Here is a 72,089-nt window from a genome sequence, read left to right as displayed (position 1 = left end):
CAATTGTCACCTTGCCGATTTTATAACTGAAAAAGCTTTTGGAGGTCATTTACTTCAATTTGTATCTGAAGAGGAATCTCTTCCCAAACATTTTGGATAACAGTCATTAAGCCTCCACTTGGAGAACTGTAATCATTTTATAAAATGATTACAGGATATCTCAGGATATCCTGAGAAATTTTGTTAGATGCCTTGTTTAAATCTAACCCTGCCATTTCCTAGTAATCCTGGCAATCAATCAATCAATCAATATTTATTAAGCATCTACTGAACTTCGGAGTGGTGGGAAGGGTGATTTTTATATAGAGTGCTGAGCTTGGAGTCAGGAAGATTGATCTTCCTGAGTTTAAATCTGGCTTCAGATACTTTCTAGCTGTGTGACCTGGGGAAGTCACTTAACCTTATTTGCCTCAATTTCCTCATGGGGTCAGGAAAAGTCAGATATAATTGAAAATATTGAATAACAACAGGCAGTTAATAATTATTTGTTGAACAGAACAGAATCTCCAGTTCTGAGCTCTCTTAAGATGGCTAAATAAGTATCTCCAAATACCATAAAACATGTCCATTTGGATATCATTGGCATTCAATATGCTCCAAAAAGAGCTCATCTCATTCCTAAACTTGCATTGGTTTTTCAGTTTCTATCAATGACAATACTGTTCATCTCCAAGATCTGAAATATTTTTGTTACCTTTGACTCTTCCTAATCCCTTAGCTCTCAAAATTCTATTTATTGCCAAGCCTTGTCACTTCTACCCAGTTCTACAAAGTCTCTCACATCTGTTCCCTTGCTTTTATTTCTATTTTCAGCAAATTAACACAGATCCTCATTTATTCACATAGGGATCATTTTGATAACCTCTAAATACAACAATCATTTCTGGTTTTAAAAAAATTATAGCTTTTTATTGACAGAACATATGCATGTCCCTTGCACTCACTTCTGTTCCAACTTTTCCCTTTCTTCCCTCCATCTCCTCCCCTAGATGGCAAAATACGTGTTAAACATGTTAAAGTATATCCTAGATACAATATATGTGTGCAGATCCATACAGTTCTCTTGTTGCACAAGAAAAATTGGATTCCGAAGGTAAAAATAACCTGAGAAGAAAAAGAAAAATGTGAGTAGTCCACATTCATTTCCCAGTGTTCCTTCTCTGGGTGTAGCTGATTCTGTCCATCATTGATCAATTGGAACTGAATTAGATCTTCTCTTTGTCGAAGAAATCCACTTCTATCGGAATTGATCCTCATACAGTATTGTTGTGGAAGTGTATAATGATGTCCTGGTTCTGCTCATTTCACTCAGCATCAGTTCATGTAAGTGCCTCCAAGCTTCTCTGTATTCATCCTGGTGGTCATTTCTGTAATGATCATTTCAATATGATCTTACTTTCCACATCCCCTCCCCTTCATTTCTCCTAGTTTACCACAAGTCAATATTTCTTATCTATTGATCTGGTTAGGGTGGTTCTTCATCATAAAGATATCTAAAAAGTATAGAATTGGAGGTATTGGGAAAGAAGTGTGTGCATGTGTGTGAGAGAAAGACAGAAAGAGAGAGAGAGAGAGAGAGAGAGAGAGAGAGATCACATTTTAGACATGATCAATGGGAATAAATGACAAATCACATATGTTCAAAAATTCAACTTCCAAGGAGTAGGTAAAGGAAGACATATTTAAATTATATTTTATTTGGAAAAAACAAACAAACAAACCAAATTTTTACTGGATTGCAGTGAATGCTCAGTATGGAGTTAACAGTGTGCTACATAGTAACCATAGGCCAAATTAACAAAATCAAAGACTTGATAGAACTCTGTTCTCGGAAGACACATCCAGAATATTGTTCTGGGAATCACATTTTAGGAAGAACACTGATGGAGTGTCCCAAGGAGATCATGCTACATGGATATTGGTTGAAGGAACTAGAGATATTTAGTTTAGAGAAGACTTTCTTTAAGAAAAAAGAAAAAGCATTAAGATAATGGGTTTCCCTTTATCAATAAATCATTGGATGATTGTTCATTGGGTACATTCTAAAGAAGATTATTGTTCTGGTATGAATTGGATGAAATTATCTCTAAGAGTCCTTGCAGCTCTCTGGTTTTGTGATTCTGTGATGCGCTGCTTAAAAATCATCATTGATATCATATCCTGTAAATAAAAGGCTATTAAATTAAAAAAAATAAAAAAATAAAAATCATCATTGGCTCCCTCTTGTTTATTGAAAAAGTATAACTTCTTTGCCTGGTATTCAAAGCCTTTTCTAGTCTGATGCCTAACTTATCTTTCATCATTTCTCTCCATACACTCTAACCTGCTTCCTAAAAAACATAATGTGCCTTTGCCCATTCATTCCTCTGAAACAATTTTCCTGTTTTTCATTCTTTGAATTCTTAACCAATTCAACAAATATTTATTCAACATGTACTATATGCTAGACACTGAAGATACAAAGACATAAATGAAATAGTGTCCACTCCTGAAGAGTTTTTTTTTCCTGGTGGGATTTTATTCTATTGGGAGGATGCAAAATATACTCAGTGAAGTAAATATATTATAAACTGAGGAAGAAGAGAATATAGACGTGCAGAAGGAATCTAGTGGGGATAAGTAGCATCAATTATGGACCCTGAAAGATTTAGAACTTTAAGAAACCTTGGAAATTATCTAGCCTAGTAGTTCCCTAAACTAGGGTCAGTGGAGATCCCCAAAGGTATCTAGATATCAGCAGGCCCATTAATTTAGATAGGGGGGAAATTACAGCTTTATTTTTACTATCATCTAAGTGAAAATTTTCTTCAGTTATGAACATAGGCAACAAGCATTATTCTGAAGAGGAGTTTATAGATTTCACCAGACTGTCCAATGGGCCTATGACATACAAAAACGGTTAAAAACCCCTGTGCTAACCCAACCTCATAATTTTCATGATGAGAAAACAGAGATTTCAACCTATACCTTTACCCAGCCACTGTCTTGCTTTCTTCTCACTTTGTATTAAAAAATCAAATCTTTCCGGTTTTGAAATTAGAGATGCATTCAAGTAGATTCACTTCATTATGTATATCTTGATCACCTACTATGTGCCAAAAGCTATGTTAGCTAGGTGCTAGTGATACCAACAAAAACAAAAATAAAACTGTTCCTGACCTCTTGGAGCTTACATACTATGGGGATAGGTGTGTGTTTGGGGAGGAGGGCATACATATACATACAAATATATATAAAAATATAGTGTAGATACAAAGTTATTTGGGGAGGATTAGTTACAACTTAAAACTAGGGGGATGTGGGAGGTCAGAAAAAGTATCCTGTAGGAAATGATGCCCAAACTGTGCTTTGAATTTAGGGATTCTAAAAGGCAGGGATCAGAATTGAGAGGAATCTAAGTACTGAGATAGACTGTGCAAGAGGATAAAGGTGGGAGACAAATGTCACATTTAAGGAGACCCGAAGGGCACTTTGGCTGAAAGCTGGAGTTTCTGAAGGGAGATAATATTCAATTTATTTGGAAAGAAAAAAATCAAATCAAATTGTATAGGGCTTTAAATACAAGTAAGATGTCATAGTGAATAGAATACCAAGCTAGGTAACCTAGGGGACTAGACAAGAAGATCTCAGTTCAAATCCTGTTTTATTAATTTATTAGCTGAATGACTCTGGACGTATTGCTTAACCTCTTAGCCTCAGTTTCCTCACCTGTAAAATGATAACAACAGCACCTGCCTTATAGGCTTATTATAAGGGCCATATAAGACAATATGTGTAAAGTCCTTTACAAACCTTAGAGTACTATATTAATGTCAGTGATTATTATTTCATTAATGATGATGATGATGATGATGATGATGTCAGATAGAGAAGATTGTATTTTATCCTAGAAACAATAGGGAGCCACTATAACTTCTGAAGTTAGGAATTACATGATTATATTTGTTCCTTAGGAATCTCACTTTATCATTTGAATGAAGGATAGATTAGACAAGTGAGAAAGTAGAAACAAAAGGTTCCATTTGGAGACTTTTGCAAAAAAACTGTATGCAAGTGATGGACTATAATATGGTGACTATGTAATTAGAGAGAAAAGGACAGATGTTATAGAAATAGACGTGGCCTGAGGATGGTGTCACTAGTTGATGAGAACTGTTCTTTCCCATTCCCTCCTTCTCCTCCTCCTCCTCTTCTCCTTCAATTATCCTCAGTTAGTTCTCTGGAGATAAGAGATTTCAAGCTATCTTAGTAGTCAGATACAAAAATCATCTAACTTTTGAATCATGGAAGAACAAAGAAAACATGTCTACCAACTTAGGAGAATGCACAGAGAGGAGTGTATGTGTGTGTGTGGGGAAGTCCCAGAGTCCTACTTGGGAGCTTTAAGGTCGTCCATACAAAGTAGCCAATTTACAGTTATGGTTACACTTGAGTCAATTAAAATGTTTTATTAGCAAGAATATGAATCTCTTACCTTCATTAACATTTAACAGTAAATGGGAGAAAAAAGGTAAATAAAATATTATCTGGCTTTTTAAAGGTCATTTCAGACTGAGCATTATAAAATGTGAGCTAGGAAAGCAGAATATGGTCCTTTGTGTGGATTTAGTAGAAGTAGCCACTGCAAAATAGATGTGTGCATATGTTTAGGTATATATCAGTGAAAGACTACTCTTATGGCAGGTGAGCCTATGTAATGAAAGATTCTAAAGTAGATTTAATTATGGCCAGCATGGATTGTGTGTATGTGTGTGTGTGTGGGGGGGGATAATGGGGAGTCAGGGATTTGACATGTAAGAATTTAATTTTTGCTTTAGATCTTGGATTATAAATCACCCTGAGTATGTGGTCCTTTAATGGCTGTTCTCATGACCAACACCTGCTTTCTAACAACCTAAGGCTAATAAACCCAATTGATTAAACAACATACCTAACCCTTCCCCAAAGGAAAGGAGTGTGTGGAAGAAGGGTGGGTGGATCCTGGAATTTGGGTTTCAGCTAGGCCAGCAAGTGCTTCAGGGAAGCCCCACAGTCACAATTAGGAGTCCAATTCACATCCCAGTTCCTTTCATTCTACTGAAATTTGGGGTCATGCTGTGTGTTGTGTTCTAAAAGCAGAGATACAAAGGGATTGTTCTTAATCACCAGAGAACTATCTCAACCTAGAAGAATCAGATTTTACAAAGTTTCAACTAATGCTTAACCACAAATAATTCTCTGGAAAAAAATTAGAAAGGTTGACAATTCAGCCAGTATTATCTCATTTGATCCTCAAAACAAAGGTAGGTACTATTATTATCCCTATTTTACAGTTGAGAAAACTAAGGCAAACAGAGGTTAAATGATTACTTGCCTGGAGTCATACAGCTAGTAAGTATAAGAGGCTGTAGTTGAACTTAGATCTTCCTGACTCTAGGCCTGGTGCTCTATACACTGTGATACCTAATTACCTCAATTGGATGGATTATCTCTCCCACTAAATATCATAATCTTGGCAATATACGTTCCTCAACTATGCGATGTTTACTACGTGGACTACTATTAATTGAATAATTATGGATCTCAATGAGGAAGCTCCATAGTGTCCAGGGTCTTGATACAATTATCTGAAATACCACTGACTTAACCAAGAACAGAATATTTTTCTATTCCATTTAACAATTTTTTTCTATTCTATTTAGCAACAATCTATCCCATGTTAGGGCATGCTAAAGATATTTCCTTTAGGAGATAGGAGGAAAAGATTTAAAGATAATACAAGAACTCTGCAAGATAATGTAGATAATACATAGAGGAAGACTTAAATTCAAGTTCCTACTCCAATACACATTGGTGTGTAAGCCTAGGTAAATCACATAACTTCTTAGAGCTCTAGGCAATTCTCTGAGCTTATAAGATAGTAGAGAACATTTCATATCTGGATGCTCCCTGTACCAATCAATTCACAAGTTCGGTCCCTAGCCTTAATATAAGGGCAGCCTTATATAGATGAGTGAGATGGTTTCAAGAGCTATGTAGCTAAATGAAAAAGCATAATTTATTATGATGAGATATTTTCAAAGCAAATGTGTATATGTATATGTATGCATATATATGTATATTTAAATGAAAATGGGAATGGGGCAATGAGATTATCATGCGATAAACGTCTTCTTGAACTAAATAAATATTGTTTATCAACAGTGTTTGTGTTCTGAGCAAGCTGCAGCCATATCCCAAAACCAAAATTACATAGATAAATATAAAATTTGCTTTTCATGTATTAAAACATTTGTTCTATTTCTCTAAATGTCAAAGGCTACTCCTCACTATACCTCCAGCACTATTCCAATTAGCGGCTGGAGAGTCTGCCCTCCCTTTGTCCAAATCTGAATGTAAATATCATTGACTTCAACTCAACCAAGAAGAGGACCTTTTTTTCTATTCCATTTAACAACTATTTTGATCAAGAAAAGAAGAGGTGACTGTTTCTAGAACGTGGATCTAAATCAGGTATCTAAACAAATTCACACCTTCTTACCAAAACCTCCCAAAGTCCCCTAATTTCATTTCATTTTTTTCTAGTTATAGTATTAGACTATAGACATTTTTGAATTACATAAATACACATTCTCTATAACTTCACTAAGTAGAACTATACCACAGCTCATTTCATCCCCTAACCTTCATTTCCAACAAAATTCTTTTATCTCATGAAAAGTTGTAAAGTCTAGTATTCTATCACATGGTTACATGCTCACCTTACTGTGCCGTACGCAGATTATCACCATTTAGAATGTTTCAATGCTTGATGCACAAAGCAAAAACTCTTTTTAAAATTCTCCATCTAATAATAAGGTTCTTTATCATCCCAACTTTATTTCTTGATACTCTCCAACTCATTTCCCTTCTCCTTCACTTATGATTTCTTTTCCCCATTGAATAGCCTTTTCTACTTATTCACTTCTGCAATTCTTTGCAACATATAGTCTTATAGAGCTCTGGGGTCTTAAAAGATTAGAGGATTTGCCTAGTCAGAAATAGACAGGACTTGAACCCAGGTTTTCCTGACTCCAAGGCCATTCTCTATCCACTATACCATGATTTCTCTCATTTCCTTATGATTCTTTAAACACAACTCCATGCTCTAATCTACTGTTCACAACATTCTTAATTTCATCAAATTATGTCAGTTTTCTTGTCCAATACTTCTTATAATTTTTTCTGCAAGAAAGTTTCACTCATAAAAAGTACATACTCTCTCCCTTTCCCCACTATGCATGTCCCTCTCCTTTCCTCTTTCCTCCTCGTCCTCTTCTTCCTTCTCCTTCCCCACTCCTCCTTCCCCCCTCCTCCTTGTCTTCTCTCCTCCTTTCCCTTTTTCTTCTCTGTCTGTCTCTGTCTCTTTCTCTGTCTCTCTCTCTGGTTCTCTGTCTCTGCCTCTGTCTCTGTCTCTCTTGTCTCTCTGTCTGGTCTGTCTCTGTCTGTCTCTCTCACTCTCTCTGTCTCTCTCACTCTCTGTCTCTGTGTGTCTATGTGTGTGTGTCTCTCTGTCTCTCTCTCTCTGAATTGGAATATACCTTAGAAACCCAATAATCCAACCTATGTGACTAATTTATCTCCAATAACAACACCCGAATGAAAATTATTCCCTCTTGAAACTCCCCAATAAGGGACAAACCTCTACCTCCAGAAGCAGCCTATTCAATTGTCACACATGCTCAACTGTAAGGAAATTTATCCTCAGATTAAGCCTATATTTCTTTCACTGCAGTTTCCATTGCTTTTCCCTGGTCCTCTCCTTTGGGGTAAGGAGAACAAACCTAATCTCTCATCTACATTCCAGTCCTTTAAATAGTTGAAGAGAGGGATTCTATCCCATCCCCAGTTCTTTCAACTGTTCCTCCTATGGCATAAACTCAAGACCTTTCACAATGCTGATTGTCCTCCTAAAACAGAGATTAAATGACTTGCTCAGGATCACACTTTAGTGAGTGCCTTGAGGCCAGATTTGAACTCAGGAAATTGAATGGTCTTAACAGGCTCAGTGCTCTGTATACTATGGTGCCCCCTAGTTGCCTCTAGGAAGGGGAAGTAGGAAGATAGAAAGAAAAATTGCATCGTTCAGATCTATTTTCCAGTATCTGAAAGAGAAAGGTTGAGCCTTGTGCAAGAAGACCTCATTGCCTTACGTCTTGCAAAAAGCTAAAAAAGTAAACTCCTTCTTTCTTTATTTGACAATGAATCAAAACAGGAAAATCTGTGAGATCATGAAACTTCAAGGGAATCCATAAAAGGGATTCCTGAAAAGGTAAGGAGACCTAGTAAGAAGATTAGTGTGGTTGAAAAGTGGTAGAAACCAAGAAGAAAAGGGAGGATACTGTAAGCCCAAGATGAAAACTCTAGTTGTTGTAAGGGGAGCCCTTGTTTTGAATTTCATAATTATGTGCTGTTGCCGCTCATTAATTGCTAGGAAAGCAGCTTCACTTCAGCCCTCCTGCCTGCTGGGAGGGCATGACAGAACTACTGACTCACATGAAAGATGGGCACTGGCCGATAGCGCCCATCAGTGTGCATGATAACAGGTCTCCGGTGCCAGGTCAGAGACGGTCCACCCGGATTTGGGATCAACATAATTAAAAAGGTTGAGCTGAACAGAAACCAACCCCCAACATCTCAGGTGGGTCAGAGGCCACTGTTTGAAGCAAAATCCTTAATTGGTTTTTTTTTTCCTTGCTTGTGGTCTTAAAACAATGTGTGGAAATCATAAAGCTAAATAAAAGAGAAAATAAATATCCTATCACCCAGCCAGTGCTTAAGGTAGAAAGGTTTGTCTTACTGCAGCCACACACACAAACACACACAGAGCAAATATTCTTGATGAATAAAAATGTGACTTTGAGGGCAAATGAGGCATGAAACATATTTGCCAATAAACAATACACAAAAGAAGGTCATACTAAATTTTTATCTAACCAGGCTAGGAATTGTTCAAGCCAAGAACAAGATCAAGAACAGGTTTTCTAGGAGGTATAGTTGTGTGTGTGTGTGTGTGTGTGTGTGTGAGAGAGAGAGAGAGAGAGAGAAAGAGAGAGAGAGAGAGAGAGAGAGAGAGAGAGAGAGAGAGAGAGAGAGAGAGAGAGAGAGAGAAAGAGAGAGAGAGAGTTCAGATACATGATTTGTGGAGAAAAAGTGAGGCAGATGCTGATTATGTGTGTATGTTTTTCTGAGGTTTCAAGAAACTCAGAGAACTATGTCTTTCTCAAAGGTGAGATTATGAAAAGATTTTAAGAAAAAATAGTCAATGGTAGTCATAGGAAAACAGACTATTTTAATGCCTCGAACACAGGATTTACACTACTCTCTCAAAATCATAAGCCTTTTGGCAAATTAATTGTTAAGATTTAGTCATGTCACTATCAACAAGAAAATGTCTATTAGAAAGCCATACTCCTTGGCCGTTTGTTGTCCTCTTTCAGCTCAAAGTCAACCTCAGGGGATCTTTTTAAAATTAAATTTATTTAGCATTTTCCCTGTTATTTGTAAAAAAACAATTTTAACATTCATTTTTTAAAACTTTGAGTTCTAAATTCTCTCCTTCTTCTCTTTTGACTTTCCCCTCAGTTGAGAAAGCAAGCAATTTGATACAGATGCTACATGTGGGGTCCTTTTTAATAAATGTGTCCTAGATTGTAGAATCATAAGACTTAGAACAGAAGGGAATCAAGAGGCTATCTAACTCAATCCTTTTCTTTTACAGAAAAAGAAATTGAGTTCCAGATAGACTTTATGACATGTCCTCAGTCACGCCTTCCTTTCTCTGCTTATGGGGAATTGTGGGATTGGGCACCATGTTACCTAGATCTCCTTTGGAAGTACTTAAGCTCTCAGGTTGTGCCCATAATAGGTTTTGCACAAAGCTATCTGGAGATGCACTAATTCCAGTCATGGTCCCAAAAGAGACAGAAGCCCAAGGACAAGGGCATTTTCTGGGAATCAAAGAGATGAGAAGTGAAAAACACTGAAAAGGTTGCTCTCATAGAAACTTTCCTCTTGCTCCCCACTTCAAGAAGCACTCTGTGTCAAAAGAAATCTAATCCTTTTAAGATTTTCAGCTCAGTTTGTACAAAGAAAAGTGGTTTGGAGCCCACATTGGTTCTGAGAAATAAATGAACCTTGCCACACTAAGGGTTGACTCAAACGGCTTGGGGCTCACTCTCTCTTGGTACTAATTAGAGAAAGCAATATTATTTCAAAAAATTCCCTTCGTCGTCCATGTCCATACTATACTTTACTCTAGGATTTGGGTGTTATGAGGACCAAGTCCAGTTTATTCATACAGCTCTTTAACAAGGACATCAGACACTCTTCAAAGCTAGGGAATAGAGCATCTTGGGTCAAGAAGAAACAAGACCTCACCAAGCAGGTGATGATAAAAGGCATGCACGTACTAGTAAGACAGCTCTCCTTTAAGCCTTCACTTTCATTACCCTCAACATTTATCATGCAAAGGCAAGCTGGTATGTTGTGGTTTCTATACTTATTAAAGAAAATATTGACTAACAGCAATAATGCGGCTGTCATGACCTACATTTTACCTCAATACCTCTAGGGATTCAGGCTATCTGAAAAAAAAAAAAGTAGTAAATTCTGTCCAAACTTGGCTTCTTATTAGCATCTTGTGGCCAAAGGGAGAACAAGGGTAGAAAAAAGACCTAACTGTCCAAGGTGGAGTAACCTTCACCCAGATACTGGAAAAGGAAACTTTAATCTTTAACTGCTAGAACATACAGACTTGGCCATTTGATTTCTTCTCTCTCTCTCTGTATCTCTCTCTCTGTCTCTGTCTCCCTGTCTCTCTGTCTCTCTCCCTCTCTCTCTCTCTCTGTTTCTCTCTGTGTCTCTGTCTCTCATACACACACACACACACACACACACACACACATATTCTTTATGATAATGGATGTATCTGCACAACCCCCAAAACACTAAGATGGTTAGATATTCAGAATATTAAATTAGTGAGTCTTTTGATCAGCAATAAGTCAACCAGTGCCCATTAAGCATTTGCTTTTTGTCAGACACTGTGTTAAGCACCAAGGATAAATAAGGACAAAAAAATTAGAGATAGAAATACACAATACAATATACATATAGACATATATGTAATACATGTACACATATATAATACATGTACACATATATCCATGTATCTGTTTATATACACATATGTGTATATAAATGTATGTGTATATATGGTGTTTGCCCTCAAGAAGCTCACCAACAATGGAAGAGACAATGCATCAAAATATTTTATGCACAAAATGTATACAGTATAAAAATAAAAGCCAGTTCTGTCAAAATTGTACAAACAAGATAGCAAGCTATAAGGGAAATGACAATGGACTTGGAGTCAAGTCCATTCTGAATTCTGAATTCTCTCAACTGACTTTAGTGCCCAGTAGTTATGTGACCTAGAAAATATCAGCTTTATCATTTCCTATTTCCTCATCTGTTATATGAGGAAAATAGCACTTGTTTCACACAATTGTGAAGAAAATATCTTGCATATCTTCAATACTAATTTTTAGCTTTATGTTTATGTTCAAGAATGAAATTTGTCCACTGCTTATTATTATGTGCAGAGCTTCGTTTGACACAAAGTTTACATTGAACATAGTCTTTCTCCTTATGAGTCTGGGGAAATAGTGATTCAGAACATGACTTTGGAATATGAGCTCTAATGCTATCTCTGATGCTTATTTGACAACTTTAGACAAATCATTTAATCTTATTACTTTTCAGGTTATTTGACCCTAAAGGATCAGGTTTGACTAGATAATTTCCGAAATTCCTTCTTGCCCTAGGTCTGTGATCCTATGATCGCTGAGAAGTACAGACACCCAATTGTTGGGGCAAAGAGGACACCAAATTCCTTCTCTAACTTGAGTATTTACCATAATCAGCTTTTGATCTTAAGAATTTTGGCCCTTAACCATCAGATCAACCCCAATAGCTTTAATTTCATAAGTGTCAAAGCATTAAATGAAATATACCCATTCTTTTAGTCTTAGAGGTCCTAACAGTCAGAAAGTATAATGTCCGGGCTAGCTCTCGGAATGGACCCAGGATCAATCAGAGTCAGGATCAGTCAAAGTTCTTGGTCTTTAGGGGGAGAAGTGAAGGAGGCAGGCAAGCTGCCACATGGCTCTTCAAAGATGGATCCTAGACTCTGGAGCCTGGAGCTCAAAGGCTTCCTTGCTGAGCATGCTGCCGCAGTGAGATTCTGACTCTCTCCCTCAGCCCTCCAATCCTTCCCTATGATTACCTCACCACAACACATTCAGCAGGTGCCAATGGTGAGGAGAGCCATCACATCACCATATCATCTAAGTATATGTTTATAGAACCATTATATCACATTAAGTACTTAGCCTCAAGTACTCTGCTGTTCTGGATTTTAGTACACCTTTTCAGAGTTCCAGCCCTCTAACAAGAAAGGGGTTAAGTTAGCCTTTGGTTAGTTATAAAAGTTATTCAATATGCTCATGGATAGCTATGAAATAAGATTCAATTTCCTGGTAAGGAACATCTCTATTTCAATGAGAATTCTCTGAAGTATTGAGCCTGCCTCCTAATATGGTATCCTTCTATCTCTGGAGGCAGCCTTCTGAGTCACCTCCTAACTCTGACCTTTCCCAGCCTGGATCTCAAGCATTTTACTCTTGGTCCAATTTACTTGTTGAGTCACAAGGACAAAGCACTCAGTTTCCTGAGAAAACACATGTTTTTTGTGCTCCTATCATCAAAACTTTGCTGTTGTTTTTGGTTCTTTGTTTTCTTTCCTCTCTAATATCCACTCACATATTTCTTCCTATCAACTCTACCTACATGTTATCTTTTATCTTTATTGCCTCCACTCAATTCCCAAGGTCAAGTACATTGTAGTAGGATTAGAGAATCATAGATTTAGGAAGAAGAGACTTTAAAAGTCAATTAACTTAACCCTGTCATTTAATCAATAAGGAAACTGAGCTAAAGTGACTTACTTAACATCCTACAGTCATTAAGCAAAGCCATGATTCAAACCTAGATCTCCTGTTCCCCAATTCAATGTTTTTTTTTTTTTCCAATTTATCACACTGCCTCACATTTATAACATGTAATGTTTTAAAATAATTTTGTTGATATGTGCTTGCCTGTATTTCCCAAGATTCCCTATCTTTTCTCCCCAAAGAGGCATTTTTTAATCTTTAAAAAGAGAAAAAAATACATAATTCAGCAAAACTCAAAGAAGACTGATATTAAATGCAGTATTCCACACCCATAGTTTCCTACTTCCTCAAAGAGGATGAAGGAAGTGACTTCTCATATTACTTTTTTGATGCCAAACTATCAAATTTTGTAGCCTTTAGTTTCAATTGTTTTATAGTTGTTCTTTCTACTCACAATACTATAGGTGTTTTATATATTGTTTTTATAGTTTTGCTTACCTCACTTTAGTTCATCTAAGTCTTCTGATTTTTTCTATATTCTTCAGTTTTTTATTACAGCATCATAACATTCCATTATATTCATTTATTATAATTTGTTTAGTCATTTCTTCATCAATATATGTCTACTTTTTCTAGTTCTTTGCTGCTATAAAAATGTTTTGATTATTGTTTATTATTTGCATCTTTTAAAATCTATTTTATATATATTACATGTTTATACATATATATGCACATGAATATACCTATAGATATAGATGTATAATCATTTTTATCTTGGTATGTATGTATATACCTAGAGAGAGAGAGATCTCTGATCAAAGCATATGAACATTTTGGAAATACATAGCATAATTTCAAATTGCTGTCCAGAAGAGCTAGACCAATCAATAGTTTTGTCAACAGTGCTTTGGTGAGTCTGGCTTTCCAAACCTCCTCCAATATTGACTGATTCCATATTTTCTTAACTTTTCCAATTGTCGGGGGAAGGGGAAGGCAAGTTTCAGAGTTGTTTTGATTTTCATTTTTCTTACTACTAATGATTTGGAGCAAAGTTTCATAGTTCATAGTTTGGAATTTTTCTTGTGTGAACTGTTTATTCAATCTTTGACTTGTGCCTCATTGTTTACAAAGCACTTTCTTCATAATAACTCTGTGAGATAAAACAGTACAGATTAAATTATTTTCATTTTACAGATTTTACATCCAGCTCAAATAGATTAAAAGTGATTCACACAAGGTTATCACACAGCTAGTAAATGGTGGAGTTGGAATTTGAACACAGGTCTTCTGGATCCAAGTCCAGTGCTCATTCCACTATATCACACTGCCTTCCCTCTAGGCTTTCTTTACTATCCACCTGACACCACCGTGATAACTTTTTAAGTAGTTTTCTTCTCTCTACTCTTTCTTTCAAATTGTTTTTCACATTGTTGTAATCTCATTCATCCATCAGGTCATGTCACTGATCTACATATTTGCAGTCACTGCTGATGTTCGAGTCCCCAGAGAAACTGTCACTTGTTATATAAGCCGTGAGTAGGAATGGCCTTCTTTTGACTTTAGTCAGTGTTTCATGATTTTAGATTCCTACAAGAAGGAGGACCTGAATCAATCTACTTATGAAAAAATCAATAAAAGGAATTTCATTTCCGAAATATTGCTTCTTAATTATTTACTGTGGGTATCAACTTAGATGAAACTAAAACATGAAAACTAAACAAGATGTAGCCAGAGAGCACTATTTTTTATTTTTAACCTGAACTAAAATTATTTTTGCTCTCAATATCTTCTTTTTATTCTCTTTTCATTTTCATGTACTTATAGTAGCCTACTTCTTTACCAAAGATAACACTTTCTGGTACTATCTGTTTCCAATGTCGGCTACTGCTCCTCTCACTCTCACCTCCAACATGCTGCACTTGAAACTAGATTCAACATATTCCTTGTTTTCATCATTACTTCCATATCTTCTTTTGGCCACCATCGCTCAGTAATGTCTTCTTTGACATTTGCTCCATTTATGTCCCTGGATCCAGATCACAGGATCATAGAATGTCAGCACTGGAGAAGATCTCAGGGGTCATATAGTACAATCCACACCTGAAGAAGAATCCTTTTTATAATATCCCTAAAAGGTGGTCTTCCAATGTCTGCTTAAAGGCCTCTAATGAATAGGAATTCTCTCCTTCTTGAAATAGGTATTATGTAATTGAATAGTTCCAAATCATTCAAAAATTATTCTATATAAAAGTATATGTTATTATGTGGAACCCAAATTTGCATCTTTTAAACTTCCACCCTTGTTTTAAAGTTTTGTACCCTGGGGCCTAGAGCAAAATTAAATTATCTTCCAAATGACAATTTTTCTTTTTATTATTGTTGCTTTTTCAATAGTCTCTTGTTTTTCCAAATACATGCAAAGATAGTTTTCCATTCACCTTTGCAAAACCTTGTGTTCCGATTTTTCCCCTTCTCTCCCCTCAGAATCCTCAAAACATCAAGGAATCTGATATAGGTCAAACATGTTCAATTCTTCTAAACAATTTCCATAATCATCATTCTGTACAAGAAAAATCAGATCAAAAAGGGAAAAAAAAACAAGAAAAAAACCAAGCAAACAAACAATAACAAAGGTGAAAAGACTATGCTTTGATCAACATTCAGTCTCCATAATTCTATTTCTGAATGTGGATGGCACTTTCCATCCTAGGAATTGCCTTGAATCACCTCATTGAAAAGAACCAAATCCAACATAGTTGATTATCACAATCTTGCTGTTACTGTGTACAATGTTCTCTTGGTTCTGTTCACTTCACTCAGCATCAGTTCATGCAAGTCTTTCCAGGTTTTTCTGAAATCAGCCTGCCCAACATTTCTTAGAGAAAAATAATATTCCACATAAATTATTCAGCCATTTCCCAACTGATGGGCATTCACTCAGTTTCCAGTTCCTTGCCACTACAAAAAGGACTGCTGCAAACATTTTTATACATGTGTGTCCTTTTCCCTGTTTTATGATGTCTTTGGGATATAGACCCCACAGAAACACTGCTGGATCAAAGAATATGTACAATTTGATAGCCCTTTGAACATAGGCTCTCCATAATGGCTGGATTATTTCACAACTTCACCAATAATACATTAGTGTCCCAGATTTCCCACATCCCTTCCAACATTAGTCATTATCTTTTCTCATCATCTTAGTCAATCTGAGAAGTATGAAGTGGTACCTCAGAGTTGCATATGACAAATTTTTTAATTTTTCAAGATAGCAATCTTGTCCCTCTTCCCTGCCAAAGTGTTCTCTTCTCCCAGCTAAACATCCATAGATTCTTCAATTAATCTTCATATGCTATTATCTCCAATTCCTTCACTAACCTGATCACCTCCTCTGGAAATACATGTATTAGCTTACCAGTGCTCTTCCTAACATATAGGCCCAGATCACAATAGTTTCTGGTTTTGTTTTACTACTATGTTACACTAACTTCAACTGAATTTATACTCCACTAAGAGGAAAGATCTTTTTTCATATAAAAAGGTGTTTAGCCATACCCATTCTATATTTGGGCAGTTAAGTCTTTGAACTCAAGCACAGGAATTTACATTTAATTCCTATGACATTTAGACTTAGGCCAAAGTTCTGACCTGACTCCTCCTTCTCTTTTTTCTTCTTCTGTTCCTCTTCCTCCACACCAATTTTTAAACCTCACCTGTTTAAAAAAATTGTTTATTTTTTATCATTCTGAACTTGACAACCACTAAACAAGAACATTTCAAAATATATAAAGAATGGAAAAAGAAGATTGTATAAGAAACTATGTCTCTATTGCATACAATTTGTTTTTTTAAGTTTATAATAAATTCAGCATGCTTGATCCAAGCCCCTAAGATTGTCTTTGTATTCATATGAAATTTCTTCTGTTCTGTGTGTTCTAAAATGCTTCAACAATCCTATTTTCTTTCTTTCTTTTTCCTTTGACGTCATTATTATTACTACTACTACTACTAGCATTTTAAGGTTTGCAAAGCATTTTTACAAATATTAAGCCATTTCATCCTCAAAATAACTCTGGAAGGTAGTTGTTATTATGATCTCCATTTTACAATGGAGGAAACAGGCAGACAATGATTAAGTGAGTTGTCCAGCAGCACCTCCCCAGTAGGGGAGTAGACTTCAGCATTCAGTAAAAGTCTAATGCACATGCTTAGATCCATGGCATAGTCTCCAGTTTCCTTCCTTTTATGCAGAAAAAGAATTCCATCTTTCATATTCCACATTTGAAATTCCTCTATCTTTATCCATGCCTCCCTCAATCTGGTCTCAAAGAAAGAAGTGGCAATCAAACAACATTTATTAAATGCCTACTGGCTCAGTTTTCTTATCTATAAAAGAAGCTGGAGAAGGAAATGTCAAATTCCTCTAGTATCTTTTGCCAAGAAACACCCAGAGGGGTCACAAACAGTGGGATATGACTAAAAAATGACTAAACAAACAACTATGGACCAGGCACTGTCCCTTGTCAACCCCAACTCTTCTACTATGTCTTCCATCCCATTCCTTTCTATTTACTCTAGAAGCTTACCAAAATGGCCATTCTTGTTTTCTTCCTCCTTTTCAACCTTTCCCTATCTACTTCATTCAGAGAATAGGATTTATGTCTAGACTACTGGTCTTGCTTAACTAGATTTGTATTTCTGATAGACTCCTATGAGGAATTTCCATGAAGGAAGATTCTCAAACTAAACTGGTAACTCACTTTTTGTTTTAGCCCCTCTTTCAGAAGCTACGTGACCTTCACAAATGAAAGATCTGATCTTCTGTATCAGTATTTGTCTGAGCCCTCTTAATGACATTTACATTTTAAAAATTCTGTTCCTCAATAATTCACCAGCTCTTCATGACACAATGCTTTCCCCTTTGCCTGGTCCTTAGAAAAAATAATAGATTGGTTACTTCAGTTCCCATTCCGCAAAAGTGCACAAGCATTTGCTAGGTAGGTCCTGCCTTAAAGCAAATTCAAGCATTTTCTATGATCATTTTTTATAAGTGTCAGAGTTCTGGCAGTCCAACTTTTAGGATGACTTTTAACAGTGAAGTCTAGCATCTGTGGCTAACTCTCCACAAATTGTAATATCTTCTGTGCCTTACAGGTACTATATCTGACCTACTAATTATCTGTCAGAATGTAGGGATCAGACACAAATCAAATAGGCAAAGGGAACTTGATCTAATCTTTTCTTTTTCCAATTTCTCCGTCTCTGAGTGCCACATACATCAAGCTTATATTTTGCTCTGGGACATCACATATTTTAAATGCATTCTAAGAAGCTCACAATTTTCTGCAAAAAAAACCCTCCTTTACTGTTGAGATTAATAAGCCAACTGAGTATTAAGGGTTTTTTTGTGGAATGTCTGAAAAACAGAGACATGCCTTCTCTCTTTTTCAAGGAGCAAGAAGCTACATAGTGATATAAAAAGTTCTTGAACTTGGACTCAGATTTTTCTGTTAGAGATGAAAGAGACAGACAGATTGAAAGGTTTTCATCTAGGTTATCAGACTATTCTTCTGATGTGGACATGTTAGGGATGAAAAATAAGAATAATCATTGAATTTTTTATTTTTCCTTTCTGAAATTAATCGAGAATCTTTCAGGATATAATGGATGAATTTTTGCATGCTTTGCTTATTGAGCCACGTGTATGAGTTCTTTATCTGCAAAGAATTCTATAGATATAAAACTAGAATAAGGCTAAGAGATTATTTCATCCAATCATCCCTTTTTGTATATGAGGAAATTGACATCAATCTTTATTTGAAAAAATTTAGTGCAAAAAGCATGCTTCATTCTTCAAAAATAATATGATTGAACCATGAAGAAAACACCTTTTTTGAGTGGGTTTTCCAGGAGCCATACTAAGGAAGTGGAACTATTCATGTTTTCTTTTTTCAATTCCTTTGATGACAAATTCTGCTCATAGTTTGGATAGCTGGGTGGTCTGTGATTGATAAAGAGGGTTTTTTTTAACTAATGGAATAGTTTTTTTTTTCCTTCATAGTCAACTGGTCACACTAAATCTTAAGTTTTAGCGGTACCAAGCTAATAAATGACACTCTGGCCAGTATTTTCACAGGTTATATTCTATCCTAACCTAATCAAGCCCTCGAGTTTATAAATTCAACTGAAAGTAGCAGAAACTGAATTACTATCTCCTTGTAGAAAAGAAAATTAGAGTTTCTAATTTGACAGTCTGGTTCTAAACAATGATGACCTCATGAATCAATAGCTAATGACAAGTTAATAAGAGATGGTGTGAAAGAGTTAAATGTATCAATTAAAGCTTTGGAAGGCCAGCTGAACAGGTAAGAAGGGGAAAAGCTTTAAAAAAGACATTAATAAAACTATTACAATTCTTCCTGAAGTTTATAAAAGAAATCTAAGAGTTACTTTTGGATATCACCTTTCACCTTCCTATCCTGGTAAAAAGAAAACATTAGTTCATAGGAATTCTAATTTGTCAGTTTTCAGGAGGTACTGAAGAGTTTCCTTAGATTCATTCCTCCGCATCCTTCAAGACTAGGGACCAAGAATAGTCTCTAATTCACACATCTGCACCTAAACTAGGAAAGCACTACAAATGCAGTTCATTCTACTTTTCCCCAGGGGAAAAGAAAAAGTTTTCACTAGTCTCTGATCTCTAAGGCTCCTTCCAACTCTGTGAAGTTTCAAAGCATGACCTATGTGATGCTGCTCCCCAGTTTGGCAGCTGTTTAATTTTTGTGTGTGTCAATTATTTGCTATGCCAGCAATGTGTTAGGATAATCACACACTGAAGGATTTTTTAACACTTTACATTTCCCCAGAAGCCTTTGTCTAACAAGGTAATTTATGACCTGTTCAGGAATCTAGTCTTTACAAAACAATAAATTCACACTTGTACTCTTCTTCAAAGCCCCCATTAGCAGCTTAGGTGGCAGAAGGCCTCAAGCAGCTGAGAGCTAGATCAACAGATAAGTGAGTTTTTAAGGATCTTTTTCCGCAGAGCTACTGAGGGGACAGAGATATCTGCCTCCAGCTGCATCTCAGCATTTGGTCCTCTTCACAGAAAAAGTTGTCCCAGGTGTATGTCCTGCCAACACACTTTTAAAATTTGTTTCATTGCTTTCTTTTTTAAAAAAAAAATCTTATTCTTTTTGCTATTTGGCTTTTTAAAAATCACATCTATTTTTTAACATATCCCACCCATACTTCCAACAATCCATCCCTTTTAAGAAGGGTTTCAAGAGAGGAGGAAAATTCAGTAAAACTAAGTAATATATCTATCATGTCTAACAGTATATGTAGTATTCTTCATACTCAGTGACCTAATTTTATAATAAAGAAAGACAATTTCTCTTTCTTTAGAACTTGGGATCTAATTTTTTGGGTCTTTGGGTTCCCACTATGTTCATGATGAAAAAATAGACTATTCCCTAACAAAATAACAACAGTTTGCTCTGGGAAATCTAAGGAAGGTACTTAGGTTCTATTATGTATTCAAGTTCAATTTCAACAAATATCTATTTATATACTATGTGCAAAGCATTTTCTGACATTAGATGAGATATGAAGTTTAGCTAAGATACAGCCTTTGCCCTCATTGAGCTTGCAGTCCATCAGTTTAGAACTATCTTGTTTCTTCCAAATGCAGAATTTATATAGATATAAAAACTAGGTCCTAGAGAGATTGTAATTTGCCCAACATCAGTACAAAATTTCTCATATGCCTCCTGCATAGAAGACACTATTCCAGCTGCTAGGGATCCAAAGGCACAGATAAAATACACCTATTTATATCAAATTTTAAGGTTTGAGAAATGTTGTACATATAATCTTCCCTGAAAGAACTTACATTCTATTGGAGAGATTCAACATCTATACAAATAAGAATAATAGAGGAGGGAGAAAACTGCAAAACTAAGAAATCAGGGAAGGTTTCATGAAGGATTACTTTTAGAACCTTTTTCAATTTGGCCCAAGCCTCTAGTGACTGTTCTTATGTTCAAGTTATCTATCCTTCTTGCTTAGAATCCTTTTGCTCCTCATCTCTACCCCTTAATTTGCTTGGCTTCCTTCAAGAAGCTCAAACCCCACCTTCTGTAAGTCTTCTTCCTCACCTTCCCCAGGCACAAATGTCATTTATTCCCTCTGAGGTTACCTTGTATACACCCAGTGTATATCTTGCATAAATATGCATTTATGGATATGTTGTCTCCTCCATTAGAATATGAACCTAAAAACAAAAGAACAACGACAACAACAAAAACCCTAGAATATAATAGCCTTCAGACTGGAAAAATTTTTAGAAAAACATCAACTTTGTAAAGACAAACACTTGTGAAAGATTTAAGAACTCTGATCAATGAAATGACCCACCACAATAACAAAGAACTAACAATGAAGAATGCTACCCACTCCCTACAATGGTACTACACTCAAATTGTTTTGGACATGGCCAATATAGGGATGTGTTTGCTTTACTATTTGTGACAAAGATTTTGGGGTTTTTTTTTCTGTTTTTCATTTTTTCTTCTGGGGTAAAGGAAGTGAGAATGAGAGCAAACAGATTTTTGTTAATACTTTTTTTTTTTTAATTTTAAAAGAACATAAATTCCAAAGGGCAGCAATGGTTACTTTTTATTTGTACCTCAGAATTTAGAACATTTCTTATTGGTCTCTCATTTCAGTCATTTCCAGCTCTCTGTGATTCCATTCAAGGGTTTTCTTGACAAACTGGTTTGCCATTTCCTTCTCCAGTTCATTTTGCTGATGATGAATCGAGACAAACACAGTTAAGTGACCTGTTCAGGGTTACACAAATAGTATCTGAAGCTAGATTTGAATTCAGAAAGGACAGTCTTACTCATTCTAGTCTGAATACCCTACTGTCTTCATCATCTAGCTGTCCTTACTATGTTTAAAACATAGTAAGAGCTTAATAAATGCCTGTTTATTGATTGATGGAAAGGAGGAGAAACTTGGCTCTTGAATTCTATTTTACATTGATACTTAAAATCACAATTCTGTTTGAGAAAGTCTGTAAGTCCTTTCCTGAAGGAAGAGCTTGAATAGGAGAGAGCCATTCTCCCCTGCTCTTTCCACAATCATAAGGAAAAAAATGATCCAAGTCTCTTAGAAAGGAAAATTAACTAATTAACCCTTAAGTAAAATTTTGATGTATAAAAAAAGACACAAGAGCAATATATTTGGTACATAAGAAGAAGGAGGGCTAAATAGGTCTTACCTGCAACTGGGCTCAGTGAGGTCCAGTGAACTAAATGCTATCTCAAATATTGAATTCCTTAGCCAGCTATTCAAAGGTCTTCCTGGCTTGTGAGAGAACAGAATCCCAATGTGGAGATGGGTAGAGCTGTATTCAAATCACCTCACATAATAATATCTGAGCTTGAATTTCCTTATCTATAAAATAGGGATAACACTAGGATCTAAATCACAGAGGTGGCTATAATGCTCAAATGAGATACTGTATTTTGCAAAACTTAAAGCAATATGTGTATGCATATCATATACACATGCACACATACACACATGTATATATATACATATATATATATATACATATACATATATCAGCACATATTTATTCACTAAGGGATAGGAACAGGACTTGTGATTTCATGGATATAAGGAGCTTTTGAATGGGCAAACACCCTCTTTTAATTCTGGTTATCACCTTTTCTACAACTTAAATCTCAGAGTTGTCTAGAGCTCTAGGAAGTCATGGGAGGCTCAGAGTCACATAGCTACAGTGGGTTAGAGCTGAGACTTAAATTCCAAATTTTCTGGCTCAGAAAACTCTATTTACTGTATCAGGGCTTCTTAAACTTTTTTCCACTCAATCATTTTTCACTTGAGAAATTTTTACATGATCCCATGTATATAGGTATATAAAATAGGTATGCAAATCAAAAATTTACAAAGTATAATTTAGCAATCTCCCACATTCAATTACAAGACCACATGTGGGGCCACAAATCACAGTTGAAGAAGGTGGATACCATTTTGTCTTTCATAATCCACTGGACAACAAAACTGTAGAAAATTTTCTGTTTCAATGAATAGGGGTAGCATTTTTGCCTATAATTTAAATGATTATCTACTGCTATGATTTTAAAAGGGCAAAGTATGTATCCCTCTCCCATTCTTCTTTGCTTCCTACCATCACTACTGCCATCACACCGTCCACCTGTCAGGGTGCCTGAGAGTCCCAACAAAAGAGAATTATCTGATAGGGATGACATATTAACTAACTATTAAAGTACCTTATTCAATTACCCCAAAATGGCCTTTAAGGGAGTAGGTAACAGAATGGGACAGGTGGGTCAGAGGAAGAGGTGTGAACTCCTAACATGAACCAAGTCTAAGGGGTTTTGCAGAAGGGGACCCTAAGCATGCAGATGGCAGCATGAGGATTTAAAGTATATGAGTGGAGAAGAGATGATATTAAAAGGTGGAAACAGGAGTACTTATACTTCACATTTTGCCTACTTTGTAATTTTCTCCTGAATAGTCATGAACTTTAATGGTGATGGGGTTGGGAGAAGTAGTAGAGTACCTAGATCAATTCTCTGAGGATAGGAAATGCTCCATGTGGAGACCCCACCCATACAGATAGGCAATTGATTTATATCAGGGGTCCTCAAACTACTAGCCGAGAGCCAGATGTGGCAGCTGAGGACGATTATCCCTCTCACCCAGGGCTATGAAGTTTCTTTATTTACAGGCCCACAAAACAAAGATTTTGTTTTTATTATAGTCCAGACCTTCAACAGTCTGAGGAACAGTGAACTGGCCCCCTATTTAAAAAGTTTGAGGACCTCTGATCTCTATTAAGAAATTATTCGGGAGAAAGAGGGGTTAAGTTATACAAGAAAGGTTAAGTGACAGAGACACAGATTCAAACCCAAATATAAATGTGCAATATTTCCCTTTACTGCAAGGTCAAGACTTTTTTTTTTCAAAGGAAGGATGAGTAGAATCGAAGAGAATCAGGCATTTTAATCCCTATTTGTGTCTTCCAATAATCACACTTGAGCTAGTATTTCGGCCATGACTCTGTTGCAAAGTTAGCACAGAAGTTCTTAATCTGGGGTCTACAAACTTTTCTTTCTGTGAAGTTTCAACTTTATGTTTTTTTTTTTTTTAGCAGAGTTCTTAATCTGGGGCCTGAGAATTCTTTTTAAAAAATTTTGATAATGATATTTCAATTTGATTGGTGTCCTTTGCAGTCCTATGTGATTTATGTATTTAAAAACATTATTCTGAGTAGTCCATGGATTTTATCATTCTGCTAAAGAGGTCTATTATTCACAAAGAGGTTAAGAATCCCAACAAAGATATTACAAATGACATTATCACTTTATATGCCTAGGAAGCAGGCAAAGATGGCGGGGGGGGGGGGGGGGGGGGAGGAGAATTGGCAATCCAGCAATCATAAACATTTCTCCCAATCACAAATAGCTGTTGGTTTGAATGTTATAACTCCTCTAGACTTCAACCACCAGTTAAATGACAAATAATCAAAGAGAAAATTGCTATTGAGAGTTGGGATAAGCATATAGTGAGTCCAAGAGCTCCAACTCAAGTTGTTAAAACTTGAGTCAAGTTTTTAAAGCCACCAACGTGGCCTGGCCATTCAGCAACCAGACTGCAGCCATCTCTTTTTGGCTACATCCAATTTAGGCTTAATTGTTATTTAGCTCCTTGAGCCTGTGTGATGAGATACAGCAAGCCTTGCACAAAATGAGAGATTAGCTGCTTGTTAAGTTTTCTTTTTCTTTCCCTCTCTCCCTCTTGGATTGGTACGCTTCATGAAAGTGGCAAAAATCCAAGGAATTGTTAACTTTATACTCTAGCCTGTTCCCTAGGTAGAAACAAGGTAACTGGCAATAAAAGTAATTTGGAGAGTTTGCAGGGTAGGTAGCACACATATGTTCTGGAGACACAAAGATAATGGTGTTAAAAGCTAAATAAGACATCAATGAGATAATTATTAATGTGAAAAAGAAATATTCAATTTCTACTGCCATAATCTCAGGTTCCCAACCAATTGAAAGGACTATTCTTTGAAGGACTCAGTTTCCTCATTTGTAAATTGATTTGGTTTGGGGGCAGCTAGATGATGCAGGGGAAAGAGCAATGGCTCTGGAATCAGGAAAACCCAAGCTCAAATCTAGTTTCAGACACTTAATACTTACTAGCTGTGTGATCCTGGACAAGTCACAATCCCAATTGCCTCATTTCCCCTCCTTCCCTACAATGAGATGGTTTGACTAGAGTGAAAATGAGGTATAATAAACAGGGTGCAGGACCTGGAGTCAGGAAGCTGTGCTCAAACTTTATCTTAGACACTAGTGAAATGACTCTTTAACTTCTCTGTCTGTTTTCCCCTCTGTAAAATGAGGGAACTGGACTTGATGATTCTTAAAATCCATTCCAGTTTAAATTATAATCTTATTTAACACATAAAAAAATGCCATCAAATGTCAGTCATTCAAAATGAGTCTAAAATACAACTTTTATCAGTTTATATCTGTTGACCTCACTGGATAAAATCATAAATGGATCTGATTTGCATAATTATTTAATGGTTCATCATTAATTTCAAAACTTCTCCTTCCTTTCCAATATCACTACCAAAGGTCTAGGCAAGGCCAAATCATAAATATTGTTGTCATCACCAATCACATTTCCAAAGAAATACAGCTTAAATCAATAAAACATCCGTTAAGTATCTAGTAAGTGATAGAATGTGTTAGGCACTATGAATATGAAGAAAAGATGAGACAGATGTTGTCCTTCAAGTGTTTATCTTATTGGGGGTAAGGTAAGGATGCAACATGAATGCCAGTAACTAAAAAAAGTGATCTCAAATTATTTGATTATAGATTACTAGACCTACACCGAACTTTTGAGCTAGCCTAGTATTACAAAGTATTTTACTATAATATTTGAGTAGTTTTTGATCGAATTTCTTTTGAAAACCATAATTCTTTTATCTCCTAATTGGCTATCACAATTTTACTTTGATTTATTTTGTTTTTATTGTCATTCTAAAACACTTTCAGGATGCTTAATAAAGATGATTATAAATCATTCTTGTTTTCTTTCAAAGCTCTTATCTCTAAGATTCAGAGAATTTCTCTTTAGCACATATAGGATTCCCCATCTAATCTCCTTTTATGGGTAAATTATGTCAGGTAAAGTGTTATGGTAATTAAACTAGAGCAAGAGAATTAGATTAACATGAAATTCTATGTCATCTCATGTCAGAAAAGCACCTCTTTCCCCACTTTCCTCTTCAGAATCAATATTGTTCTAGAATTCTTTTAAAACATGTTGGAGTAAGTTCATTTGGATCGGTTTAGAAAATGAGGTTTGGATTTATCTATCTGTCTTTTTTATCTTTTAAATGAGAACTCTGAAAAGGTAAAAATAAATTAGTGGGGTTTTTTTGGTTGTTGTTGTTGTTTTAATTACTAGCAAAGGTCTAGGCAAGGCCAAATCAGACATATTGTCATAGTGCCAGCATATGTCATATGGAGGTCTTGAACTCATCTTTTGCTCTTGACTCTGATTTCCACTATCTTATGCATCTTTTTTGTTTAATTTAGTTGAGGTTATATGAGCCATTAAAAGTTTTTAAAATATTCATACCAAAAACACTGCATCCATGCATTAGTCTGATTAGTGATATTAGAGACACGAAGCAACTGCCTAAGAGTTAGAGAAGATAAACTCATCTTGTTATCAAATATTTTTATTCTAAAAAATGTTTATTTAAAGTTTTGAGTTTCAAATTCTATTCTTCCTCCTACCCTCCCCTTCCCTTTTCTAAAGTGGCAAGCAATCAGATATAGATTATACATATGTGATTATATTTAAAAAGTTAATTTTAGTCATTTTGTATGACAACTCAAATAAAAAGAAAAAAAGAGAAAGTTTTTGAAAAATACCGTGGTTCAGTCTTTATTCAATCAATATAAGTTCTTTCTCTGGAGGGAGATAGTATGTTTCATCATTAGTCCTTTTGGATTATCTTGGATCATTCTATTGCTAAGAATAGTCAAGTCACTCTATTGAACAATAATGCTGTTACTGTGTACAAAAATTCTCCTGGTTATGTTTACTTCACTATGCATCAGTTCATGTAAGTCTTTCCAGATTTTTCTTGAATCTGTGTATCCATTTCTTATAGCACAATAATATTCCATCATAATTATATACCAGAACTTGTTTAGCCATTCCCCAATTGAGAATCATTCCTTTGATTTCCGATTCTTAGCCACCGCAAAAAAGAGCTGCTATAAATATTTTTGTACAAATAAGTCCTCTTCCCTTTTTGTGGATGTCTTTGGGATATAGACCTTTCAGTGGTATTGCTGGATCAAAGGATATGCATAATTTTCAATAAAACGGTGATAATGGGCATCTTTGCTTCATCCTTGATTGTACTGGGAAGTCTTCTAGCTTATTCCCATTACAGATAATGCTTGCTGATGGTTTTAGATAAATATTTCTTATCATTTTAAAGGTAAATGCCATTTATCCCCAGGCTATCTATTGTTTTTCTTAATAGATGCAGGAAAAGCCTTTGACAAAATATAGTCATTCCTATGAAAAACAATCATATGATTTCTGTTGGTTTTGTTATCTATATGGTCAATCATGCTATTAATTTTCCTAATATTGAACCATCCCTTCATTCCCATCTGTTCATGATATATTGAGCTTTTTATTTTTAAATAGTGTTCTATTTTTCCAAATACATGCAAAGATAGTTTTCACTCACCTTTCAAAAAACTCATATTTCAATTTTTTTCTCTCTCATCCATCCCTCCCAAGATATCAGCAATCAAATATAGGTTAAACATGTTTGATTCTTCTGAACAAATTTCCTTATTTATCATGTGTAAGAAAAATAAGATCAAAAGAAAAAAAATAAAGCAAATAAACAAACATCACAACAACAAAAAGCTGAAAACACTATGCTTTGATCCACATTCAGTCTCCATAAGTCTTTCTCTGGATACAGATGGCACTTTCCATTCCAAATCTATTGGAATTGCCTTGAATCACCTCACTGTTGAAAAGAGCCAAATTCATCACAGTTGTTCTTCACATAATCTTCTTGTTACTGTGTATAATGTTCTCTTGGTTCTGCTCACTTCACTAAGCATCAGTTCATGTAAGTCCAGGCTTTTTGGAAATCAATCCACTTATCATTTCTTATTAAACAATAATATTTCATTACATGTCTATACCATGACTTATTCAGCCATTCCCCAACTGATGGGTATCCACTAAATTTCCATTTCCTTGCCACTACAAAATGGACTGCTAACAAACTTTTTTGCACATGTAGATCCTTTTTCTGCTCTATGATCCTTATGATATATTGTATTAATATATAATAATTATTATATATAATTGTATCATTCAGTTAATGATTAATAATAGTAATTTATTAATATTGATGTTAACATTATTATTATTTTAGCATTATAAACTATTAAAATAGTTTTGACCTTATGGATCCTCTGAAAGGCTTTCTGGGACACCTAGTAGTTCCTGGACCATACCTTAAGAAGTCAATCAGTAAACATCTATTATGTAGCAGGACTTACTATATGGCAGGCATTGTGATATGAGCTTGAGATATAGAGAATGTCAAGAGACAGTTTTTACTCTTGAGCCACTCACAGTTTAATAGGAGAGACAACATTGCAAAGAGTTATATTCAAATGTACTATATATAGGATAGATTGGGAATAATCAGCAGAGAGAAAGCTCTAGGATTAAGGGTAATGGATCAAGGCTTCTTGTAGAATGTTGAGTTTTAGTTGGGACTTGAAGGCTACCAGGAGACAGGAATGAGGAGGAGAACATTCCAGGCCAAAGGGACAGTCAGTGAAAATCTTTGCATTCAGGAGATGGAGTATCTTGTGAAACCAATAGCAAGGAAATTAGTGTCACTGAGTTGCAAATTATTTACTGGGGTATAGGGTATAAAAGCACTTCTAAACTGAGGAGAGATTATAAAAGGCTTTGAATGCCAAACAAAGAATTTTATATTTGAAAACCACTTGGTTAATTACATATCTAAGTTCCTCAATTTTTTCTGATGTAATGCAGTTTTGAAATGACTCCATATTCTGATCTTCTGGAAAGGTAACAGTTTGTTAATATCTCTTTTAAAATATAGCATCCAGAATGGTACCGTATGTGATCTGACCAGCATACAATATGTCTGTGACTATGACCTCCCTTATTCTGGATGCTACATTTCTATTAATTTAAGATTGTAATAGCTTTGCTTTGTGGTATTTTTAAAAATTTTTGACTCACAGTGATACTGCTATTTAAGGACATCTTTAAATAATTCTATAAGTCTCCCTATTCTGCATTTGTACAGCAGGTTTTTGTATTAAAGTGGAATGTTTTATGTGAATTTCTACTACATTACATTTATTTCTTTTTATTGATACATCCCTGCTGTGATAGTTTTGGATTCTGATTCTATCATCCTGTATATTAGATATTGAAGAAATATTGTAATATTGCATACAACATGCACTTAAAGAGTAGAAAACCAATGTTCAAATCCTGTTTCAATTCTTTCTGATTTATGTGACTTTGGATAAGACTTTCTGATGGTTAAAATGTATAGAATAGGTACATCATGATCCTTACTCTACGAAGAATTATTAGTAGTTATTGTTGTTATTACTACTTTTCTCTGTATCTCTAACCTTTAACTCAGTGTCTAGAACATAGTAGTTACTTAAATATTTTATGACTTGATTTGGGAGGGAAGTGCTTCATAATCAGTGATACGACATGAATTCAGGCCATTACTATTATTATAGCTATTTCTTCAAATTTTATCTTATCTTCAAATTGGTTAATCAGATTGCCTTTTCTGTCTACCCAAATCATTGATAAACTAACAGGACAAGACATCCCAGCCTAATTTTGGTCCTAGTTGGCACATATAGTTATTCAACAAATAATAAATCCACCAAACTATACTGTCCCTCATTCCATAATTCTCCATTTCATCTATAGGCATATGATAAAGAACTTAATCCTATGCCTTGTTAAATACAGTTTTACTAATATGCCCATAGAATTGGCCCAACTTACATGTTTAGTAAACCTAATAATAAAAGCAAATGAGATTTGCTGAATGTGATTTGTTCTTAGTGAACTTTTACTGTTCTCAATAATTACTATGTCTCTTTCTTTTGTTATTTGTTGAATAATTCCAGTCATTTCTGATCCTTTGTGACCCTATTTCAAGTTTTCTTGGGAAAGATATTAGAGTACTTCACCATTTCCTTCTCCAGCTCATTTTATAGATGAGAAAAATGAGGCAAACAGGGTGAAGTGACTTGTCCAGGGTCACATAGCTGTCTGAGGTCAGATTTGAACTCATGAAGATGAGTCTTCCTAATTCTTTTTTTTAAAATCATAACAATGTGGCACAAAAGAATGGTGGATAAGGAATCATGACGCATTAAGATTTAGATATTGCCTCACAAACTTTCAGTTGTGTGACCTTAGATAAACCAGTGGCCATTTTAGAGTTTCCATTTTCTATCTCTAAAATGAACTTAGTAGTGTCAACCTCATAAGGCTATTTGACAATGAAGTTAGATTAAGTAAGGTGCTTTGCAAACCTTAAAGCATTTTGCAAGTCTCAGTTATTCATATTACTAAGTATTACCCATATATTTCCTTAATTCACAGCTCCATGTTATATTAAATATTTTTAATGGTTTAAAAGATTTAATTTACATCTAACTTTTCAGGATATCCATTGAATAAAACAAGGTCTTCCGGTATTAAAAGAAGTATTACTTGCTTTGGACCTCCACAGAATGTGGAGAAGTCCTTCCTTCAAAGACGTCTCATTTCTGAGAAAAGAAAGAATTGACCATTCCTTTCCCCACCCCCAACAAATGGATAAGCAGCTTACTTCACCTTCAGTCAACAAGCACAGATAATATTGGAAGCCTGAGTAAGTTTTGTTCCCAGTTAAAAAAAAAAAAAAAGTATAATTAAATAATTTCACTTCAAATTAATGGATCTCTGAGGTTTTATTTCATATCTATCAGATTGGTAAAATTTGAAAAAAAAGCAATATAAAAAATGTTAGAAGGGCTATGGGAAACCAAATACACTAATGCAGCACTAGTGGAGTTCAGTTATTCTGGAAAGAAATTTGGAACTACGGCCTTAAAGTTACTATACATAGTCCTTAAAACACAGACACCTCTACTCAACCTTTATATCAAAGAAATCAAAAAAAGAAAAAAAAAGCATATCTAACTATCGGAAAATATTTGTAGTATTATTTTTTTCTTAGTGACAAAGAATTGGGTAGTAAGTAGGAAGGTCAAAAATTAAGTGATAGGTGAATTATGGTATATGCATGTAATTAAATAGAATTATGCTGTAAGAAACTATGAAAGTTATGATTTCAGAGAAACCCAGAAAGATTTGTATGAGCTGATTCAATGTGAAATTAGCAGAAGCAAGAGAACAATGTATACAATTGCCACAATATTATAAAGATAATCAACTTTTAAATATATAAGAACTTGGATCAATTCAATGACTAATCATGGTTCCAGAGGAACTATGATGAACCATATTATCTACCTCCTGAAAAGAGAAATTGTGATCTCAAGATGCAGACTAAGATACTCATTTTTGGATATGACCAATATAGTAATTTGTTTTACTTAACTACACATTTTTGTTATGAGAGCTTTGTTTTGCTTTACAATGGAGAAATGTAGAAAGGAGAGAAAAGAGATTTTTGTTATTATTTTCATCTTACAAATAAGGGAGGTTCACAAGGGCCAAGAGATTTGCTCATGGACACAGAGATAGTGAATGGAAGAGCTAAGATGCAAGCTTCTTATGTGGTAAATTATAAATATTAGGTGGATTTTCATCAACATGAAAATTGATGGAAAAATATAATTAGAAGGGTACATCCTCCATTAAAAAATCACTAGAGAACTGTTTAATATGATTGTACATATATAATCTATATGAGATTGCTTGCAGTTAGGAAGGTACAAGGGAAGGGCGGAAGGGAGGGAGAAAAATGGAAATCAAAATATTATGAAAATAAGTGTTAAAAACTAAAAAGAGGGGGAATCTAATAAAAATTTTAAAAATCATTGAATATATTCAAAAGCCTAACAGAAAATGATTTTAGGAACTTTTATTTTGGATTTTCAATGTCCTCACTCCTTCATCTGTATAGAAAAATCAATACTTTGATTGGACATTCAAGATTTTACTGGTCTACAAATATATTACATAATTTATCTTTCCTCTAGGAGAGAGACAGGTGAAATCATCTTTGTTTACTCTTTACCTTTACATTGCTAGATTCAGTGATTTTTTTCCTCCAAGTATACAATGATAGTCTTGAATCAAGGCATCTCAAAACTTTCTCTCTTTAGCAGCATATAGGTAAGCATAACAGTATCATATAATGAAATGCTATATATAATACATTTAATGTTAGATCATATTTGTGTATATATGCATGTGTATTATATATAATATTCTACATAATACAATGTATGTGCATATATATTATATATGTGTGTGTAGGTGTGGATGTATGTAGTCTGTTGGGTGGAATATATAAAGTTTCATCAGTCTCATTCTTGCTGATGGTCTCTAATCTTGCCCTTGGGGCAAAACCTCCCAGGCTGGATTCTTTGATGTTCTTTACACATCTCTTCACCACCACCCCTATGTTTTTCATGATTTGCTCTTTAGAAAGTAGGGGGGAATCAGTTTTCAGGTCCCATCAACAAATAGCTCATAATTACTAATACTTGATTTTTTCCCAAAAAATCCCTTTGGCAATACTGTTATCAGCATGGTTTTCTGCATTTATCATCCCTTCCCTAAGCCAAAAAAGGGTGTCTACTATTGTGTAATTTTTTAACTGAATTATATGCTTTTATTTTTTTTTTAACCATTGATATTGTTACTTCTCTCATGGTCTCTATCTTTATCTTAAAATAAATCGTTTCTAATGACTAATATCTTTTTCGTTCCAGACATTAAACTTTCAAATCTCTACAATATTCCATTGCACAACTTGTTTTGCTCTCTCTATTGTACCCCCCTTTCCCTTCCTTGAATTCTACAGCTGGGAAAAGTCCTGGCCCTATTAACCAGATCCCATAACACCTTTGTCCTTCCATTTCACAGAAGCTGGCATCAGTTCTGATGTAGCAACTAAAATGCCCTGCTTTTGAAGGTAGATAATTTGAAGTATTCCCATGTCCTGCCACATAAAAAGGCATTTGTACTAGTGTCCTTCACCAGAAACTTCTCTTCCCCTCCTACTGAGATATCCAAAGTGCCAACTGGCTCCCGGCCCTTGAGTCCAGAGATGGTAACATTTCAGTTGCAAAACTGGGGCCACCTCTTGACTGTGAAGTGGTTTGGAATGAGATCTTCCCTCTAAGTGGGAGTCCTACAGTTAGAGAAGGGACCCTTTCTTTAAGACTTCCTTCTCTGAACCAGAACTGCAATACCCCCTCACTTCATAACCTTGGAATGTATCTTCTAGTTCACTTGTCCCAACACTGAGACTGTTTATGGAACTATATTTTCTGTTTCTGAATCAAGAGTTGTTTCTTTACTTCCAAGACAATGTTTGGAAGAATAGCTCCCATACAACAACTGCAACATTTTGGGCCATGTTTTTTAGGTAGGTAGCTTTTAAGCTCCCCTCTACACATAAAATACACATACATATGCACACATACATGTCCACATACATATAAAGAGTTTAATTCACTGCTAGTCTGAGAGTGTCTCTTTCTGTGTCCTCCCTAGAGTCTTTAGAGAGAAGTGAACAGCAGTGCTAACACTCATGAAATGAATGAGTGAGTTAGTGAGTTGGCCTGAAAATTGCAATATGACATAAAAATCACACGATCCAATAATTTATTGTTTGTCATTTTCCAATGATCCAATTTATGACAAAGCTATAATTTATTTTAACCAGGTGACTTTAGAATCTGGCTCCTAATTCAGGACAGATGTTTTCAAGGATTTTTTGAGGACTTCAAGTAGGGAGTTATATTGTACATCCTAAGTACAATTTTATGTAGACTCTCCATTACCTCTACTGTTCTCTTTTCTCCCTTCTTGTAAATTAGCACATTAACTTTATTTCATGTTTCTCATATGGGAAAGATCTAGTGAAGAACATCGAACTACTCTAATTTCTAAATAAAAGTTTCTGTTTATTTTTTAATGACATTATTTTGAGGTGCCTTTTTGTATTAACATGCTAAAAATGAGAAAAAGTATCACTCTGAGCCAGGGGTACACAGCCATTATGTGTTCCCTGAGGCAAGACTTGTACCTAGTTCTTCCTGGATTCAAGACTGGTTCTCTACTCACCATATATAGTACTGATTCTTGTTATTAGTTAATATTCAGAAATGTCCATACAATCTTTTTAATCCCTTATTGACAAGTAAAATACATTTAAAGGGCATTTAATAAATCAGACCAAGTTGGAGAATTAAAAACTAATTATATTTGGCATGAAAAATTTGTACCTTCTGGGTTTCACACACACACACACACACACACACACACACACACACACACTTCACTTCTAGACAGGTATCTTTGCTTTATAAACTGAGTTTTTTTGACTAGTCTCTGATGAAACATTTTTTAAACAGAAGGAGATTGTAACTTGATTGATTTCCTTCGAAAACTGAAGACTTTCTTCCCCTCCTTTGCTCTACATACCACCTTTACAAAAAAACCACTCCACTCAAATAATTCCTTTATTAATTCTATTCATAAAACACCGCATCAGAGGAAGAGAGAATAATTCATTTAGTTTTCATGATTAAACCCTTCCCTTCCAAACCTGCCTGGTTCATGTTTTAAAGACTAAGTTTAATTTTTTAAGGAAAAACAATTTTTTAAAATGTCAGCAATCACAGGATGCTTATAGTGAATGGAGAAGAGAGAGGAGGAGGAGGGTGGGGAGAAGTTAAGCATCTGGTCTCCCTTAAAAGAAATAGGGCAGCTTAGTCCATTTTGTAAACTTCAAGGGTTGAGAACTAACCCCACCTCCCAGTCCTATCCCACACTCTCTTCTCCCCCAAGAACAGCTGTGTGTGCTCTGCTCTCTAGCAGGAGTTATACCAACTTCCACAGAGCCACAGAATCCCCCAATAGCAACTAATACATCACCGCTTCCCTCATCTTGTCTTTTAGTTTACCCAGCAGAGGGGCTATGGTCTAAGTGCTGGAGAGCCACAAATCACAGACTCAAATAGTCTTGACTCTTCAAAGGAGGAGGAGGAAGAAAGGAGGGGGTGGGGAGGAGAGGGAGGAGAGAGGCTTAAAGTGATTTACGACCCCCCTTGGAGAAGAGTTTTGGCACCTGGGCCATTATGCAGGGACAAGGACGATCTCTCAGGGACCAAAAGACATTGAAATGTACAAGTGGCAGATTAGGATGGTTCAATTTTCCTGGGATTAGTCAAGCTTTCAAAATAAATAAACAAAACAAAACAAAAAGCCCTCCTCACCTCAACCCAAAACGTCCCTTCCCTAGCACTCTCTCTTTCAAAGAGTGAGAGGGAATAGAGATTAGTGGGAAGGAGAGGCTCTTCCCTTTCAAGGGATCATGTTTAGAACCGGAACAAAAGAGAGAGAGAGAGAGAGAGAGAGAGAGAGAGAGAGAGAGAGAGAGAGAGATCTTGTGTATTCAAAGTGCTAATTCAGAACTTCTTTCTCTAATGCACTCATGAAACATTTTAATTGTCTGACTTTGCATTCAAAAGCCTTGTTTGCAACTCTTAATTGCAGGCTGCTTTGAACAAATAATTGAAATGCATGACTTGTGGGGCCTGCTTAAACAATTATAATGTGCTTTACTGGTAGGTGCTGGTCTCCCTTCCCCGCTCCCTTTTTTGCATAATGACAAGCAGCTAGCTTGATATTTGGAGCCAAGTTAAAAGTGTGCTAATTTGCTGTGGTGAGATCTGGGACTGTGACAGTGGCCATACCTGGATTACTGCTTGCACCAGCAAAAATGGCTCTAATAGTTCAACTGAATGTTAAGAAGACCTTTTCATTTTCTGCTGAGAGAATCCCACTGGGGTTTTGTTTTCAAAATACAAATTTTTCATATGCCTGTTAGTTTTGCATCTGCACACAATTTATGGAGCCATTTTCCAGAAAATCGTCCTCACCTGATTTTAGCCATCTCCAACATAAGAGGCTCTTCCCTTTCAAGGGATCAAGTTTAGAACTGGAACAAAATCCATCCACGCTGTAAGAATGCTCCATGGCCCGGTATGACTGCAGAGGACCACACACCAGCTCTGCATTTCTGAAGGAAAGCAAGCCCTCTGCCTCAGAACCTAGAACGCAGAGCCAGATGTTCCTTCATTCTATTCCTTTTTTGCTGAGACTATGAGTAGCTTGGCTAATTTATTGTTTCAGAATGCCCATTTATATTTGTTTTCTTCTCCATTCTTTCTTGAGCCCAAATTTAAAAGGGTAAACAACGCAACTTTCATTAGCTTTAAATAGACAGTGGTATTTTGTATTTCAAGAATGAAATTAATCCACCTATCTCAAGAAGGGAGGCTTCCTGGTTTTTAAGATCTCTAAAGAGAAATATTCTCAGAAAATGTCTTTTCATAACCCACTCCAGAGCTGTGGAATCCATCTCTTTCAGGGAAAGTTAAATCATCTCTCCCTTGGAGAGCAAGGGTCAATGTGACAGACATATTGTATAAGCATATGTTTGGTTTCTCTAAAATCTGGGTATGAAAAGAAAGCAGCTCAGGTTCATTTTTAAATCAGGATGCAGTGGCATTCAAGTCTCCTAGTGGTTTTTTTTTAAGGTTAATTTGTCACTTGGAGGCGAAAGTATAGTCCAAAAAAAGGTACATAAAACTATGTCTCCAATAGGAAAGTGTACTTTTTTTTAAGAGTAATTGTCAGAGGATTGTCAGCTCAAATGAACTTAAGAGGAGAGCTTGTAAGCACAAGTTGAATGTTTATGTTCAAATGCATTGTGTGAAAATTTAAAAGTATAGTCTTTCACTGCACATGACCCCCACTTATACCTATATGGACTTTCCTTTCATTCTTATTAATTCTATGCAGTTTGATTATGTGACTTGCTTTTTATTTAATTAGGCTACTAAAACAGACATGCTGTCTTGTTTCTAAAACTATTACTATGGGCCTTTGTCTAACTATAATGCCAACTAAAATGTGGAGAGCTCTTGAGATATATGGTGCTTGATTTTCCCAGCAACACTGTGAGGTACACAAGTCAGGTAGAGGGCATTAGCCATAGATTGTCCAAATTATAAGGTACCCCAGAGCCCATCACATCAATCTGTAGCAGAGCAAGAATTCAACATAACATCTTTAACACGAAGAAGCTCATCCAGCCTCTGTTTAAAAGGGATTGACTAATGCTACTTATTATGGCACCACACTATTTACTTTCCTTCAATTTTTTTTTTTATTTATCGGCATTTGCCTCACCATCTTATGTATATAGATTAAATTAAAAGATCAATTTTTAAAAGATAAAACTTTTGTAACAAATATGAATTGTCCAGAAAAAATCCCCAATTTGACCTATATGTTATATGTGTGTATATATATGCATACACATGTATATATATAAATATATATATATATTTCTGCATTTTTAGTCTACCACTTTTTCTGGCAGTAGGTAAGTTATTGTTTATCTTTCTTTTTTGGAGTGGATCAATGTTTCATTTTTAGTTCTCTGAAATTATTATCCTGATCAAGGTTCTAAAGACTTTCAAAATATTTTTTCTAAAGGTCATTTTTTTGTTCTGTTCTGTTTACTCTTTTATCAGTTCATAGAGTTCTTCCCATTTTCCTCTGAAACCATTCCATTTCATCATTTCTTATCACACAAGAGTGTTTCATTGCATTCATTTATCATAATTTTCCATTAAGTTCATGCTCCTCCCCTCTCCCCCTCTTTTTGCTACTCTGAAAAGAGCTTTGGTAAACATTCCTCTACTTGTGGGTCCTTTCCTGTTTCTATGATCTCATCCTGTCTAGGCCCAGATGTACTGTTTCATTTCTCATCAATTCCTCTCCTACAGAATTAGAAGAAATTTTGGAGGTCAACTAATCCAACTCTTTCACTTTACAGTTGAGGAAAATGAGACCCAAAAAAGTTCCCCAATGTCATACAGATGATGTGTCAGAATCAGAATTTGAACTCAGACCCAGCAGTTTTCTAATTCAATACAGTTTTTTGTTGCTTCCAAATCTTTAAGTGAATCTGCCTGAGTTTTTGGAAAGGCCCTTTGCTGATGAAACAGATCCCGAAACTGAAAAACAAAACCCATGACTCAACTAGATTCCTAGCAGATTTGAGTCATTTGCTGCTCTCAGCTGAAATCAGCTGCTGAGTCTGATCCTTAGAATTCTACCACTGACTCAAATCTGGCCCTGCTACATGCACAGGCAAGAACATTCAGAAGCAAAACTAGAGGGCTGGGTGGCACCCTGGAGAGAGACATGAAGTCCAGTCCCTATTTCAGCCATTAATAAAAATCAGTCCCATATTTTAAGAGAAAATGGAGAAATTCCAAATTATCTGTGGGAGTTCAGGCAAGTTGTTGAAACTCCCTGGGCTTTAAGGCTGTCTCATCTGTAAAATCAAGTGATTAATTGAGACCTTCTCAAAGGTCCTTTCCATCTCTAAAATTTCAAGCTTCTCTTTTTCAATGAGGAATTAATTCAATTCCACAAACAATGTTTACTTGTGATAAGGTAGTAACGTAGATAGAATATTGGGTCTGGAGTCAGAAAGGACTGAATTCAAATTTGATCTCCAACTCTTACTAGCTGTGTGACCCTGTGTAAGTCACTTACTTGGTTTGCCTCAGTTTCCTCATTTGTAAAATGATGATAAAAATAAATCCCAGGATTGTTGTGAGGATCAAATAAAAAAATAATTATAAAACATTTAGCACAATATCTGGCACAAAGTATTTACTATATAAATGTGAATTGTTAAATATATATATAAATGAATAGTGAATATATAAATATAAATGAAAAGTGAATATATAAATATATATATTGTTGTTACTAGAGAAATATTAATTGCTCACAAGGAGGATGTCATGATAAAAATGATAAGAAGTTAATTTCCTTATTCAATGTGACATTGATCACATTATCAAAACATTTATTTATAGAATTAGAAAGATAAAACAAAATTCCTGTGGAGACAAAAGGAAAAAACCTCAAAGGAAATGATGAAAAAGTAGGAACAAAAAGGGATATGCCAGATCTCAAACCACATTATAAATATTTTTAATAAAATTAAAAATTTTCAAAACAATTTCATATTGGTTGAAAATAGACTGATGAATAGAATAAATTAAGTATACAATATATGAAAGCAAATGACCATAGTAATATAATGTTTGAACAACATAAAGACTCCAGTTCCTGGGAAAGGTATTACTATTTCATTAAAAACTGCTGAGAAAATTGAATAGAAAATATAGAAGAAATAATATTTATACCAATACCTCACACCTTATACAAAAATAAGTTCCAAATGGCTGCCTGATCTAGACTTTTTTTTAAAGTTCATATTATTAACAATTAGAAAACCAATGGAAAAACAAAAATATCTGATATATGCATAGAAGAAAAGCTCACAACAAAGAAAGGAATAAAGATATTCACAGAGGTATTCGCTGTGGAAAAAAATTAAAATGTTTTGCATAGACAAATCCAATAAAGCTAAGATTGAAAGGGAAACAATGGGAGGGAGGGGATCTTTTCAGTAAGTTTCTTTGATAGAGACATAATTTCTAAAATATATTAGCAATTGATTCAAATTTATAAGAAAATAGAGCCATTTCTCAATTGATAGTCCAAGGATATAGATTACAATTCTCAGTGATTACCCAGGGTATCTATAGCTATGTGGGAAATATTCTAAATTAGCAATAAACAGAAAAATTCAAATTAAAGCTATTCTGAGGATTCACCTCATACCCATCAGCTTGGTAAAGATGATCCTTCCCCCCCAAAAGAAACCCATGATAAATGTTGGAGATACTGTGAGAAAGCAGGATTATCAGTGACATTGCTGTGAATGGTTACAAACATTTTGAAAAGCAATTTGGAATTATACATAAAACCTTCCCAAGCAATTCTCAGTTAGTATCCTCCAAAGAAATCAAAGAAAATAAAGTCTTACATATGTAAAACTTTATTCCAGTTCTTTTTGTGATAGCAAAAACTGAAAACTAAAGACGTACTCAACATTTGGCAAATGGTATATTTTGATATATGATTGTAATGGGATATTATTCTGTTATAAAGCATGAAGAAACAGAATATTTCAAAGAAACATGGAAAAGTTTGTATGAACTGGTAAAGAAAGGTGTGAGCAGAATCAGAAGAATAATTCATTGTGTAACACCAACATATAACAGAACAATTTTGAGGCTTGTAGGAACTATAAAAGAATAGAATGAGGCCATCTAAAAGAACCATTTGTATAACAGCACTAGAAATAAACAGCTTTGAAAGGTATAGGAATTTTGATCAATGCAACACCCATACATAGTTCCAGACAACCAATGATGAAGCCTATTATCCACCTCCTAAAAGAGAGATGATGAATTGAAGGCACAGAATGATACACACACACACACAATCTCCAAAGTGATTTTTTAAAATGTCTGTCTTTTTACATTTTTTTCTCAATTACATATAAACAAAATAAATTACATATAAACATTTAACATTAGGTGTTGTTTTTAAATATTGAGTTCCAAATTCTCTCTTTCCTTACCCCACTCCTCTTTTTGAGAAGGTATAACAATTTGATATAGATTATACAGGTGCAGATGAGATTTTTTAAAATGGTCAATGAGTAATTTTGTGTTGCTTGAGTATGGATATTTGTTTTTTTATACATGATCAAACTGTTATTTTGCTGTACAAAAAGAATCAGACTCTGAAATATTGTACAATTAACTTGTAAAGGAAATCAAAAATGCAGGTGGGCAAAAATATAGGGATTGGGAATTCAATGTAATGGTTTTTAGTCTGGATATTTGTTTCAAGAAATTTCCTCTTATTAAAAAAAAATCTTTCCAGTGAGGTAGAGGATGAGAAGAACAAAAAATAGATTTCTGTTGTTTATGAAAATAATATTTAGCTTAAAATTTAATAAGTTTGGAAAAGTAGATTTGAGTCATTTAGGAAAGGTTTAAATATGAGGCTAAGGAATTTGTATTTTAACTTCTGTGTCATGGAGAGCTACTAACGATTCTTGAGATAAGAGTGGTTGTGGTCAGACCTGTATAATAAGAAAAATAAATTTGGCAGCTGTGTGAAAGATAAATTGGTACATATCATGATTTTTGCCTACACAGGAAAATGCTTGGTACTCATTTGATTTAGATTATAAAGTTCCTAGAAGGAACTAGGTCTATTCAATTCCCCTTACGTACTACCTAGACACAGCCTCATGCACCATTAAGCCATCAATAAGTGTACTTTGAGAATTGGGACTTAAAAGTGCTTTTCATTTACAAATATTGACCTGGTTTTTCTAGCAAGTGAGCCTGATATTCCTTTATTTAGTCAATACTCTTTTTGAGATGATGAGCAAACACTGCAAATATATATATGTTAGAGAGATACATATTTACATATATATAAATGTATATATATAAATATAAAAATACATATACACACATATATCCCTTATGTCTAAAATAAAATACAGGGTGTCCCAAAGTCTTAGTGCAGTTTTAAACTGGCAATTTAAAACTTCACTAAGACTCTGGGGACACTCTGTATAGATAAGTAATAAAACATAAATGATTAGTCTCAGCAGGATCATTCTCTCAGAACTAGTTGCTACTTCTACTGCTTTAGAGTTCACACAGCACTTTCCATGCAAGAATCCTCTGTAAGAAATAGGTGGTGAAAATTTTACTATCTCCAATTTACATGAGAGGAAACTGAGTTTCAGATTGGCTAGATGCCTTGCTAAAGATCTCACAATTAGCAACAGTGTCAGAATTAGCACTCAAAAATTCTGGGTTTCCACTTGAGGCTTCTTCTTTCCTATTCTTCTTTTGTTGTTGTTCTTCAGTTGTTTGAGTCATGTTCCCACATTTTTTATGACCCCATTTGGGATTTTCTTGTCAAGGATACTGGAGTGCAGTTTGCCATTTCCCTCTCCAGTTCATTTAAAAGGAGGAAACTGAGGCACACAAGGTTAAGCAACTTGCCCAGGGTCAAACAGTTAGGTAGTATCTGAGGCTGCATTTGAACTCAGGTTTTCCTGACTCAGGGTCCAGTTCTCTATCCACTGCACTGCCCAGCTGCTCACTCTTCCTTTCCCATCTCTAAATCCCATCTTTTTGCCTTTTCTTTCACAAGCTTAGATAGGGCTCAATTTGTTTAAGGACTTTTTAATGCTTTTTTTTCACATTAAAAAGAATAAATATTTTGATAAGGCCTGACTGACATGGAGTAAGTGGTATATGATGAGTGATAATTCAAGCAGATGCTTCTACTTCTATGTGTAATCTGTGAGGTGCTGACATGGTGCCATTTGTAGATTAGTGATAATCCCATGCAGCCTGCCCTCTTCCACCTCCATCCCTCATTTTGGGAAGTACTGGTTCTCTTATCTCTTTTTAAAATAGTATTTTATTTTTCCAAATACATACAAAGATAGTTTTCAACGTTCACCTTTGCAAAACCTTGTGTGCAAATTTTTTTCCCTCTCTTCCCTCTTCCCCTCCTCCCCAAGGCAGCAAGCAATCTGACATAGGTTAAACATGTGCAATTCTTCTAAACATATTTCCATATTCATTATGTTGCACAAGAAAAATCAGATCAAAAGTGAAGAAAAAACCAAGCAAACAAAAAAACAAAACCAAACAACAACAAAAAGGTTATTTCAGCCTCCATAGTTCTCCCTCTCCATGAGGACAGCACTTTCCATTTCAAATTTATTGGAAATGCCTTCAATCATCTCATTTATGAAAAGAACCAACTCCATCACAGTTGATCATCACATAATCTTGTTATTGTGTACAATGTTTTCTTAGTTCTGTTCACTTCATTCAGCATCAGTTTATGCAAGTCTTTCCAGGTTTTTCTGGTCAGCTTTTTCACATTTCTTATACAACATTAACATTCCACATAACTTATTCAGCCATTTCCCAACTGATGGGCACCCACTCAGTTTCTAATTCCTTGCCACTACAAAAAGGGCTGCTACAAATATTTTTGCACACATGCTTCCTTTTCCCTCTTTTATGATCCTTTTGGATCATACAGACCCAGTAGAGATGCTGCTATATCAAAGGGTATGCACAGTTTGATAGCCTTTTGGGCATAATTTAAAATTGTTCTCCAGGATGGGGTTGGATCCTTTCACAGCTCTACCAACAATGCATTACTTTCCTGGTTTTCCCACATCCCCTCCAACATTTATCATCATTTTTTCCTGTCATCTTAGCTAATCTGAAAGGTATGAAGTGGTACCTCAGAGTTGTCTTAATTTGCATCTCTCTAATCAGTAGTGATTTGGACCATTTCTTTCATATGACTAAAAACAGCTTTAATTTCTTCATTTGAAAATTGTCTGTTCATATCCTTTGTAAGTTCTCTTATCTCTCCACCCAAAGAGTTCCTCCTTATCTATTATTTTAAGTCAGAGGAGAAGAAAAAGTACTTCTGAGTTACCATGGGCTCTTTCTACAGGCCACAAACTTTTGCTGTTATATAATGTTCCTGAAAAGGTGAAGGTTTGCTTTAGTGTGAATCTATAAAAAAAGAAAATAAGCTTCTTCCTCAGATTCATACATCAACCAGGATCTCAAGAAGCTGTACAAATCAAGATGGAACCATAGATAGCAAGTTTTCAGCAACCACTTAGTCTTTTTTATGGAAGTGTTTGCCCAAACCATTTCTTGTAGAGAAGTTCAAGTGTTAAGGGGTCTAGAAGTATCAAACTTGCATATACTAATGACTTTAACTCCTAGCTAAGGGACAGCCTGGTCTAGTGGACTGAGCTTCATTCTTATTCTAACTTTTTCCTAACAAAATATATCTGGATATTTCCATTTCATAGTTAATAGGCCTTTTGACATTCCTCTTATTAAGATTAAAATGCTAATCTTGACCACATACTTTGTAGATTAACCATGACAATCTTTTCATTCAGGATCACTTGTCCCACCACAACTAAGGCAGTGTGTTTAGCTAGGGAAGGAAAATTGCTTTTGCTGTTAAAGGAATATAAATGGATTAGGAAGACAAGTTAGTTAAAAGAAAATGACATTGAACACTTCATATAAATATACCTTTCCATTGATTTGAGATGACAGGTGTTATGGCTCTATTCCATTTGCATGGCTAATTGAGAAATGACAATACCTATAATGTTCACATACATTGTTATAGCTCTTTAATATTTACAAAACACATTATATGCATTATCATATTTGAGCTTCATAACAAGCCTAATAGAACCTAGATCTATTATTATGTCCATTTTATGGACATAATAACAAATGCAGAAACTGAATCTCAGACAGGTTAAGTAACTTGCCGAGTCAGATATATGAATACTTCTAGACTTATTAGTATTAGCAGTAACACAGGAAAAAGGCTGTTTTTAGATCAATCTGAGGGATAGGTTCAAATTCTTAACTCTGATTTATGATATCCAGACTAAATGGCAAGTATATCCTTTCTATATTCTTCAGGGACTCCTGTGAACCATTACATGTGAGATTTTGTTTGTTTCTTTGTTTTGCATCTGGGGTAAGTAGAACAAATTATACCTCAATAGGGACAAGGAGGAAGTTACCTGAGTTGTAACGATTACATTCATTTGGGAGTTTCCTATTCTAATTGATTATTTTTGCTAACTAGTTGTGGAATTCTAGTACTTCTATCTAAACTGCTACAGGATCACAAGTACTTCTGGTAACTTCAAAATTCTACCCCCTGGGAATATGTTCCTATCATCCTACTCAGTTATAATATTAAGCAAAAGCAAAGGAAAAAAAGCAATATGAAAGAAGTGGGGTGGGTTTTTTCTGCTTTTCTGCTTATTCACAATTTTTTTTTCTTTTTCTACAACATACCTTTGTTGGCTAAGATACAATTTGGTTCAGCTAAGTCCCAATTAATGCCAACAATGAATGACCTGAAGTGTTCACATGTATTCAAATTCCCCATATTCAAAATTATGATTATATAAAATATGGTCATTGGTTCCAAGCCAATGAAAAGGTACAGCACAAATTTGAATATTGTGACTATTTCAAAGGATTCATCACTTGAATTTCTACGTTCTAAGCTGTGGATTCCAAGAATCCTGCCTTTTCACAGCCTTTTACATTTAAAAAACCTCAATCCAAACAGATTTTATGTTTGCATTTTAAACATCTCATCTCAAAGCCTTCAAAGAATGTTCCATGAAAACTTTCTGAATATAACAAGTTATACATTTCTATCTTCCCATTCATCATTGCCCTCTCCCATAACCCAGAAGGGAAGAAGTTTCTTTTTTTTAAAAGAAAGATCAGACAATTACAATCCATTTTTGGGAGCATTTGGGGTGTTAAAATTCCAATAGATTTATTTCCTGAAAAAGAGCATAATGAAAGCATAAAATTGCCCAGTACAAACCCATTCTTCAAAGAAAAATCATAACAGAAAATGGAACCAAGATAAGACCTAGTTACATACAACCACATGACTGTAATTTTGTGGTTCCCCATAGTGTGTCACACTGTACATGCCCATCAATGTTGCATTCCTTTTCTCCTCTAATCAGCCAACATGGGGCATTGTATGAACAAAGTAGCTATCATCTCCTTCCCCAACAGGTATACTAATTGCATCATTTCCATAACCAACTCATTCTTCACCAGCATGAGACCTGGAAATTTGAGTTCATTCTCAGATACAAACAGCCCCATTTGCAGACAGCCTTGTCCTCTGATGAGACAGAAATTTTGTTTTGAACTTCAGTGAATGATGGTAGCCACACTGCTGAACCATCAAGTTCAAGCACATTTAAAATGTGGTAGCATTAAAACCCATCTCTGGAAAATAACCTGGGAAAAATGACTAAACCAGCTTTTCTCCAGGAAGTGTTGGCTTGTGTTTTCACCTTGACAGTGATATCAGCAGTTCCGGTTTATCTTCATTATCTATAATCTAATGCAGAAAGAGCTCTCCTGCCATCCCTGAACTCACTGAGCTCTTATTCTCTGCCACCACAGTTCTTTCTTTTCTTCAGGACAGCAGCACCAGGAAACTGATATGACTGGAAGAAGAAAAGTTCATGTTTGTCAAGAGGCTGAATCTCAGTTACAGGGTTGGGGAAGTGCCAGTCAAGTACAAACCCACATATGAAGAATGACTTCCTCCCCTAGCTTTATAGAAGTAGTCACAAAAGTAATTGCCTGAATGTAATTGTGGTTTGGACCCCTTACCAGTCTTAATGGGTAATAGAGCACTGCTCAAAGGAATTATGAGTTGTGGATTATTTCGTACATTTATCACAAAAGTTTTCCTGGCATAATGTAATCAATCATCAATTGCTCAATAAGCTTTATTAAATAACTACATGTGCCAGAGAATAGGCGAGGAGGCTATTCTCCTCCTCCTGAGGCTACAAATGCAAAAATAAGAATCCTCTCCCTCAAGAAGCTTATTTTACATGTAAGCCCATTAAAAGAAGTATGTTTTTGTTTTTGTTTCCTCAATATGTATCATTGAATCATGTATCTAAGGACTGTAATAAATACTTGTTGAAATATGGGAAGATGGGGGTTATTTTATAGGAAAGTTTATCTTCCCTAATCTCTAAACATGGGAGACAGAGAGAAATTTGAACCCTGTTAGGTGATCTCTATCAACTATAATAGAGTAGAAAACAAATAAGGACTTTGAAGAAGAACAAGCACAAAGAGAAGTGATCAAGGAAATGTATGCTGAGAAGAGAGGATATCTAACAAGGATGAGGATGACAAAAGGATAGCAAGAGTGCTCCACTGAACCCCTTTTGACAGCATAAGAAAATGAGGAAGATCTGCCTTAGGCTTTGTGGACTTCCTTGTGGATTCCATACTCTAGTCTTCTGTAGAAGGTGGGCTTCACCTGAGACTTGAAGGGAAACTAGAAGTCTGAGATGAGCAGGAAGAGAGCTTTAAGCCAGTGAAAAGACGTGGAATCAGGAGATGAAGTGCCATGTGAGCTGGGAAAAGCCAGGTAGGGCAGTGTCACTAGATTGAAGAGCATGGGAGTGAGTATCTGTTTTTTAAAATATTTGTTTCTTTTTTTTGGTCTCTTTTACTAAGCAGTTAATTCTCATTTCATAATTTTCTTCTATTACTCTCATTTCTTTCCCCAATTTTTTCTGTGACATTTTTATTTCTTTATGAGCTGAGAGTTCCTGAAGCTACTGATGTTACTAATGCTGTCACAGTTAAGTAAGCAGAGAAAACCAGAGAAGACTTAGAAGAAGATAACAGGAAAGCAGTTATAAGCAAAGCTTCAAAAAATGTTAATTGGACCCAATCCTAGAAGTAATTCCTAGTAGACTTAAAGAAAGAAATAAAAATGACACAGGGCAAAAAAACAAACAAACCAGAATGGGCCTAATGATAGAAGAGACACAAAAATTCACTAACAAAAATAATTCCTTAAAAAGAAGAGTTGTCCAAATGGAAAAAAAGATACAAAATTTCACTAAAGAAAATAATTTCTTAAAAAATTAAAATAAGGCAAGTGAATGTTAATGACTCTATTAGACATCAAAAAGAAAACAAAGGCAGAAGAATTTTTTAAAATAGAAAAAAATGTAAAAAACCATAAAAACAATTGACCTAGAAAATAGACACACTATATTTCTATATGAGAAGATGATATATGCAATAAAGCTGTTCAAAGGAGTCTGCATAAACTGAGGGCATGAGTTTAAGTGAATTATGTTGACATGATCTCTAAAAATGAAATGTAGAGAGGAGAAAAGGGAATGCACTAGGAGAATGGGGAAGGTAGGGGTAGAATGGATTAAATTTTCTCACCTTAAGAAGGAGGATAAAAAAGAACTTTTATAATAAAAGGGAAAACTGGGGGGTTGCCAGGCCCTGAGAATCTGCAGGTGAAGACATTGAAAACAGTAGAAGGATGAGAACCTAATTATAGAATGACAAAGCAAACCAAAGCCTATAGACATAGCTCTTATTTCCCTTTGCCCCTACTTCCTCCCATTTTTCCTTCAAAACCCCAATAAAGGTCTTTTTTGGCTCTTTGAAAGTTTTTGCAAAAAAACTTTATCCTATGGCCAACCCTCTTCAAAATTCTGTACCATCAGTGCTGGGAATAGTACCCAAAGGCTCTGTCCCTTAATAGCCTTAACTAATTTTTCTTTAAACATTATTGAAAATGTCCTTGAAACTTAAAATTAGATCAGAGTTCTAAAAGTCTGGCCACTGAGCAAGTTTTCTGGTGCCCTTCCTACAAAATCCAGGACACAAAAAGCTAATGTGGCTCATCCTTCTGTTCTAACTAGAGTATTGAGCCAATCAATGCTATATCCTCACTGAATATCTTTTCCTTGCTCTGAATAAGGTTCTTCTAATATGCTCCATAAACTTCCTTTTGCCAAATGATGCTGTCATGTGGCTGTCTCTTTTTGTTCCAATCTTGAACCTGAGGTTCTAGGGTCAAGTCATTTCTGGCCTACTCTACCACCCATTTTTCCCTTATATGCAATCTTATTAGCTACCCTTGTAAGTTTATATGTCCCATATCACCTGATACTTCATAAGTCAAAATGTAAGCTTTGAAAAAACTGAAAGCAAAGATAGCAGACTGTCTTTGCCTCATAGCCTTATAATGACTTCCATATAGTTCTCTCCCTGAAGTACCTAGATTCAAATTTAGCATTGTAAGTGTTAAGTGTTGCAATAATGAGGCTTTTCTCATATTGGAATCTCTAAGCAAATCGTATATTATCTTCTCAGAAAGAAAATCATAGAAACAAATCCTAGGAATTGCTAACATTCCAATAAAAACATATAATATTTTAATAAAACCTTGGATTGGGATGGGAAGGAGGAATCAAAGAGCTCTATTGACTGATTTTGACTTCATAACCAAATATTTTAGAAGCTCAGACTTTGTTAAGATGACAACAACTGGATCCCATCTCACAGTTAGGTTACCTTACTGTGAGCATTTCCCCATTATGCTATTGCTTCTCTATGAAGATGAATGGAGCTGCATTCTGTAGTCTAATTAGATCAGAGAATAATAGCTGGGAAGACCTTGAGGAAGAGAGGATAATTTATTATTCATATTATTTCTAACCTATAAAAAGAATTTCAGAAGTAAACTGCATGATTCTCTCAGAATGAAATTGTAAAACTCTGAAAATTCTGTATAATTTGAAGGCATAAAAGGTGTTATGGTAGGATCTTGGATATTTTGCTCCAATCATATTTTGCTAACAACCACTTTTCTGTCCAAAAGAAAAATGTTGTTTTTGGCAAAGAGAAACAAATACTATTTACACGTGCTACAGGTGGCATAGTGGATAGAGTATCAGGTCAGTGGGTAGAGTTAGGAAGAGCTGATTTCAAATCCAGCCTCAAATACTTACTAGTTCTATGACTCTGGGCAAGTCACTTAACCCTGTTTCTCTCGGTTTCCTCATTTGTAAAATGAGATGGAAAAGGAAATGGCAAACCACCCCAGAATCTCTGCCAAAGAAACCCCAAATGGAGTCACAAATAATCTGACACGACTGAACAGTATCTCCTTAGTTATAGTTTCACTGTTTAGCAAGAGCTGGAAGGTCCAGTTCAACTAATCAGTATAATTTAGTTTTTTGCAATCCCTAACATGGAAAAAAAAGCGACAAATTGGAAGCTTCCATAATTTCTTCCTCAGAAAACTGAGACTCAAAGATGCCAACTGGTTGCCCAGTTATATAACCATAAACATTGCTGAAACTTGAACCCAGATCTGGGTTAACTCCAAATCAAAGGTTGTTTCCATTCTACTAAGCTTCAGCAGTTTATATCAAAGATTCCATGTCATTCACTCAGTCCACAAGTTGGCAATTCACAGTGAATGCATCAAAAATGTCAGTGTGACTGATCTTTGCGCTGAATTTAGATCAATTGCTATCTTCCTAAAATGCCAGAAGAAAAGGGATCTAAATATTGCAACTATATTTTTCAATTCTTGCCATTCACAAAACCAAAATCAGTAGAACATCCGTATTATAATTAAATTAATCATAATGTAAGAGTCTGTTGAAGGGTGAAGAAAGAAGAGTTAGGGTAGCACAAATCCAGATTCAAACTATGACTTCAGAATACCAACATTAAAGTGTTCATTATATAAAAAAGTAAAATTTCAATATAAGGATGAGCTAAATTTAGGAAGTGGTTAGATAGGAAAATGAATAATATATGCAGGTAAAATCTAGAGTTCTGTTTTATGCATACAAGGGGAATAATTAACTAATCTCAAAACATGTAAATGAAGGCTTAGAAGCATTTTCAAAACACCACATCCAGTTTCAGTTACAAATGCAGAATTTGCTTCATTATAATAATTACATTTTTTTAAACAAAAGATTTATTTATTTTGAATAGAAGTATTAAATATTATACTAATTACTGGTTATTTTACTTTGTACCCAGGGAAAAGAAATGAATATTCATTAGCTCCTTAAGCTACTGAGTCTCAACAGACTAGACAGATTCCAACATCACTACTGAGCTAAGTATAGGAAATGTTCTCTGGAAAACCAGACTCATGCAATAAATCATAACCTTATCTATTCTGCCGACACACATGCCATAACCCTAAAGTGAATTATATGAACATTGTGCAGAAGGGAGTTATGAGCTAAGCAATGGATAATAGAGAAGACTGGATAAATTGATCACTAGAACTTTCTGAAGTTCCCACAATCACAATAATTCTGAGCTGAACAAGAATTCTTTAAAATTCTTGAACAGTTTTTCCAAAAATAAAAATTCAGGGCTAGCATTTCACCATTTATGAGATAGAGGAAGCTGAAATCCTAGCTTCTAATAAAGCATGACTCCTCCCTGACCCCTCCATTGTTAGCACTCTCCCTCCAGAAATCACTTTGTTCATTCTTACTGCTCTGCAATTAGAAGGGGTCTCAGACATTATGCAAACCAATTTCCTCAGTTTATATATGAGGAAAATGAGGCACAGGAAAGTTAAATGAATTCTCCATCTTCACACAGACGGGAGTCAGAGGTGGGTTAGAATCTTAAGTTTTCTCACTCTACAACCCAAGTTCTCTAATGCAAAGCTTCTTAAAGTATGAGGTTGAATAATTGAATATGAGGTCATGAAAAATTTGACAGCAGTTAAAAGGCATAAAACATTCCAGTCAGATTTAATTCTATATGTAAAAATAAATAAAGCACATCCATCTCAGTATGCAAATTTTTAAATACAGTATCTTCAGCAAATATTTAATTGTTTTAATAAATGGTAAAATTATAAGATACCAAATAACTGTTTTAAAATAAATTTCTTTATGATTTATTATCAGTAAATGTTTAATTTGTATGCCTGTTTTATATACTTATATACCCTGGATCATGTAAAAATTTCTTGGGTGAAAAAGGGTCATGAGTAGAAAAAGTTTAAGAAGGCCTACTCTAGTACACTGCCTTGTGTTCTTTTATTTATACTCATGTTCAATCCCTCCAATAGAACATAATCCCCTTGAAGTTAGGGATATTGATTTTTGACTTTGTTTCCTGAGGGCCTACCGCCTAATAGATATTTGATAACCATATATTGATTTCATAAACAAGATCAATCTGTAAATACTTTCTTACTCAGAATGTAATTTATTTTGAAGTGGATTAGCAAGTATGTCTACTTTAAAATGATCAATTTAAGATTTAAATTTACCATCTTCTTTCCCCCTTGTTGCAACAGGTATGCACTATCTTTTAAGTTGCAAAAGAAAAGCTAATTATGCAATCAATTTTCAAGATAACTCTCTAGCTTCTAATCCTCATCAGATATCTGTAGTGGAAGCAGTGGGCTCTTTTATTTTATTTTATTTTTTAGTTTGTTAAGTTTTGTGAGCTAATTTAATGCTTGAGTTAGTCATTAATCTACAAGTAGGAAACCCTTGGACCTAGTCAACATTTTTAGCCCAGCAGAAAAAGATACCAGTTGTCCTAGTTCCCTCTACACCAATTCTACCAATGCATCTGACTTACAGTTCTACTCCAAACTTCTGCTGAGAAGAGACTGCTAATTATATCCAAGTATGTTGTGGAAAGATTACTGGGTCAGGCTTCACATTTCTAAGGATATAAAGTGGAAGGGGTGGGGTGTGGATCACACAAAGGGTAGAAAATACCAAACAGAACACAAATACAAAACAGCTTTCCTCATCAAATTCAAAAACATTCCTCATAGTAAAAAACCTGCACAAATAATTTATTATATAAATATGAGGTATTGAATTAACTTTTTGGGGTGGTGTCTCTTCAGGGGAAAGAGGCTGTTAAAATGAATAAGATTTCATTTTGATGATCCATCCATTCCTGTCTAATCAAATAATTCAGCTGTGTAGTCAACTGGAATCAGTCATTGAAGGAACTAAAAATTCTCAGGCATCTATTTCTGGGATTCAAAGATTTTGTATACCATATGAAATAGAAAAAAAAATCAGATCTTTACCTGAAAAAAAAACCCAACAAAAACTATTTCACTGGCTCAGGAACATTTAAGATTGACCTATGCTAATCAAACAGCCCAGGAATTTTCTGGTATATAGGCTCAATCAAAAGATAACTATTAGAATTCTTTTAAAAATCATTTGCCATTGTTGGTCCTTTAAAGCTGAGATTCTCAAAGTTTTTCCATCAGGGATATTTGGACAAGGAAAAATATCTCCAACTGAGTCACTTATCTGATGCATGATAGAAAAATGATGGATTTATAGCTACCAGACCTAGCTGGGAATCTCAATTCCATTACATCATTCCTGTATGACCTTAAACAAACATTTCTTCTCTCAATCTTCCTCATTATTCTGATTGTCTTTGTAACTCTTAAGCATAGTACACACTCAGAAAGTGTTTAAGAATGAGTCAGTGGTTTTAGTGATACAGTGAGAAGATGATGTTTGGGTTTTAGTTAGTTATCAAGACTTAATGCCACATCATGCTGTGGAAATGACCCTCTACTAGGTTCTTGAACATCTTTCAAGGAGTACAAGTCGCAGCAGGTCCCATCAGGAGGGAAAAGTTGGCAAATATGAACTCAATGGTGAGCTGTATTTAAGTCATCTGATGATGAGCCTAGAAAAATTTGGACAGGCTTATCAGCAAGTTAGTCTAAGTGATAAATTCCTTATCCAAAGTAACTCATGAATTGATAGGTTGAAAATTGATAATTTCTACTAGCTTCTCTTTTCCTGAAATTTCCCCTTGTAGGAGTTCCTTAAGCACCATATCAATGAGTCTATCCACAAACATATCAATCTCTCTATATATACCTAAGAGTGTGAGCTAAGTACTATGTCTATAAGGATATAGCAAAAATAAATAAACAAAGAGTTCTTTCCTTCAGGAAATTTCCATTCTAATAGGGGGACCACATACATATATAAACCCACATGACACATACAAAGCTAGAAGGTAAATTTCAAGGGAAAGGTTCTAGAAGATTGAACCAAGAAAAATCCTGGATCAAAGCAAAGGAAATGCTAGGGCTGTGTCATGAAGGAAACTAGATATTCTAATGTAAGAAATGAGGAGAGACATTCCTGGCCATGGGGATAGCTAGTTTTCAAAGGCATAAAGCCAGGAGAAGATATGATTGGTGTACATGACATACAAAAGCAGACCAATATGATTGATCACAAAGTGTGTGAAGGAGAGTAATGTGAACTAAAACTGGAAAGAGAGAAAAGAGACCAGTTGTGAAAAGCTTTAAATTATAGAAGAGTTTATATTTGATCCTGTAAGTAAATGAAGCCACTGATGTTTATCAAGTGAGAATGGGGTGAGTAATTAGAGTATCATTTAGGGATTTCCTTGATATGGTAAACATCCATTTTTAATATGATAAAAATCTGCAATGGACCCAATCAGCAAGGTTGTGTGATTTCTCCTAGTTCTATCCAGTATTCCATAAGCAGGAATGAAAGAAGTTGATAGTGGAAGTAATCTAGGGGTTTTAGCTGAGGTGTAAGGGAATAAAAAAGGGGAAAGATTGAGAGAAGAGGATATTGTAGAAGTTCTTAAAATTGAAACATACTTGTAGGTGATGACAAAATCATTTCACCCAGTGATTAATCTCTCTAGGTATGTCCTTAAAAAAAGTCTATCACTAGGCCCATATTTAAAGCTTTTTCCATTTGATTATTAAGGTAAATAGCTTAAAAACTCTAAGATCACCTTCAAGCTGTCATATCAGAATAGGGCTTGGCAGAAATCATTATTCATTTAAAATTATTGAGATAATTAGATAATGAAAAAATGAATTTATATCTACACCTCCTTTATATAGTATAGTATGTTCCAAATAGATTGATGATCTCAACATTTTATAAAAATAATTCAAAATCAGAAGACAAATGAACAATGTCTATCAGTGTTGGATAAATGAAATATGATCCAATGGAACTTGACAATATACAAATAAAAGATTTCACACAAAGATAGAGAAAAATATCTGTGTTAGGACAGATAAAAAAATCAAAATATTCAGAATCTGTGATAGGTTCATATAAATTTATAACAGTAATATTTTAATCCCCATTGAAAAATAGTCAAAGATATGAACAGAAAATTTTCAAAAGAGGAAACACAAATTGTTATAGTTACATGAAAAAAATCACCCAATCTGAGGAAGAGGTCTTAGCCACTTTTTAGTATAATACATACATGAAGAAGGATCCCTCAACAATATACCCAACATGGGTTCATCCAGGCATTATTTAAGTCACCTATAAACTAAATATAAAAGTGATTCTCAATTGAAGGAGGAATTCTCCAGATGCTCTAATTTGGAGATGACATTGTCTTGATTGCATTCAGTCTGAGAAAATTATAGAATTTCCCCATTGAGCCCCATGGTCACTCAAAAGTAGTAGACTTACCACCCCTCCGTGCTGGAAAAAAAAACTCCAAGATATTTGCAGAATGTGTTTACTCAGATTATGATACAGAGTTACCCTATCAAATGACATAATGTAAGAAAATCACATTGCAAACTTTAAAGCACCATCTACGTCACAGACTCACAGAATTTAGAGTAGCAAAGCTTGAGTGGCCCCAAAAGGAATACATACTACTTTAGTACACTTGACAAATGGTCATTTAGACTCATCCTATCTTCAGATAATCAAGAAACTATTCTAGTTTTGAATAGCTCTAATCAAGAGAGTTTTTCATGAAATCAAGCCTAAAAATGACCTCAATTTTCTCACATTTCTCCTGATTCTGTTTCTTAAAAACAAACAGAATCTAATAAAGCCAGCACTTCAAATATGTGAAGACAGTTATCATGTTTTTTCTATCTTTTCTTCTCCAAGGTAAACTCATTCGGTTCCTTCAGCTGATCTTCATGGAATATGAACTCAAGCCACTTCATCATCCTGGTTGCCTTCACCTACATTGTTTCCACTCTCTCAATATTCTTCTTAAACTGTGGTTCCCAATATTGAAAAAAAACTACCTTTCCAGCCTAGGCAGAGTTACAGAGTCTACCACCTACTTGTCCTGGTAACGTTGTTTCTCATCTGATAGCTCAAGATCATGTTAGCTTATTTTTGGCTTCTGTACTACATTACTGGCTCATGCTGAGGCCATGAAAACCCTGAGATCTTTTTCAGACTGAGTGCTATCTAACCATGTCTCTTCCATACTGTACTTTTAAAGCTGATTTTTCAAAACCAAGTACTACGTCTATTGAATTACATTTTATTAGATTTATTCCATTACTCTAGCTCAGGGATCAGCAAACTATACCCTGAGGACCAAATCTTGCAAGCAGCTTAATCTTGTAGGCCATGCAAGCTAAGATGATTTTTACATTTTTAAAATAAAGTGTATTTACAAACATAAGAATCATTCTTATTTTCTGGACTCTACAAAAATAGGCAATTAGGTATATTTGAAATATGGGGGCATTCCAACCTCTACTTTAGATTGTCATAATCTTTTTTGGATCCTGTCTCATTTAGTATGTTGATTACCCTTCTCAGCTTTGCATCATCTACAAATGTAACAAGCATGTCATCCATGCCAAATTATTGATAAAATTGTCAAACACAAACAGGGCCAAGCACAGATCCTGGGTCCTCTTTGGATACTTACTTGACACTGAACCACTAACAACTATGCTTTGAATCCAGTCATCCAACAATTTAGAATTCATTTAATTGCATTATCATCTAATCCAGTAGTATTGAACTCAGATAGAAACTAGAGCCACTAAACTCTACATAAAGATCCCCATTGGCTACAGATTGTTTTAGAAAACCACATATAAATATTATCTATGTTTTATTGTATTTTTATTTTGTTAAATATTTTCCAATTATATTTTAAGTTATAGGACTTTTATTTCCTACACACAAATAAAAACTTAAAATCCAGCTTATAGTCGAACACTGGCAAATAGCTTTGAAACAATAACACGTCAATCCTATTTTACTCTCTTGAGAGCTAAAGATAACTTTGTAGAATCACTTGATAGACATTTAATATTCTCCTTGGATCTGTGATGTATGGACAAGCCCTAATACAGATCTGGTCAGTTAGACAATAGCACTTTCCACCTAGAGGATCCTCCTGAAAGTGGGACCTTCTCCTTCTAGGAAGTTATTGCAGAAGATATCTGGGAGCAATCAATTTCCAACTTCCAACTTAGTAAATCAACAGGAGCAGAACATATCCATTTTTGTAGGGTCATTCTTCACCAATCTGAGTTCAAAAAAAGAACAATAACACAATCATGGCCATCAGGGACTTGACATCCAGGTTTACATTGACAAGCTTATGCTCTGGCTACCATATTAAGGCAGTCATTATTGCTGAGATTGGGGCAGGGCAGAAATCATCCCTTCTTTACTTTCTGAAAGTCTGATAAAGAATGGGACTTGATTGTGCCTCAATGAAGAATATAACTTGAAAAAATCCAGAAGATGTCTCTCTGCATTCTTTATGATCCAGAGAATAAACAGCTCTTCCTGACTCTGTTATCAATCATTTTTGACACCACCTCTCAATAATGAGGCTATATTTGAGCCAATTAGTCACTGGTCACATAAGTCTTTTAGCAAGAAAATAGAATATGTAATATACTATAAGGAGCTGGGGTGATGGAGAGTGTTCAGCCCTATCATTCTCATTACCTTGATAATATGTTTAATAGATGGCTTTATCTATGAATTCCTCAGACTCATCTATGACTTAATATATAAGCCCTATGGGGTTATGAGAATCATAGGTATTAAACAACTTGTTCAGCATCACATAGCTAGTAGCTGTCAGAAGTAGCATCTGAATCCAGATCTTCCCAATTGCAAACCTAATACACTATCCACTAATTTCATATTGCCTCTATAAATAAACCCATAAAAGAACCCAAAAACAGTTTGTTTGAAGGATTTAAAAGGACATAGTGAGATGGGTTTTTTTTGTCCATAAGTACAAATTATGTGGGATTCCTATAGATTCCACCTAATTTTTCCAATATTAGTTCTGTCCCTCTAGCTTTGAAAGTTAGGTTTTTATGGCAAAGTCATCATATTGCAAAAGCTAAGCTTTATTTAAGAGATTTTCCCCAAGAACTCTGGAGTGGAATGGATGTGCATAAGGCAAAGAATGTTAGAAAAAATATTCTTTCTCTAAAAATTCCAACATTGGATTGTAACTGATATCATAGGACAACCATGTACATGTAAGAAAACTTAATCATGAGTCTGTGCGACTATGAGTATTTTGATATCAAACAGCAATTAGAAATTATATGCTAACAATAATTATATACTAATAATCATTGAAAAATATGTTGAAGGATAGGACAACAGCTGCTAATACCACCAAGAACAAATGAGAACATTCAGAACCAGACTCTCTTATCTGTTAGGACAGGCAATTTTTTTACATCACAAAACTTACTAAAATACAATAGAACAGATTTTTATCTACTCCAAAGTAAATTATTCACATATACTCAGCTTAAGGGTCCTAACAATATCTCCTGTTTGAATAAGTGTAGGTCTGGTCTTTCCACTAATGCACAGTTTTTTTCTACATCCTTTTCTTCTACCTTTTCCTCCACAGTTCTCCTTTATGGCCTTCATTTGATCTACTTATTCCCTCCCTAATTTCCTTCCAACTATTGCCTGCTTTGCTTTTCTTTCCTTCCTCCATTTATTCCCTTCACCATCATAGGATGGATATTATACCAGTAATACATTAAAATTGGCCTTTATGATTTATTTTAAGGATTTCATTGTATCTATTCTTTGCTCTTTAAGTTTTTTAATGGCCTTTAGCCAACAATCATAAAATTCTGACCTGCCCTATATTAAAATTGGAAAAATTGTGTTTTATTCTGAAAGCAATATATAGCATCCATCTCACACTGCCAAAAGGGAAAGGATCATTTAGTTATATATGAGGTTAGTCTTACCAGTCAAAGCAAATGTTGTAATCCTGAGAGGATAAATGCAAATGTGATTTAAAGTAGCTGCCTCGGTGGTAGCTTTGTACCAATGTCTTACTTCATAAGGTAATAAGTTCAAAGGAAACCTCCTCTAGACCTAAATGCCAAAGCACTCTACTTCGATATTTTCATTTTATACTGTACTAAACATGTCTATAAGCTCATAAATTCAATACCTCTACCCACAGTTGTAAACCCTTTATCACTGGACAAGTCATTTCTATACTTGTCTCTGCTATATGCAATTAACATTCACCCATTAGCTTGGAATGGTAAATTGTTAAAATGTTAATAACTTCCCTGGGCTTTTGCTCTTTTGTCATAATTTCATCTTAGTTTATGAATGTAGAATACTGAAGATTTGCACTCATTGACCAGAAATCTAAGGTCTTTCTATGGATGACAGAAAACAAGTATTTGATCTGTGATTAAAATAGTGTCTATTGTACTTGAGATGGAAAATTTTTACATCAGCACTAACTTCTTTTTCATTTTGGGAAAATATAATTTGTTTCTTGGTTAACCAGAGCAATTTCTTGAATAGATTGAGACAACTTTTCTGGGCCCTACACTATGAGCAATGCTTCACTATTGTTGACTGATAAGCCCCAACTCTGGGAGACAACAGATAAGGAAGAAAGTGATTCTGGAACTAAGTGGTACTAAAAATTAATTGGAATCTGTTATACACACACACACACACACACACACACACACATACATATACACAAACCCAGCTGAAATAATATACATAAAGAACTTTGAAGATCTCTTGGTTTTTTTTAATCATTATTATTATTCTTTCTTAAATAATCACTAGAATACCAGACTTGGAGTGGACAAGCCATTTAACTTCTTTGGGATTCAATTTCTTCATATGTAAAATGGTCCCTAAGATCTTCCCCTCCTACTAGGTCCAATCCTGTGACCCTATCATCTTAAGTCATATAACTTAACACTTTAGTCAATTTTTGATACTCTTTATTATAGGAAAATTGCTTATGTGATTTATTGAAGGAGATTTTATTCTTGAAATTCTTTATGTCAGAGGGATCATACAGATTTTGGTGAGCAATATTCCCTAGAGCAGCCCAAACAAGATTAAAAAGTAATTTGGAAATGCCTATTAAAACAAAAATTAAAGACAACATAAATAATGTTAATATGTGCTTTTCTAAGTCAGCATGAGGCTGGGAAGGATCCTTACATACAGTTTTTTGGCTCCATTTCTATTTGAGATTGACTCCATGCCTTTTAACAATGGGTTTGAACTACTTCCCTTTTTCACCATTCTTTCAGGGTTTCCCCAATAAACTCACAATGATCACCAAGGCAAATGTCCCTCTTTACTTCTCTCTATATCCCATTAGGCTGTAATAAGAAGGGAGAGAGAGAGCCCTGAAGACTATCAGGATGGCTCTGGTTATATAGGCTAGGAAACTTTTCCAGCTTCCTTCTTAGGGCCATGGGATAATTACTTTGGAATTCTATGTGTGTTCCTATGTGTCTGTTTACATAACAGGCTATGAAGGATCAATCTTTTTCATTTTCCTATGCAATGATAAAGTCCTAAAATATCCAACTATCTCCATAGTAACCATATTTCTTATCTCTTCACAATCTCAGTCATACAGTTGTTTTTTTTTTTTTTCTGGCATTCACAGTTTAAATTTTTTTCAGTCTTCAACTTGTCTTTAACTTGCTCTCATACAGACTTCCCAGGGCATTAAAAGGTTAAGTGCCTTGCCCACAGTCACAGTGGCAAAGGCAGATCTTGGACTTAATTCTTCCTGCCTTTGTGGGTGACCCTCTAGATGTTATATCTATACTCACTACATGTATTATATTATAATAGCTCCACTATCAAGGTGTCTACATTATTCTTTCCTCTTCAGCAATAGTGATGCAAACACCCTGAACTATTCATGTAATGTTTTGCTTTGTTTTTTTCTTCATCTGCTTAACATCCTACATCCATTTTCAGAGAAATGCAATTCAATCCAAGAACACCCACAAGAGTCTATAATATAATTTCATTAATCAACTGAAATCTTGCTTATCAGGCATTTTCAGATTGACTGATACAGCTGCGTTGCCAAATAAATATAGGCTATATATACCTAGAGTCATGCTATTAGGAATTTTAGAAATGCCCAGTTCCTAAAAGTTAAGTATGATAATAAGAATCATTTAAAGCTGGAAGCACCTTAGAGATCATTTTGTCTAGTCCCCCTTTTATCCAGATGAGGAAACTGAGGTCCCCAAAGATAAAGAGCAGATAGAAATAAATAGAAGAGTCAAGATTTAGATTGATATCTTTTGTTTTCAAGTTCAAGACTATTTCCACTATATCATACTATCCTTGACCAAGTTTCTTGTATATCAAGAAGTCGAGGATCTAGGATTTAGTGGATATTGGAACTCCATCTACTAAAACAGATCACAATTTATCTATAATTTAATCGAGAAGACCTGGAGAGTTATTGGAGATTCAGGGAGATTAAATGATAAATTCATATAAAGCTGGTTATATGTCAGAGATGGGAGATAAAATCAGATTTTTCTGATTCAATATTGAGTACGTTTAGCACTCATGCTTGTGTGTGTGTGTGTGTGTGTGTGTGTGTGTGTGTGTGTGGTGTTATTGATACGATATCTTCTGGTTGCTAGTTTCCTATTTTTCAAGTTCCCATATGATTGGGAGAAATTTTCTACTGCTTGATACAACAGAACAGGAAAAGTGTGACAAGTTACAATTTTTCAGCTACCCACGGACTATTGTGTTTCTTGCCTACTTTTCAGTGGTTTTTACTACTTCATTTGAGAGGGAAACAGATCATTTTTAGGTTAAATGTGTAATTTTTCTAAACATTTCTATATTCATCATTCAGCACAAGAAAAATCAGATCAAAAGAAAAAAACCATGAGAAAGGAAAAAAAAAAAAAAGCAAACCAACAACAACAAAAAATGAACAAAGTGAAAATACTATGCTTTTGATCTGCCTTCAGTCTCCATAGTTCTCTTTCTGGATGTGGCTGATACATTTCATTCCAATCTATTGGAATTGCCTTGAATCATTTTATTGTTGAAACGAGCCTTGTATCCATCACATAATTTTGGTGCTACTGTGGACAACATTCTCTTGGTTCTTCTCACTTTACTTAGCTTCAGTTTATATGTCTTTCTAGACTTTTCTGAAATAAGCCTGCTCATAATTTCTTATAGAACAATAATACTCCATTATTTACATATTTATATACCATAACTTAATCAACCATTCCCCAACTGATAGGGGGCAATTCAATTTCCAGTTCCTTGCCACGACAAAAAGGGCTGCTACAAAGATTTTTGCACATGTGGATCCTTTTCCCTCTTTTATGATCTTTTTGGGAAACAAACCTAGCAAAAATAGTGCTGGATCAAATGATGCAAATAGTTTTATAGTCCTTTGGGCATAAGGGAAACATTATTTACCACAGTCCAAAGACTCTTTCTTTGCTTATTGGGATTCAAATTGATAAGAACTGACCCTTCCACTCTTAAGAAACTTGCTAAGAAAAACAAAACAAAACAAAACAAAAAAGCAAGCCTATTGTTCTAGAAGCTGGTCTATAACCTAAAAAATTCTCATAATAGCAATCAAATACAAACTAAAGCCTCATTATAATACTATCTGTAGGATTCATGTAATGATATCTTCTACTCAAACCATTATATTTTGGGATGATATTTGTTCTTCCGGGATGAGGACATCACTAGATTTACATCCACAAACTTTCACTTTATTGTAAGCTATGTAAATGTTTCAGCAAGGTGCCACTGTAGTTCACTGTTATTTTAGAAATGAAAGGTGCAATGGAGGCAGGAAGATGTGAATTCAAAATCTTCCTCAGAGTTTTTCTAGAAGTGTGACCTTAGGTAAGATACGAAATTCTCTCAGACTTTCAACATCCACATAAGAAGATCATAATACTTAAATGATTGACTTCACAGGGCAATTATAAGGTTCAAAGGAAATAACTTAAGGAAAGTGCTTTGTTAATGGCAAAAGTTTATAATTGAAAACCATTGTCATCATAGTCATCATCATTACTGTAACTGTCCCATTTGAAACTTTTTTTTATTTATTCTCTTAGCACACTTTTCAGAATAAAATAGATCTGCATGGAGAGGGGCATTTGGGAGTTCCTAAAGTTATTTTGCATTACTGTATACAGGGGCAAAGAAATGATTAATTTTTTTAGTGAAAAATATTTGAGAATTTTATTCATCTACTAGGCAATGCTCTTTTTGTATAGGAAATAAATGTCAAGTCTGCTAAAGGGAGATGACCTTATACAGAGGCAGCCAATGGTATGGTGGATAGAGTGCTGGGCCCGAGATCAGGAAATTCAATTTTTCCAGTCATGCCCAACACTTCATAACCTCATTTAGCAAATGGCTAAATTTGGCAAAAATTTCTTTCTTGGCAAAAATTCTAGAGTGGTTTGTCATTTCTTTCTCTAGCTCATTTTACCAGTAAGGATACTGAAGCAAACAGGGTTAAATGGCCCAGGGTCACACAACTAGTAAGTGTCTGAGACTAGATTTGAACTTAAGAAAATGAGTTTAGAGGACAAGAAGAGCTGAATTCAAATCTTGCCTCTGCCATTTACTAACTTAATCACTGTTTGCCTCAGCTTCCTTAAGTGTAAAATAGGAATAATAATAATAACACCCACCTTGTAAGGGTATTATGAGGCTCAAATGAGATAATATTTGTAAAAATTCTTAGCAAGGCCTGTCACCTAGAAGGTGCTTAATTAATTCTTATATCCTTCCATTCCCTTTAGAAGTTGTTATTTGCTTGTGCCATTTGTTATTTTAAATAATTCTATTCTGACATTTTGAATACCATAGAGGTAATGGTAGTATGGCTTGGTGGATAGTGTAGGATTTGGAGTCAGGAAGATCTGGGTCCAAATCTTGCCTCTGAAAATTACTAGCTGTGTGACCATCGGCAACTTGCTTAACTTCTCTATTTTAGCAACTCAATAAGATTTTTCTGCTAAGTCACAGATGGATTGCAATCTATCCTGGAGCTGTACTGATGAAAGCATAGACATCTGAAAGTCTAAATGAAGGCGAGTAAGTTCATAGATTAGGATCAAAGATCTAGAGTTTTAAAAGATCTTAGAAATCATTTAGAAATCATCTAGTATAATTTCTTCATTTTGTAGATGAAGCAACTGAACCTCAAGAGAAGAAAATGATTTATCCAAGTTCACATTAGTAAAAAGAGTCAGAAATGGATTTTGAACCCAGGTCCATTGATACAAAGAGAACAGCAATCTTTCCACTAAAAGCAGTACTTTCTTCTTTGTCCTTCAAAAGCTGGAAATCAATTTTCTAAATCAAATGCAAAAGAAACCTAATTCACGCAAACTCTTCACTTTAAAGAGTGATTTTGTAATTGTTAAAAAATAGGCCAGTTTTCAACTTCTCACACATGTTCTAAGAAATTCCCTAGCCACGAGTCATGGAGAATGAGAATTTATGGAGTGCTACACTGGTAGAAAACAGCATTATAGCATAAAATGCGTCATTAATGCTTTAAAACCCAGGATGATTTATATTTATATAAATAACATAAAAGAAGCCAATTAAACCAAAGTCACTGAAGTGTAAATAACATAAAAACTTATTGTTCTGTAAGCTACTGAAAATAAACTAATAATGGAAGTATTTATCATATGTCTAAAACCAAGCAGGTAGAATTGGGTTAAGCATATGATAGGGGAAAACATTTCTATTTTACTGACATAATTTAATAGAGCCAAAAAGTCTCCTCTAATTCATATCAATTAAAGAAGTCTGATTCTGTCTGGTGTTACCTTTTATCTCTTTGAGTAATTAATAATGTAACTATAACAAGGAAATCTTGATTCACATACTTTGTAATCTGATGACGAAGATATTTAAAATTCATTACAGAACATTAAACTTACACTGAACAGTTAGCTTCATTGCAAAATAAATAAATAGGCAATTTGCTTTGATCAGCAGAAATTCTGATAAAATCAGCAAAACACCAATTAAAATGTGAAAAATGTCACCGAATGTAGTTATTCTAATGGAACTGAGACTTTATAGGAAGGAACTGATTCAATGTTTATTTTCATACCAGCTGTGACTTTCAATTGTAAATCATTTAGTTTTTACTAGTGTATCTCTTTTGCAAGCCTCTGCTTTCATCTGGTGAATGCACAATTTATTGTATTACATAACAATGTGACCATGTTTGCACTGGGGTTGAATGTATTTTATTTTCTTCTAGATTAGATTGCTCTTTTCTTATTCATGTCATTGTTTGACCAACTTGAGAATAATGTTGACATTGACTGCTACCTGCATTTGTCTGGGACTAGAGAAAAAAACCCAAAGATAAATGGCCTAAAGTCAGTCCTTCAATAACATTTGCACAGATAAGAATCATTAATGGGTGGTATCTAATGCTATGAAAAGTGTCTTGAGCATATGTGATTGTTCTATCTCAGAATCCCAGTCTGTTCAGAAACAACTATTCCATTTCATTTTTGCATTAGCAGGTCCAGTTGTTATCTCCTCAAAGTCCATGTCCTCATATTTTCCTGTGCTTATGTTATCCTTAATATTATCATTACCTTGCTTCACATCACGATACAATATTCTGTCCTTATATTCCACAATACAACTTTTATGCCCTTAATTAATTTGAAATTGAACCACAGGAAGCATTTAACAATATTGAATCACAGAATCTCAGAAGGTCAGAATCACAGATCCCCAAAATGTATTCACTTAATCCTCATACAAAGATCTTTAGTAAGGAGAAACTCATAGTGTATTGCAAATACTAGACACTTAACAAATGATAGTTGAATTAAATTGAATTCATTACCTTCCAAGGCAGTCTAGTGCCTTGAATCATTCTAGTTGTTACAAAGCTTTTCCTTATAATAGAGCCAAAATTTGTTTCTTTGCTGCATTTTGGCCCTCTACATTTACCCATTATTGCTTCTTTTCTATCTGGGGAAGAAAAATCCTCTCCTACATAAAAGTTCTTTAAATACTCAAAAACAGCAATTCTAACAACTCAGAGGCTTTTCTCCAATTGATCTTTGCATGGAATGATTTGGAATCCCTCTATCATCATGATCTCTTTCTCTCTTATGGATCTTCTTTAGTTCATCAATGTATTTTCTAAATTGTGACACCAAAGACAGAATAGAGCATGCCAGATGAACTCTGATCAGAAGAAGATGTAGTGGGACTATTACTACAAGAGGCTTAAAATCTATGGCATCCTCAATGAAATTGAAGATTACTTAGGATTTTGAGCCTATCATATCACAACTCACAATTAAAGAAAATTACATTGGCCCTGCCTGACATGAACAGATGCTATTCCTTTAGTTATTCAAATCTGATTTTATTTATATAAAAAGGTTTTTTATAATTTTGCTTATATAGTTCCTGGGTTAGACATACGTATAGAATAATTTTACACACACAAAACACACATGTATAGGGTGACAGCCATCTTTAGGGTGGATGGGGAAGAAAAAAAAAGACAAAAGAAATTTACATGATGATTTTATTATATATTTTAAAGGAATAACAAAATATACATAATAGATTTACAATTTCTTGTGCAATATTTTTGTTGTATTGTTATTAAAATGCTTGTTTTATTCTCTAAATTAAAAATAAATATAAATTTTAAAAGAAAGAATTATAGAATAATAGTGAAAACAATTCAAATAATACTGCATGTCCTATGTTTTTTTTAAAATAAGGAGTATAAAATAGGAATGACATTAGTCTTAACAATTATTTTTCTTCTTTCTGCCTTTTTACCCAAATACTGGTTTCTTCTTGTCAATACACCAGCAGACTCAGTCTTGACATTTCATAACACCTAGAATCATCTGGCAATTAAAAAAATGTTATGTGTGTTTATGCATTTGTATATAATATATAAAAACATATATTTAAGGCCTATATTTCATAATCTTTCCCACTAGTGAATGAATTAACCCATTTATAAATTTTCAAATGGCTCCTCCCTAAAAAACAGCAATGGAATAATGGAAAAAACATTGGCTTTGGAGTTAGACGGCATATGTCCAAATTCTAACTGTGTCACTTTGATAGTTATGCTTCCTCATACAAGTTGCTTAATTTTTCTAAGTTATCTTAACTTCTCCAATTCTTTATTTGCAAATGAGTACATATTGAAGGAACTCTAGCTGAATCTAGAGAAGAAATGGGAATAGGGTCATGATAACTGTCTGAAAATTTGGAGAACTATTACATAGTATAAAAATTAGATGTGCTTTGCATGGTCTAGAGGGCAGCATTAGAATCAATACATAAAAATTGTGGGCAGGCTGAATGAGATTTGGCAAAGAAACTCCCCACCAAATTAGAGCTATCCAAAAGAAGAATAGAATTCCCGTGGGTGAGGTGGAGGGCAGGGTCTTCCCCTACTCTGGAGATTTTCAAGAGAAGTAGTCTGGATATTCTTTCACTGACTCATTGCTGAAGGGATTCCTACTTTAGGCACTTGTTGAACAAGAAGCATGGATTTTTAAACTGGTGTCCACAGCATTTTGAATGGATTTCATGGGAGTCTCTGAACTTGGATGGGAAAATTATATTTTCATTATATTTAGCATTTCCTTCAATTATTTAAAAACAGTGTTTTAATAAGTGACCTGTAAGATTAACCATACTGACAAAGGAGTCTATGATACAAAGGGAAAAAAAGGTAAAGAACCCACCAGACTAGACAATTCCTGAGATTTCTTCTAAGTCTGAGATTTCATGATTTAATTAATCCTATCTATAAAATGTAAGAGTGGATTCCTAGGTTCCCAGATTAAATCATGTGGCCCTGATAATAACTTGCATTTATATGACACTTTAAGGTATGAAAAGCAACGAAGATTAGAAACTCAAGCAGATGCTAGCAAGAGTTAACCAAAGTGATACTTTTAGAACACAGCATTCTGGCACTGTTTTGTTTTGTTTTGTTTTTAAGAAGATACAGGGAAAGATAAGCCAGAGCAAGCAGCTATGTCTTACGTTTGCTACCGTGCGGGCATTCGAGGTTGAGTGATGCTTGTTCCCTTGATGATCCTTCTGAGATTTTGGTGGGCTCCTTTTGTTCAATGGAGCAATAAGAATTGTGAGACACTTGGAAGAGCATCAAGAACTGAGAGTTATGGTGGATGTATGTATGAATACTGGGATACTTCTTTATTCCCCCATCTCCATTTTCAGTGAAGGAGCAGCTCTCTCTTAACTACCAAACTTCTTAAAGTTATGTCTTTCCTCCTTTCTTGTGAAGGGAAGAAATTAAAGGTAGGAGATGTGGAAGGGCATGAGCCACTAGCTTCTTTCCATCCAACCAACAGTCTTGATCTTTCTGCTTTATAAATTGCTGTCTTTTTATTGCTAATAATTGACACCCCCTTTATAGAAAGAAAAATCCCATGGCTGCTAAATCCTCCGTTGGTATGGTTGATGCTGATGTTGGTAGAGACTGGGGGAGTGGTTTGGATTGCTGTAAAGTAACAGGAAGAAGCACCATTTCAGCCTAAGGTGGTAAGGAAGAGAAAATACTGATCTCATCTGGAAATTCAAAATACAATGCAGACATATCAAAATCATATCACTAGACAAACTCAAGTTTATACAAACAAGAGAGCTTATAAGCAGAGTCAGAGGTTGTGTTTGTGCATATATGACTATGTGTATATATTTGCATGGAAATACATGTTTACATAGAGAAACACATAAGGAATGTTTTTGTATATGTGTGTATATACATATTATATATAGAATGTGTGTATTATTTATATATACACATATATGTACATACATACATATGAAGATATGTGTGTGTGTCCTAGACATAGGAAAAACAAGCCTTTTAAATAAAAATAAAGCAAATTTAGGATGATCAGGTTACCTATTAGGATTCCTATCATTTATCACACATGGAAAACCTGAAAGAAGCCTCTAACTGGGCCTCTGGATAGGATCTGAGCATGCAAGTTCTCTGGATTACAAGAGCCTGAATCTTGATACAGAGTAACCACATGATTTCGTTATATTTCTTACAAGGGGGAGATTGTCTTTCTCATTTAAAATGCTATATGAACATTAGATGACTTTAATATGGAAGGAAGTGGGGACAAGAAAACAATCATCACAATCTGTATTCATAGATGCTATTTTTTTTTTTAGGGAGAGCACAGTTTCATACAAGAAAGTAAACACTAAGTTTATATTAAGTGATTTCAACAGAGATAAGATGCCAGTAATTGAGAGGATCTGAAAATAGCTCTTGAATCTTTGCTTTCAAGAAAACTAGGGATTCTATGAGACAGAGGAGAAGAAGTAATATATTCCAGGTATGAAGGACCACTCATGAAAAGGCATGAAAGTTGGAGATGATAAAGTTTTATATGTGGGGAACAATTGCCTCATTTTTTCATTTCACCTTGGGCACTTATAGACACCTAGAGTTTCCATTTTCAATGTGGATGCCCTTGGTATTGAATTCATTTCCATGACATACCAGCATCAATTGTGCTGCCTGATAATTCAGAGACTGTGAGGCCCTTGTTTATAGCACCTTCAGTTCTACAGACGTTTTTACTTGACTAATTCAGTGTTTTCTACCAGGCCGGGGGTGGGGAGGAAATCACTCAAACTGAAATGTTACTTTGAAGTTCAATTCCTTGGATGGAACATCACAGATAAATGGGCAATCTCAAATGGCCTGAAATTTGAATGCTTTTGCTTTTTCCACTTCAACTAAATGTATGAGCACACCCAAATAATTAAAAAGTGCTGAAAATAAGCAGTATTTGGGCATTAATGAAAGCAATATATTCACCCTGTTGCATTTGTTATCCTTGAATTATAATTCTCCTGCATGAAAAAATGCAGTGAAGTCGAAAGGAAGCAATTTTTGTTGTTAAATATTGTCATTTAGATTAAAACAAGGGACTGTTGAACTGAAATTGCACAAACGTCTGCCGTTGTTATTGATTTTAGGTTAATTCAATCCAATATACACTTACTAAGTGCTTACTATATTCAAGGTACTCTGCTGGTGCCAGGGAAGAGAAAAGGGTAAAAATGAAACAGTCTGTTTTCATGGAGCTTATATTCTTTTGGGGATAGGGACAGAATATAAAGCAAATATAAATAAGTAAAAACAAAATATGTATAAAGAGAGAGAGGGGGGGTGGGGAGAGGAAGAGAAGGAGAGAGAAGGAGAGAAAGAGGGAGGGAAAGAAGGAGAGAAGGAGGGAAGGAAGGAAGGAGGGAGGGAAGGAGAGAGAGAGACAGACAGAGAGAGAGAGAGAGAGAGAGAGAGAGAGAGAGAGAGAGAGAGAGAGAACGAGAACATGTTAATAAATGAGAAACCTATGTATGAGTAGGTACTTGAGCTGAGCTTGGAGAGGCTTGGCATATAAATTACTCCATGAATGGAAGCCTTGGGAACATGCAGAGTTGGAAGGAAAGTTTTAGTATGCTTCTAAGGAATAGACCTAATAGGAGCAGATGCTATGTTGAGTCCAGTCAAAGTTCCCCTTTTCTATCCTCTCCTGTCAGTAGCCACCCAGATCCCTACTAGGGGCCTAAGGACCTATGAGGAGCAGATGACCTGGGCATCCTCCTCCACAATCTAGGTTCCCTTTCCCAGTTCCCACCAACCAGAATGGTAAGAGGGGGAGCTAAACACTCCCTCTCAATTGATAATGAACCCCTCATCAATATCCCTTCTATATCCCTGCTTAATTCAAACTCTCAGGATTACTAACTTCTTTATAATAGTTGTTTAGTGGGGACATAGCCATTTACATTGTTGGAATGAATGGGGAGACATCAATTACAATCCTTTCAGTAGGGTGGTATACTACTGGACTTTGCCATCTTCACTGCTGCTATGCCCGGCAAACCCCTGAGAACTACACTATTATGTGCTTTTTGCATTCTAAGGAATCCTGGATTATTGTCATCTATCCTGCTCCTCTACTCTAAGAACCATTGGGTATTTCCATTTGCCCTGCATCCAACCCTCCTATATGTGCTATTCTCGTATTGTATTCTCAATATTGTATTGATTTTTGCACTGTAATCCTTTGTTACTGATTCTTTTTATGTTCTCTTAAGGTTCTTTAAATATGAACAGGGTTGTAAATACTTTGGAGAAAGGAAAATGTTATATATTTAAAGCTGTCTCACTAAGTCCTTTGAAATACACCAGTGGAGATTCCAGGAATATTTTTTTCCTAGTGAAATCAAGGATGAGAACATGGTTCAGGTATGATGACAAACTTTAGTGGAATGTCTAGCTTCACAAGGACATGCTTCAACCTGTCATTTGCAAGAAGACTAGAAAGAATACCAATGGTTTTTGTTTAATTTAGTGTTTGGGTTCAACTTCTTTTATGAACCATTGTTTTTCTCTTACAATTTTGTTATATTTTGCTTTATATCATCTTCTCTTTTGAACATATTACTGCCCCTTTCCTAGACCAGCAAGTCATCCCTTGGAACAAAGGGAAAAAAAGAGAGAAAGAAAAAAAAATTTTTAGCAAAACCAAAAATAATACAGAAATCAACTTTCACACTATAGTCAATGTTCCTACCTAGAATTGTCCACTTCCATAAAGAAGAGAGGGATATATGTTTTCTCAAGTCTTCTCCAAGGACAAGCTTCTTGGTCCTTATATTTGCAATGCATATGTTTGTTTGAGTTTGTTTGTTTAATAGCATGTACCATTTAACAGTTTGAAAAGTGTTTTACAAATATTATCTCATTATATCCTTGCAATAATCCTAGGAGGTAGGTCCTATTACAATCCCTTTTTAGAGGTGAGGAAAATGAATCAACAGAGTTTAAGGGCCTTGCCTAGGGTCACACAGTTAGGAAGTGTCTGTGGTAATATTTGAACTCAGGGTTTTCTGACTTCAGGTCCAGTACTCTACCTACTGTATCACCTAGTTATTTCTGTGGGGTTTTCCCATCCATTTATTGTTGCAGTCATTGTGCATTTGTTTTCCTAAATCTAATTATTTCATTCTGTATCATTTTATCTGTCTTCCCATCTTGCCTGAAT

Source organism: Sarcophilus harrisii, chromosome 2 (genome assembly GCF_902635505.1).
Source record: "Sarcophilus harrisii chromosome 2, mSarHar1.11, whole genome shotgun sequence".
Taxonomy (NCBI): Eukaryota; Metazoa; Chordata; class Mammalia; order Dasyuromorphia; family Dasyuridae; genus Sarcophilus; species Sarcophilus harrisii.
This window is presented reverse-complemented; position numbering follows the sequence as displayed.